The sequence below is a fragment of the Schistocerca piceifrons genome, chromosome 7 (assembly GCF_021461385.2).
Source record: "Schistocerca piceifrons isolate TAMUIC-IGC-003096 chromosome 7, iqSchPice1.1, whole genome shotgun sequence".
Lineage (NCBI taxonomy): Eukaryota > Metazoa > Arthropoda > Insecta > Orthoptera > Acrididae > Schistocerca > Schistocerca piceifrons.
Window position 1 is genome coordinate 115900271 of NC_060144.1, and position 72089 is coordinate 115972359.

At 43.4% G+C, this 72089-nt stretch overlaps 1 protein-coding gene across 1 annotated transcript; it reads right to left on the reverse strand.

The window, feature by feature from the left end:
- Window positions 1-4809: 4809 nt before the first annotated feature.
- On the reverse strand, window positions 4810-38277 carry LOC124805489 (luciferin 4-monooxygenase-like). Its single transcript, XM_047266053.1, has 5 exons — window positions 38182-38277; window positions 28618-28881; window positions 17855-18082; window positions 9086-9251; window positions 4810-4949 (listed from the first exon to the last, which is right to left on the reverse strand). Exons 1-5 carry the CDS (start codon window positions 38275-38277, stop codon window positions 4810-4812), a joined length of 894 nt encoding a protein of 297 aa, XP_047122009.1.
- Between the last annotated feature and the right edge of the window lie 33812 nt (window positions 38278-72089).

The following is a 72089-nucleotide window of genomic DNA, read 5'->3' on the forward strand; positions in this document are numbered from 1 at the left end:
CCCCACGACCACTTTGACGTCTCACATTTCCTTCCAGTTCGCTTTGACCTTCCTCCCAAGGACGGCATTCCATCTCACGGAGGAGTCATGCTGCTCATCTGGGATAATGTTCATAGCCAAACCATCTCATTGACCACACCTGGCTGCAAGTTGTTGCAGTTCGCATTTTCATTCCTCGTTTAAACTTTTCTCTTTGTAATGTCTACATCCTTCCATCATTGGCTGCCACCAGCGCAGGCTTCCCCCAGCTTTATGGTCAGCTCCCTCGCCCTTCTTGCTGCTCAGCGACTTTAACGCCCACCATCCCCTTTGGGACTCTTCAAGAATCTATCCGAGAGGTTCTCTCTTGGCTGACCTTCTCAATCAACACATCTGCCTTAACACTGGAGCACCCAAATTCCTTTTAGACTCCTCGGACGGCTATTCCCATTTCGACCACTTGTTCTCCGCTACCCAGCTTGCCAGTCACCGTGATCCATTGTCTCTGACACGTACTCGAGCGTCCATTTCCCATAGTCTGTCTGTTCCCTGTCTCCTACCCCACTTTTGTGTAAGCTCCCTGGCGATCTTCGACGAACATCTCTCCAGTTGTGATGACTTCTTTCATCCTGTGTCCCGGATCCCTGGAGAACTGAGGCGTGCCGCGACGCGATTCGCGTCCCGAGACGTTCTCTCCGCGTTTCTAACCGTTATCCTACGATGACGAACTGTATTCGTTGTAAACAATTGTGTACGTAGTGTCGTCGCATTCTTCGGGATAGGAAAAAAGGTAGCTGGACTTCATTTACTAGTTGTTTTAACAGTTTCATTCCCTCTTCCGCCATGTGGGGCAACCTATGTAGGCTTTCTGGGACCAATCTCCATTCTACATCTATCTACATCTATACTCCGCGAGCCACCTTACGGTGTGTGGCGGAGGGTACTTATTGTACATTCCCCGATTTCCGGGCGGACTGAATCAGATGATATCATTGTGGACTTCTCCAACACCTTGGGCCGCTATTTTGCACAGATTTCGGACTCTGCCCACTAACAAACCACCCTTCTCCGTAGGAAACGAGTGGAGGGGGCTCGGATGATACCCTTTCTCCTCTCAGAATCGTGAATGTTACAATTGCATCTTTACTATGAGGTAGGCAGACCAAGCTCTCGCTTCATACTGATCTTCACCACCCCCTTTCTCCCCCAGGGCGAGAAGATGTTCACATTCAGATGTTGCAGCTCCTTTCATTTTTGGGAATCAGTTTCTAGCTTTGTGCATACAGTCACATCTGGGCGGGTGCACGTTCCCCAGACGTTCGCGTGAAGCCACCGTCATACCAATATCTGAGTCCAGTAAGGACGAACACGATCGGTGTAGCTACCACCTCACTTCTTTCAGTAGGTGTGTTTGCAAGGTGAGGGGACGAATGATTCATGGCCAGCTAACATGGCGGCTCGAGTCTCGCAATCTACTAACCACTGCACAATGCAGTTTTGAACGCACCGTTCTGCAGCTGACCATCTCGTCATTTTGTTAACCTATGTCATGAACGGTTTTCTGGAAAAAAGCCTACAACACTTGTTGGAGGACTGGTATCCTGTGCCATAATTCTTTCAGGAATTTTTAAAACGTACATGTGGGCTCGCTCTTCTCGGACACCTTTATCCAGGTGAACAGAGTGCCTCAAGCCTCTGACCTGGGCGTCGTCCTCTTTGCTATAGCCATTAACACTGTTATGGTCGATAATATCCTGCCAGGTACACTATGTGATCAAAAGTATCTGGACACCCCAAACTCATAAGTTTTTCCTATTAGGTGCATTTTGCTGCCGCCTGTTGCCACATACTGCTTACCAGCGACCTCAGTAGTCATTAGACATCGTGAGACAGCAGAATGGGGATCTTTGCGGAACTCACGTACTTCGAACGTGGTCAGGTGATTAGGTGTCACTTGTGTCATACGTCTGTACGAGAGATTTCTACACTCCTGAGCATCCCTAGATTCCGATGCGGTAGTGAAGTGGGAACGTGAAGGGACACGTACAGCACAAAAGCGTACAGGCCGACCTCATCTGTTGACTGACAGAGACCGCCAACAGAGGGTCGCAATGCGTAATAGGCAGACATCTATCCAAACCATCACACAGGGATTCCAAATTGCATTATGATCCACTGCAAGTACTATGACAGTTAGTTGGGTGGTGAGAAAACTTGTATTTCATGGCCCAGCGGCTGCTCATAAGCTACACATCACACTGGTAAATGCCAAACGACGTCTAGCTTGGTCTAAGGAGAGTAAACATTGGACTATTGAACAGTGAGAAAACGTTGTGTGTTGTGACGAATCACGGTACGCAATATGACGATCCGGTGGCAGGGTGTGGGTATGGCGAATGCCTGGTGAACGTCATCTGCCAGCCTGTGTAGTGCCAACAATAAAATTCGGAGGCGGTGGTGTTATGGTGTGGTCGTGTATTTCATGGAGGAGGCTTGCATCCTTTGTTGCTTTGCGTGGCGGTGTCACAGCACAGGCCTACATTGATGTTTTAACCACGTTCTTGTTTCCCACTGTTGAACAACAATTTGGGGATGACGACTGCATCTTTCAACGCAATCGAGCACCTGTTCATAATGCACGGCCTGTGGAGGAGCGGTTACACGACAATAACATCCCTGTAATGCACTGGCCTGCACAGTCCTAACCTGAAACCTATAGAACACCTTTGGGATGTTTTGGAACGTCGACTTAGTGCCAGACCTCACCGACACCTCGATGCCTCTCCTTAGTGCAGCACTCAGTGAAGAATGGGCTGCCATTCCCCAAGAAACCTTCCAGCACCCGATTGAAGGTGTGCCTGCGAAAGTGGAAGCTGTCATAAAGGCTAAAGGTGGCCCAACACCATTCTGAATTCCAGCATTACCGATGGAGGGCGCCACAAACTTGTAAGTCATTTTCAGCCATGTGTCCTGATGCATTTGACCACGTAGCATATCTCTGGCTCAGTTTTCATGGATGACTTTGCGATCTATTGCAGTTCTCCTCGGACTTGTCTCCATGAGCAGCGTGGCCAGTGATGTCTCGATCGTCTTTACTCCTGGAGCATCGACAATAGCTTTGCTCTTTCTTTCGAAGAAAGTACGAAATTCTTGGGGCTCATGCTTGATAGCAAACTTTTTTGGTCCTCCCCATCATCTTACCTGGTCACACGCTCTATCCTGTCCCTCAAGATCCTACGTGTCCTAAACAGTACTTCCTGGGGAGGAGATGAGACCACCTTCCTCAGTTTGTACCGATCCCTTGCCCGTTCTAAAGTAAACTACGGGTGGTTCATTTATTCGTCTGCACATCCGTCAGCTTAATTTCGCACTACCTTCCACGTTCCCAATGGATGTGAACCCTTCACCACCTTGGATTCGTGTGGCGGCCCTTGTTTATCTTGGACTTCATTCGCTTCCTAAGGAAACTGCTCCGTATTCGATCTATTGCTTTAAATTTCGCGACCTTCGCACGCAACTTAGCTACGGAACCTTGGTGTACACTGATGATTCTAAAACTGATCACGGTGTGAGGTGTGCCTTCGTCACTGGCATCGATCATTTTAGGTATCAGTTTCCGGAACATTGCTCGATTTTTACAGCCTCTACCAGGCCACCCACGACATCCAGCGACACAGGCTTTTTAATTGTGTCATATGCTCCAATTCTCTCAATGCCCTTCAGAGTCTCTGAGTGCTGTAAACTGTCCATTAGTGCAACGGGTCCAACAAGTCTTCCACTTACTCGCTGTTGAGGGTATCTGACCACATCGGTCTGACGGGAAATGGGGTTGCTGACGCTGTTGCCAAGGCTGCAGTCCTCTTACCTCTGCCTATTAGCTCTCCCATTCCTTCGGTTACTCTCCGTGTTGCCATCTGCCGGCAGAACGCGTCACTTTGGCAGCAACACTGCTCTTCTCTTCAAGGGAACAGGCTATGGGGAATTAAACCTCTCCTACAGGTATAGCCGACCTCTTGGTACTCTCGTTAGCTAGGTTACTTATTGGCCACTGTCTTTTTACGATCTGCATTTGCTAAGTGGTGATCCACCACGACTTTGTACTCATTGTCATGAACTTTTGACGGTTCGCCATTTCATGACCGAATGTCCTTTTTGTAACAGCCCACGTTCCAGTGCATGTTCGCCGTCTGAGTTATCGGCTGCTTAAGCGAAAGACTCGCGGGTTGTCGACCACGTTTTACTTTTTATACGACGTAGTAATAAGGTGAAGGACATTTAATCTCTGGCTCGGGACCTTCACTGTCTGTACGGCGTGTTTTGTTGACTTCTCTGCAAAGGGAAGTCCTAGATTCTAGCTCTCATTCCTTCCGTCGACTGGGACTAACGTTCAGTCTCTTTTAACTTCGTTTACTTCTTAGTGTTCTAAGATTATGATACGGGCGCTTATGACCTCAGTTGGTTCTGCGTCCTAAAACAAAACAACAACAAAAATCTGCTTCGGTCATACATTAAATTAAGTAACGTATCTTTATTCAAATAATTCTACAGTATAAAAAAAATTCTGTACAGAAAATAAAAGTCCAAGTAGCTTCTTCTGTCTTTGTTAAAGCACATTGTCGATGAGCAGAATATTATAAATAAGCCACAGTGATGAGAATAAACACTTCAGAAGAAGTATATGCTCCTCAAGTCATTACACCCAACAAACCAGCTCACTTTTTTCAGGTACTTTACGTGTGACGTCGAAATAGCTCATACGCAAGGTATAACAAGGAATCTGTCCCTTGCACCCCTCACGTACGTATTTAGTGGCATAATTGTCCAAGTAAGTTAATTAGTTGTCACTGTAGTTTCTCGTTTGTTCAGTTCTTCTATCAGCAGCTTCTTAGAAATTTTTCCTGCAGCAGTCCTTGGCAGCCTGTCGATGAAGACCACTCCGCCTCGTAATTTCTTGTGATCAGAAACTTGACCTACAATAAATAAAAAGACAATGGGATTTAATAAATGAATATGCCAGTAGTTAAAAAAAATAAACGTCTTAAAATATGACAATGTGCAAGTAAGAAATATCTGTTATTATGGTTTAAAAAAATTCTAAAACTATCCTCTACATTAATACTGCATATGTATACTGTGATTCAGTATAAAATATGAGACGGCGTGTGTTTTATTTTGCCATATGTTACTTTTTGTTTCCGTTCCACTCACGGATGTGCGAGCTGTCATGAGTGGAATGCAACGTCTGGAAACTTTCCAAGCATGTTTCGAGTGATACACGTCAGCTTTCTTAAAGTTCTCGACAATTAAGATTTTCTCGCTCTTCAGTTACACTTTCTAAAGTCAGTCAAACAAGTCTACGAAGTTTCGTGCCGCCGTTCTCCGAAAATACTACATGTCTTCTGTTAGCACGGTATGGCTCAAATGGTTCAAATGGCTCTGAGCACTATGGTACTCAACTGCTGTCGTCATAAGTCCCCTAGAACTTAGAACTACTTAAACCTAACTAACCTAAGGACATCACACACATCCATGCCCGAGGCAGGATTCAAACCTGCGGCCGTAGCGGTCGTGCGGTTCCAGACTGTAGCGCCTTTAACCGCTTGGCCACTCCGGCCGGCTAGCACGGTATGTATACCTCATATTTGAGCAATATGCTAGTGTTATAAATAATTCCTGTAATAGGCCAACTATAGTTTCCCATTACCCTGCCAATAAATTTGAGTCTCTCATTTACTTCAGGACTGCCAGATTTCGTGTGATCGACTCACTTCATATCTCGACGTGTTCATATTCACAAGGATTTGGCTCGTTTCGAAGATAGGCTTTGCAGACGATATAAGATCCACGACGTGACAGTAAGTGAACTAGTTGGTAATTTGAGGGAACATGTATAACAGTTCTACAAAATCCAGTTACTTTCATCTGTCTAAACTCCTTGTAAAATTCTGTTTCCTTGGAAAATTCTGTTGACCGGTTACAGCTCTATACCACAGTGGTCCTTTCTCTTTAAGTTGAATGTGTTACACACACGTAATATCATGGTCCTTCTTCGATATGACGACGAAGTACGTCGATTAATCAGTGTGCACTGGGTCTCCATGAAAAATTATTTTTGAGAACAGTCGATGCAACTCACCTCTTAGTAAAGCTTTTACTGTCGTGATTCGCTACAGAGAGAAGCATCCCAGTGGGTAATACTTTTAATTCCGACTGTGCAGTCTAACCATCCTGACTTTGGTTTAGCATAATTTACCTTACGGTATCAGAGAAATGCATGGATGCTTCTTTAAAAAAGCCGTTGCTGGCGTTGTTAATGATGTATAAATGATAAAATACTGGCCAGTCCTGTAGCGTATTGATCTCTACCTGGTGCTATAAAGTCCTTATTTACTTCAGCATACTGTATAGCTGCATTGGATTCCTTCGTCAAATCGGAGACGATTTTCATACGAAACGATGTTATTTGGGGAGGATCGGTTTGAAACGTTACTGACGAGACGATAAATTCTAGGCTGTATTTTATCTTTCCAAAATCCTATCCTACTCTGGGCTCCACTGTCCCGCTCTTGTCCCAACGTCAGCCCTAGTTGCAACGCCACACATTGAGCTCCTGAACCCAGCTTTACTCCTACTAAAATTTTCAAGTCGAAGTCAGTATACCATCAGCTTCTGGATATAATTATTTCCTCTTGCAATATTGCGGTTAAAGAACATCCACCTATTGTCAAGGAACGATTGAGCTCGAAGCGTAACTTCACGCAGATTTAATCTATAAGGTGTCAAGAAAACGTGGGCAGCTATTTACCGTGAAATTCAAACCGATTGCCTCACAGATGACGTACACAGAAGGGCGCTAAAGGGACAATTTAAAAGTGGTGCATTTTGTAATAAAACCGTATTGATGGTCGATTTTCATATTATTATTATTGGGATCGATTCTTAGTTTCATCACCAACCCTTGGGACAGCGTGTGGTCGAGATTAACTCGTCTTCAGTTTATAAGTGGCCGTAAATCCACTCAATATGTGTTTTATTAAATTAAAGTTCGTCCAAAATGATGAAATATCTCCGTATAAATTTGGTATAAGTGGCGTAACTTCACGCAGATTTAATCTATAAGGTGTCAAGAAAACGTGGGCAGCTATTTACCGTGAAATTCAAACCGATTGCCTCACAGATGACGTACACAGAAGGGCGCTAAAGGGACAATTTAAAAGTGGTGCATTTTGTAATAAAACCGTATTGATGGTCGATTTTCATATTATTATTATTGGGATCGATTCTTAGTTTCATCACCAACCCTTGGGACAGCGTGTGGTCGAGATTAACTCGTCTTCAGTTTATAAGTGGCCGTAAATCCACTCAATATGTGTTTTATTAAATTAAAGTTCGTCCAAAATGATGAAATATCTCCGTATAAATTTGGTATAAGTGGCTCCATACCACTCCATATAAACTGTCGCTGAAACGCAGTTTAAAGTTCGACTTAATAAAGTTTATTTTCATCCAAATGCTCGTCAATACCAGTAAGTTAGCTTTGGGTGTCAACGTATTGAGAGCAGAACGTGTTTATCATAAACACGACTTAAAAGTAATATTAAGCAAGTCTGTGTTATCATAACGTTCAGTAAATCGTGTCACCGAATGCAAAATAAAGTTTTTTGACATTTACCGAAATAATTATAGGTTTAACTTTCTGTACACTTAATTTGTCTAAGTTTAGTAGAATTCCGACAAAACTCCAGAAGTTATTATAATTCCAGCTCTCCATACACAGAAATTGGCTGAGTTCCTAGGGTCACGAGAAGTAAACGGTCTTCAACACGGAGCTACTGGAAACATTAAGTTCGATTCGCGAATGACCCAAAGTTTTAAGCAGTTGCTAGCTAATGGCCCCGTTCCATTAGCACACAAAGCGACGCAGGATTCACTTCCGCATGCTGCATGAACTAGCCTTTTTTCGCTTACTCTCACGTCCTCTTCATATACGCTCGGCTAACGCTTGTACATCAACTGCGACATACGCGTGTCTGGCAGTTCGACAAAACATTCAAAACGCGTCGTTGTCACCTATATCTACATCCAGGATCGCAGCAAATTAAATCTCCTATTCAGTAAATAAACGTATTTGGCGTTGACCAGACCCTTTTAACGAACTGTGTCACATCTTCGCTGTCACAGATATTTGTATTCTGAGACTTAGTTTCTTTACCTTTCGACACTGCCACCTGTTGTGATAATCATCCACCTGACACGTAATCAATGTGATATCTAACGTTCCACAGCGTGGCTCTGTATTTATTAATAACTAGCTCAGTTACGTCTGTAGTACATTATTTGTTAATGTGGATAAATTTTGTGGATGGAAACTTATTGGGCTATCAGACGAGTAATAGCGTCGTCCTGTGGAAACTTTTCTACTCTTTATTTTCTCGCTTCGCCTGAAGATAATGAACAGGAAGCAAGTCGAAGCTTCGCTTGAAGAGGTTAATGTTATTCAACTTAAAACCCGAGGAGATTTACTCCGTGAAACATCACGAAAAATCACCCATTCTCAGTACCCTTATTCTATGTGCTACGTCAAAAGTTACGTACAGTCTTTGCACATCACAATATATCACGGCATGGGGAGTTTCTCCCATATCAGAGAATAAGCGCACACTTTTATTCTGAGTAGCACGTCACGGACTCACCTTCACAAGCAACGGTTTTCTGACAGACCACCATAGATAAAAGTAATGATAACCGAGCTGCATGCCCTAAAGCGCGGAATATGTAACAGATGAATATGTGATCACGAAGAATGGTTCAAATGGTTCAAATGGTTCAAATGGCTCTGAGCACTATGCGACTTAACTTCTGAGGTCATCAGTCGCCTAGAAGTTAGAACTAACTGAACCTAACTAACCTAAGGACATCACACAAATCCATGCCCGAGGCAGGATTCGAACCTGCGACCGTAGCGGTCGCTCGCCTCCAGACTGTAGCGCCTAGAACCGCACGGCCACTCCGGCCGGCCACGAAGAATACAGCCGACAAATTTGCAGCCTATGGCAGAGCAGTACGGCGCTCCATTACTTTGCACTACGGAGGCCAGCGTACTCACTGTCGACAAAGTGTGCCACTTGGTCCTCAGAGACGGGCTCGCCTGGCTTCAGCACGACGTAGGCCCTGGGCAGCTCTGCAGCCAGAGGGTCCGGCACCCCTACCACCGCCGCCTCCAGCACGGCCGGGTGTCGGCAGAGCAGCGCCTCCAGCTGCGCAGATGGCACCTGCAGAGTAACCACCAAGAAGGAAAATGTACACACACTCTCTCTCTCTCTCTCTCTCTCTCTCTCTCTCTCTCCAGTGATGGCGAGACACCTGGTGTCTACAGAGAGTGGGGTTACAGCGTATTGCACACAGTGACAAATGTGTATTTCCATTGACGGACCTGTTAGATCTTGGTAGAATATTTTATTTATGATCAATGAAAACACACTCGACCCTTGTGTAATAGTCTACAGTATTATTATTTTAATTTAAAAACCGGGTTTCAACAGTTACGCCATCGCGAGGTGGAAAGATCAATATGGGTGGCCTTGAATTATCTTGTAGGATCAAAGATTTTGAACTAGTGCATCTTCAGAGTATCGCAGTTGACAATTATCAATGTTTGTTTAGGATTTAAGTGAGAGGAATTGTTTAAGTGAAAATCCAATGTAAAACTGTTGAACTTAGATAAAATATATGAAGCATTAAATAACTAGATGTACAACAAACTACAATAATTGTTCTGAGAAGAAAACAAACTGACCGAGTGGTAAAATGCCCACAGGAGGTCGAACGTAGCTGTGCACTGAAGCTGGTGAATTCATTGCCCATCGAGGAGAACCAATTATATGAATGCGTGGTGTCTATTCTTTCGGACTTGTCCAAAAGAAGCTTGACATCACACATTCATGTAAAGAAAAAGTTTTTGGCAAGGCAATTGCAACTATAGTAACTGAAATAAAATTAAAAAATGGGGCATGTAGGTAGCAGGGTTAATTTCCTTGAATTTATCTTACTGGGAGGCTACCATCATCCATCTACACTACTGCCCATTAAAATTGCTACACCACGAAGATGATGTGCTACAGACGCGAAATTTAACCGACAGGAAGAAGATGCTGTGATATGTAAATGATTAGCTTTTCAGAGCATTCGCACAAGGTTGGCGCCGGTGGCGACACCTACAACGTGCTGACATGAGGAAAGTTTCCAACCGATTTCTCATACACAAACAGCAGTTGACCGGCGTTGCCTGGTGAAACGTTGTTGTGATGCCTCGTGTAAGGGGGAGAAATGCGTACCATCACGTTTCCGACTTTGATAAAGGTTGGATTGCAGCCTATCGCGATTGCGGTTTATCGTATCGCGACATTGCTGCTCGCATTGGTCGAGATCCAATGACTGCTAGCAGAATATGGAATCGGCGGGTTCATGAGGGTAATACGGAACGCACTGCTGGATCCCAACGGCCTCGTATCACTAGAAGTCGAGATGACAGGCAACTTATCCGCATGGCTGTAACGGATCGTGCAGCCACGTCTCGATCCTTAATCAACAAATGGGGACGTTTGCAAGACAACAATCATCTGCACGAACAGTTCGACGACGATTGTAGCAGCATGGACTATCAGCTAGGAGACCTTGGCTGCGGTTACCCTTGACGCTGCATCGCACACATGAGTGCCTGCGATGGTGTACTCAACGACGAACCTGGGTGCACGAATGGCAAAACGTCATTTTGCGGATGAATCCAGGTTCTGTTTACAGCATCATGATGGTCGCACCCGTGTTTGGCGACATCGCGGTGAACGCACATTGGAAGCGTGTATTCGTCATCGCCATACTGGCGTATCACCCGGCGTGATGGTATGGGGTGCCATTGATTACACGTCTCGGTCACCTCTTATTCGCTTTGACGGCACTTTGAACAGTGGACGTTACATTTCAGATGTGTTACGACCCGTGGCTCTACCCTTCATTCGATTGCTGCGAAACCCTACATTTAAGGAGGATAATGCACGACCGCATGTGGCAGGTTCTGTACGGACCTTTCTGGATACAGAAAATGTTCGACTGCTGTCCTGGCCAGCACGTTCTCCAGATCTCTCACCAATTGAAAACGTCTGCTCAATGGTGGTCGAGAAACTGGCTCATCACAATAGGCCAGTCACTACTCCTGATGAACTGTGGTATCGTTTTGAAGCTGCATGGGCAACTGTACCTCTACACGCCATCCAAGCACTTTTTGACAATGCCCAGGCGTATCAAGGCCGTTATTACGGCCAGAGGTGGTTGTTCTGGGTACTGATTTCTCAGGATTTATGCACACAAATTGCGTGAAAATGTAATCACATGTCAATTCTAGTATAATACATTTGTCCAATGAATACCCGTTTATCATCTGCATTTTTTCTTTCTGTAGGAATTTTAATGGCCAGTAGTGTAAGAGAGATGTATGGTCGTTCCACTTGTCCATGAGAATAGCAAGCCACTTGTACAAGTACAGTACTTTCTGGATTCAATTGGAGGCTAGAAGTTGATACCAAATCGGATCAGATATTCCTGGACGTCGTATCTATTATTTAATTATCATCTGGTGATGATTCTTCATGCTGTTCCTTCCTTCCTTTTACACCGTCTCTTCATTTAGTAATTTATCAGTCGACTTCATTCCGTTCCAAGAGCACAGAGCAAATCTTTTCAGTTTCTCCATCACTTCTATGCCAAGCTGACTAAAGGAACAGATCAGCTGATTCGAAACATACCGAGGCATCTAGGAATCGATAGTTTTGTAATGAAAGAAAAAGTGACTGGGGGAGGGGGTGGGGTTAAAACGGAAGGTGGGAACAAGGAGCGAAAACTGCAAACAAGTTTAAATGGATGTAGGTTGCAGTATTAATTCAGAAATGGATAGACCTGTCCAGGACAGACTCCTGCAGAGAGCTACATGAAAGCAATCTTCGGACTGAATACCACAACAGCAACATCATACCCCATGCGGCATACTAGGGATATTGTTCAGCCCTACAATTTCAAATCAGTGTTCAAAAACACTAGAGCGGTAAGAATGTGTAACTTTTCATTGTCTGACATCTACAGCTGTTTCTGCCTTATCTGATATCTGATCATTTAGTATGCGGTTAAATTCTAATCGCAATACTTGATCGCAACCTACTTGCTTTACGAGCCTCCTCCACCTCTTTATCTGAAGTACAAATCCTATAAGTAATTCAGACTTCCTGCTATTAACTTGTCGTATTCTGTAGGTAATAAACTATCCCTATCTTTACCTTTCAGTTTAACTCCATTCTTTTCCGGGTCTTCAAAATTACTGACGGCAGCTCTGCACACAATCAATGTTTAGTAACACTGCCTCCCTTCCAGTTCCTTTGCTTGCTGCACTCATGTGTTTTGATTTAGCTACATTGCAGTTTGTCTTGATTTATTTTATAAACCATCTGAAATGTTGTCTCCCCAACTTATCTTTGTATTATTATGTTTCCCCCTTTAGGCTCTACGACTTATTCTCGTGTAAGCTGATTAAATGTTTTGATCCGGTGGAATGGAGCTGTAGCTGAAATTCTGAAAGACGTCGAAATAATTACAGAGGGAGCTGCAGCACGATTTTAGCCGCCTATTTCGAGCGGAAGCGTCAAGATGTGGTATGACGTTTCGGTTGCACCCCATAGAAGTCACAGCAACAGAATTTCAAGTATCCGCCTGACGGCGATAGCGGTCGCCAGAGTTCTGGCGAACCCCATGGTGTGCACCCACTGAGGCATGCTCTGGACTACGAGCCCTCTGCCGCTGTAATATAGGACGGTCAGCGGCATCGAGCCTCTGCCCCACTCGCACTTCGAGCGTCATCTTACAAGGGGAGGCCACGACGTTTGGAACGCGGATACTGCAAACCTCGTACACTCGTAGTACTCCATGTGGACAAAAAAATTTGTAAGCAGTAGGGCGTATTCCTCAAGCGTTAATGAGAAAATCGCAAGATAATTTCGGTCGTGGCGCACGGGATTAGCCGAGCGGTCTTTAGCGCTGCAGTCATATACTGTGCGGCTGGTCCCGGCGGAGGTTCGAGTCCTCCCTCGGGCATGGGTGTGTGTGTTAATCCTTAGGCTGATTTACGGTAAGTAGTGTGTAAGCTTAGGGACTGATGATCTTAGCAGTTAAGTCCCATAAGATTTCGCCCACATTTAAACATTTGAACAATTTCGGTCGTCAAATATATACCTGTGCGTGGCCATTTTTACCATGTAGCGGTGGTTAGCGTTCCAGCCCCGTAATCACTGGATCGAGTCCCGTTCGTCTGTTTTTTTTTTTTTTTTTTAATTTTCAACACAGTCATTTTATTTACTATTTCTATTACAATTGATATAATGGGGCCGGCCGGTGTGGCCCTGCAGTTCTAGGCGCTTCAGTCTGGAACCGCGTGACCGCTACGGTCGCAGGTTCGAATCCTGCCTCGGGCATGGATATGTGTGATGTCCTTAGGTTAGTTAGGTTTAAGTAGTTCGAAGTTCTAGGGGACTGATGACCTCAGATGTTAAGTCCCATAGTGCTCAGAGCCATTTGAACCATTTGATATAATGGAGAAAATACGTGTAATCGGATGAACTTTTATTAAATTTACGATGTTATTTGGCAGTCTACTAATTTTTATTATCACTAATAATGTAATATTCATAACTATCGGCTAGTAAACGAACAAACGCACAATGTGATACTGAAAATGTATGCTTGTCCGTGATTTTGAGAAATCCCTTATACCTGGAAGGAGCCCGAAACGACTTGTTACCTCCAAGTTTTGACCGGCGCAGACGGCTTTCGGAAAATGTACAATTAATCGTCGCTTTCGACACTACGAGCACAAGTTGTAGAATGGTATTTTTCGTAAAAACATGGGAAACATTAAGTTAAACGGCACCAGCTGCATTGAATAAATGTTACGTTTCCGCGTACGCAAGGTCTTTTGACGTTTTCCGTGGAAAAAGAAACCTCATTAACATTTTCAAAAACCTCTCTTTCAGACGATAATTTCGAAGCAACCCATGCATAACGCAGTATTTCCTTAAAAATCGGCGCAGATAATTACTTATGCAGTATCGAGTGCATTTTAATAGCGTCTTCCGAGAAGCAATTTCTCCTTCTCTTTCGATTAAATACGAGCAGTTTGAAGACACGGACAAGCATACATTTTCAGTATCACTTTATGCGTTTGGTCGTTTACTAGTCGATAGTTATGAATATTATATTATTTGTGATAATAAAAATTAGTAGACTGCCAAATAACATTGTAACTTTAATAAAAGTTCATCCGATTACACGTATTTTTTCCATTATATCAATTGTAATATAAATAGTAAATAAAATGACTGTGTTGAAAATAAAAAAAATACTGACGAACGGAATTCGATCCAGCGATCCAGCGGCTTGAACGCCAACCACTTTTTTTTTAAGTTCTGTTTTATATTATTCGTTGAATTTGTTCAGGACGAACGTCCGATGACACCCGTTAACTTTGTTCATTGATCCGTTCGCTCCGGCTTTTTTTTTTTAGGAAGGGTAGCTAACGCTCTGATCGAAGACGCTGAGCTACCGTGGCGGGACCACTCGGCTCCAGCCGCTCCGTGGTAAAAATGGCCACGCACAGATATATATTTGACGACCAAAATTATCTGCGATCGTCTTAGTAACGCTTGAGAAGTACGCGCTACTGCTTACATATTTTGTTGTCCTCATGGAGTACTACGAGTGTACGCAGTTTTCAGTAAATCCGCGTTCCAAACGATGTAGCCTCCCCTTGTTAGTTGACATTGTGATAGGTTGTCTCTGTTACTCGTTGCATAATTTGTAATGAGTCTTGGTGTCCTTGAGGGTATACAAGTTAATTAAATCTTCTTTTTACGATGTTAACATCTTCGCTAATCATCTCTGCCCCTGTGATGCTTTCCTGCGACGGCAGTTGCCACACCACTCTGAGGTCCACGTCTCCTTACTGTTGTGTACCAAGTCGTACACAACACAACAACTCTTCGACAGGTTAACAAACATGGGTAACCCATTGTACAGTGGAAGAGAAAACGCAGTTAGTGTAGTCGTGGACATTAAAAAAAGAAAAAATCCAGCATTCCATTAAAAAAAAAATTAAGGCATCGTCCTTTTCAGGCGACAAAGAATTCTGCTGACCTCAGGTCATTCCAAAAGTAATTTGGAGACGTAAAACAAAGGAAAAGTAGAGACACCATTGTTCAAGGTATAATTTTGGTGTTAGCCTGGAATACATAACAAACGCGGGAAAATATCTAAACGACTCTGGCCAAACAAGGATTTGAAGCTGCAACGAACCGGTCTGAAGTTTCTTTTCCCTCTGAGTATAGTGTCATTTGATCACCTGCTTTGTATTATCCGCTGAAATACGGCGCCTCAGCCATATGTCCACTAATCATGTCAACATAAAACTAGCTTTCAAGCGTACCAGAGTTAAAACATCAGATTAATCATGCATGACATTCCTTAGTTTACCTGACTGAGTCGCGCCGCTACTCCCTCTTGGAGCTGCAGCTCAGCCCCCGGTCCTACCCGCAGTCTCTCATTTTCATCTTTATCTTACTAACTTGACGTATTTTGCTTATTTTCATTCAGTAATGTCATATGGAATAATGTTCTGTAGTAACTCATCTTTAAGAAAGCAGGTCTTCATTACCCAAACACGTGCTGTAAGAATAATACGTGGTGCTCACCTGCGATCGTCTTGTAGACATCTGTTTAAGCAGTTGGGCATTCTGACTACTGCTTCACAGTATATTTATTCCCTCATGAAGTTTGTTGTAAATAATCCACTACAGTCCAAAAGGAACAATGAGGTACATAATTACAACACAAGAAGTAAAAATGACATTCATTACTCAACATCAAGGTTGTCTTTAGCACAGAAAGGGGTGCACAACGCTGCAACAAAAATTTTTGACTACCTATCCAGTGATACAAAATGTCTAACGGACAGCAAGGTAGAAATTGAAAATAAATTGAGAACTTTTCTCCCTGACAACTCCTCCTATTCCGTAGAGGAATTTCTATGTTTGTAATGTGCAATGGAGGGTAGGAACTGCTAACTCAATCCTGTTTTTATTTCGGGGAAGAAAAGAATTATATGGTGATGTTTAGAGTACAAACAGAAGTTCAAATCAATTTGCAATATGAATGTAAAGTGACTCATTTCACATTACGACGATTTATCCTGCAAAATGATACATGGAGCATAAAAGTAAATGACTACACTACTGGCCATTGAAATTGCTACAGATGATAAACGGGTATTCGTAGGACAAATATATTATACTAGAACTGACATGTGATTACATTTTCACGCAATTTGGATACATAGATCCTAAGAAATCGGTACCCAGAACAACCTCCTCCGGCCGTAATAATGGCCTTGATACGCCTGGGCATTGAGTCAAACAGAAGTCGGATAGCGTGTACAGTACAGCTGCCCATGCAGCTTCAACACGATACCACAGTTCATCAAGAGTAGTGACTGGCGTATTGTGACGATCCAGTTGCTCGGCCACCATTGACGAAGACGTTTTCAGTTGGTGAGAGATCTGAAGAATGTGCTAGCCAGGGCAGCAGTCGAACATTTCCTGTATCCAGAAAGGCACATACAGGACCTGCAACATGCGGTCGTGCATTATCCTGCTGAAATGTAGGGTTTCGCATCGACAGAATGAAAAGTAGAGCCACGGGTGGTAACACATCTGAAATGTAACGTCTCGGTGGAGACGTGTAACCAATGGCACCCCATACCATCACGTCGGGTGATACGCCAGTATGGCGATGACGAATAGACGCTTCCAATGTGCGTTCACCGCGATTTCGCCAAACACGGATGCGAACATCATGATGCTGTAAACAGAACCTGGATTCATCCGAAAAAATGTTTTGCAATTCGTGCACCCAGGTTCGTCGTGGAGTACACCGTCGCAGGCGCTCCTGTCTGTGATGCAGCGTCAAGGGTAACCGCAGCCATGGTCTCCGAGCTGATAGTTCATGCTGCTGCAAACGTCGTCGAACTGTTGTGTTGCAGACGTCCCCATCTGTTGACTCAGGGATCGAGACGTGGCTGCACGATCCGTTATAGCCATGCGGATAAGATGCCTGTCATCTCGACTGCTAGTGTTGCGGGGCCATTGGGATCCAGCACGGCGTTCCGTATAACCCTCCTGAATCCACCGGTTCCATATTCTGCTAAGACTTATTGGATCTCGACCAACGCGAGCAGCAATGTCGCGATGCGATATACCGCAATCGCGATAGGCTGCTATCCGACCTTTATCAAAGTCGGAAACGTGATGGTACGCGTTTCTCCTCCTTACACGAGGCATCACAACAACGTTTCACCAGGCAACGCCGGTCAACTGCTGTTTGTGTATGAGAAATCGGTTGGAAACTTTCCTCATGTCAGCACGTTGTAGGTTTCGCCAACATTGTGTGAATGCTCTGAAAAGCTAATCATTTGCATATCACAGCATCTTCTTCCTGTCGGTTATATTTCGCGTCTGTAGCACGTCATCTTCGTGGTGTTGAATTTTAATGGCCAGTAGTGTAACTGCCTAATTGTCCTCCGCACCTGAAGGTGCATTAGTACGTGTGTGAGTGGGCTTTAAGCTGCGAGTTATAAAGCGAGACGTACTTCAGACCTAGATGTCGTGCGCCCATCCAACTTGACTTAGCAGTGACGCAATTCTCTTGCAGGTAATATCACATCCGAGAGAGATACGAGATATTATCGACGTGCGTTATTTCCGCTACGCTTACGAGAGACGGTACTTACGTGATGTCCTTTGTACTTGATGAAGTCTTTGATGCGGTCGGTTATGAAGAAGAAGCCGTCGTCGTCGTAGTAGCCGACATCGCCGGTGTGGAACCAGCCATCCGCGTCGATGGCGGCAGCTGTGGCGGCGGGGTCGTCGTAGTAGCCGCGGGTCACCATTGGACCGCGGAAGCACAGCTCGCCCTCCTGCCTGGGGCCCAGTGCCTGCCCCGTTTGGGTGTCCACCACCTGCACACAGCACACACCGTTACTTTATAGCTGGGACACCACGTCAAACTCGCTTTACGGTATTATTATCAATTGGCGTTCAGTTTAAAACTGCATGCATTATTTCAGTGTGGGGAAGACTTGCCGATGAGCAACTAGTCACCACGTAGGAGGCGTTCGACGCGTGCCACCTGACAGGATGGAATAGTTCTGTGAAGAATGAAACCGTCATGTCTGTAGATGTATGTACGCCTGAGTGACAGACCCGCACAGGCTTTGCAACGCTTGATACTTCAATGTGTGTGAGCACCAGCAGGCCATTAGTAGGAGGCACTGGTGGTATATCAGGGAGGCAGTGAATTTGTTTAAAATTTATTAATGGGTTTTGAGCAGCACCCACACAGTCGTCCCCAGAACCAAAATTATTCGTTACATCGATTGAAATTGAACGTGAGTAATGATCTACGATTATCTTAATTCAGCCGTGGCGCGGCTGGCGCCAGTGTTCTCGCACTTAGAATGGCTTCCCTGCCAACGATTATAGGCCCACCATCTTTGCGTTCCGCGATTCAGGCCGGTGGTCAGGTGATTAACGGGGAGAGAAAACAGACAGCGGTGTGGATTCGCGGGGTCGGAGGTGGCTTCTTGACGTTTACTGTAAGGTTCAAAAATGGTTCAAATGGCTCTGAGCACTATGGGACTTAAAATTTGACGTCATCAGTCCCCTAGAACTTAGAACTAGTTAAAACTAACTAACCTAAGGACATCACACATCCATGCCCGAGGCAGGATTCGAACCTGCTATCGTAGCGGTCGCACGGTTCCAGACTGTAGCGCCTAGAACCGCTCGGCCACCCCGGCCGACTTACCGTAAGGCCTGTGGTTCGACGCCAGTACGCTATGGGCAGGGTCAGCGAGAGATCCAGGCGGTGATTTGATGGGACCTCGGGTTTGGTATCGCGGTGGTGCACTGCTGTGTTTTGGGGCTTTTCTGCTGCGAGGGCATGTATAGGTTCTTGTTGCTGGCCATTGAAATTGAGATGTGTCTATGCCGTGACGGAGGAAATGTGTTCTGCTCGCCGCTGTTGCATGTGAAAACGCTTCGTCTGCCTCGTGTCTGTGCAGGTAACTACGTGGAGTAAATAGCTGATACCACGGCGACGTCTTGCTCTCACGCGTTGTTGAAAACATTTCGGAATTACTGAATGGCGAAGATATCCCATGTGTGAAGCAAATGAAGCCGTTTGCGCCATAGTAAGGTACTGTTTTATTCTGCTGCAATCTGTGTCAGTTATATGTGCATTTATATGCCCTTCTTTAGTTGCAGAAGTTATAGAAGTGTGTTAACAGAGAGCTACGTGGAAAGGGATGTAAAGTTGAAACCCTTCCAATAAGTGAATACACTCGAACTCTGTATTACTAAAGGTGCCTTTCGATACCAGCACCTACCTTAGGTAATAAGTGTTATTCCGAGGTTGTCATCGTACTGTAAGTAATTATTATACACAAGATTGTTTATTCTGATTATACTAAATGGGAGGTGTAAGGTCGGTTGTGTGCCTCTGTAAATTACTATTGTCTCCTCTGTGTGGCAGTCTAACATTGTCAGTGGCTTCAGTCATTATTCCTGTCATTTCGAGTTTTGTATTCGCGGGTTTGCTTAAGCTGACTCTGTTGAGTTTAACACCTATAAACAGGCAGGTCAAACTGAGTATTCTAGGAGCTCAAGTTGATATTCTATTACGTGGTACCTTAGTTTGTTATAGGTTAGAAGTATTTTACGTGTTATTGATATTTTGCTGTTTGCTTTGTCTAAAGAGTTAGTTCTGTGAAGTAGTCGTTTATATTTTATTAGTGTGTTACGCGTTGTGCCTTTTCATGTAAATTGTTTTTTAGAAGCTACAAATGACTGTGTGTATGTTGCAGGTAGCTGAAACTAACGTGTTCACGGGGGTCGCGCCCTGGCGGAATTGATAGTGGCCCTTTTTACTACGTCACATCCGGCTATCCTCCTTCAATACATTTGTCTCGCTTGTATCGTTACTGCGTTTGTCGAGTGGAATTAGGGCTTACTGCAATTACCTTATATGTTGAAGTTAAGTGTCTCCCTTGCCAGGGCGCGAACCTTCGTGGATATAGTCGTATTCTCATCTGTAAAGATTGATAGCGTTATTCATTTGTTCTCGTCACGTGTATGACTATTTATCCTCTTATATTTAATGTCAGTAAAATGTGTTACCGGGGTCCGAATTGGGACGTTGTATTATCCTCTTGTGGAAATAAATTTAAGTGATTTCATTGCTTTTTTAAGTAGCCTTTAGATGCGTACATTTGGCTCCATGTTTGGTGTTTTTGTGGCTTCCACATTAATTAAAATTACAATAAAGGTAAATTTGGTAACGGAGGGTTTCGTGTATTTATAGTGGCTAAGTGGATCCTAAGGTAAGTGTAGGAACCCTACCATTGATTACTATATTTTTTTAATAATAGAATTCAGCCAATGTAGGCCGTTTACAATCTAAGACAAAGGTAAATGTTTTTTTTCTTTTTGTCTTCCCAGAACTACTTCACGCGGTGGTTGATGACCTGCCTCTGTTCATTTGACATCACCTTCTTAGATTATGACAGGAACCCTCCGAGGGTGGTGGACAGGAAATTTTACAGTATTGATCAGTAGCCTAAGATTTCTCAAGTCCTTTCTTGTCTCTTCCAGCTATCCCGTGGTGTTTTCTAATTTATAAATGACATTAAATTTTTCCTTAATCAACCTATCATTCATTCTGTAAATACGACCGTAAAACTTGAATCTCCTTTTTCTGATTGTGTCTGTCATTTTTTGTATGTTTCTCTATTACTATATAATATTACATAAAAAATTCAAATAAACTTTTTTTCTATGTTCTTATACATCGATGTGACAGAAATCGTGGGATAGCTCCTAATTTTGTGTCGGGCCTCCTTTAGCCCAGCTTTTTACAGCAATTCGACGTCATGCTGTCTCTATAGCCGTCCATAACTGCGAAAGTATTTTCGGTGCAGTACTTTGTGCACGAACTGACCTCTCGGTTATGTCCCATAAGTGTTCAACGGGATTCACATCGGGCGATCTGGGAGGCCAAATCATTCCCTCGAACTGTCCAGAATTTCTTCAAACCAATCGGGAACAATTGTGGCCCGGTAACATGATGCATTGCCAGTCAGTAAAATTCCATTGCTGTTTGGGAACATTAAGTCCATGAAAGGCTGCAAATAGTCTCCAAGCAGCCGAACATAACCATTTCCAGCCAATGATTCGTGTAAACACAGCTCAAACCATTATTCAGCAACCTCCTGCTTGCAGAGAGCCTCGTTGACAGCTTGGGTCCTTGGCTTCGTGGGATATGCGCCACACTCAAACCCTATCATCAACTCTTACCAACTGAAATCGGAACTCATCTCAGTAGGCCACAGTTTTCAGTCGCCTAGCGTCCAACCGACGTGGTCGCCAGCCTAGGACAGGCGTGCTGTTACCAAAGGCACTTCCGTCGCTGCCATACCCCATTGACGCCAAATTTTGCCGCAGTGTGCTAACGGATACGTTCGTCATACGTCCCACAATAATTTATGCGGTTATTTCAAGGAGTGTTGCTTGTCTGTTAGCACTGACAACTGTACGCAAACACCGCTGCTCTCGGTCGTTACGTGAAGGCCGTCAGCCACTGCGTTCTCCATGGTGAGTGGTAATTCCTGAAATCTGGTATTCTCAGCTCACTTTTGATACTGTGGATCTCGGAATATTGAACTCCCTAACGATATCTGAAATGGAATGTCCCATGCGTCTAGCTCCAGTTTGAAGTCTGTTAATTCCCGTTGCGCTGCCAGACTCATGTCGGAAACCTTTCGAGATGAATCACCTGAGTACAAATGACAGCTCCGCCAATGAACTGCCCTTTTATGTCTTGTATGCGCCATATTACCAGCGTCTGTGTATGTACTGTACGTATCGTTACTCCATGACTATTGTCACCTCAGTGTGTGACCGTATGTTATAAAAATGTGTAGTGTCACCGCCTTTGACTCTCGCGTCAATATCAATATTTCTTACTTGATATTGTTGAACAGAAGGCAGTCTACGTTCAGTGCGCACATGATATTTTAACCTTATACATGGTGGTCCATTGATAGTGATCGGGCCAAGTATTTCACGAAATAAGCATCAAACGAAAAAGCTACAAATAACGAAACTCGTCTAGCTTGAAGGGGGAAACCAGATGGCGCTATGGTTGGCTATGGTTGGCCCTCTAGATGGCTCTGCCATAGGTCAAACCGATATCATCTGCGTTTTTTAAAATAGGAACCCCCATTTTTTATTACATATTCGTGTAGTACGTAAAGAAATATGAATTAGTTGGACCACTGTTTTCGTTTTGTGATAGATGGCGCTGTAATAGTCACAAACGTATAAGTATGTCGTATCACTTAACATTCTGCCTGTGCGGACGCTATTTGCTTCGTGATACATTACCCGTGTTAAAATGGACCGTTTACCAATTGCAGAAAAGCCAACCCCAACACCCGCGTCGCCCGCCGACCCTCACCGCCGTGATCACTCGGCTCAGTCCGTCGATCACGGAGGAGGAGGTGTTGGCGGTGCTCAAGGCGAATCCCACGCTGGAGGTGCGGGCGGTCCGCCGCATTTTCAACTCGGCCGGCCCCACCCGCCTTATGCGGGTTTTCTTCGAGGACGCCCCCTCCATTGACCGTCTCCTGAAGGAGGGTGCCCTCCTCTTCAACCAGCGCTATAAGGTCGACCCCTCCTGTTCCGCTCCTCAATCCCTGCGCTGCCAAAGGCGTCTGCACTGTAACGCACACCCAACAGCCGAGTGCCGCGAGGCCCCCACCTGCCCGCATTGTAGGCAAGCGCACTTCCTCCGGCAGTGCCCTAACCTTCAATACCCTCCCTCCTGTAATACCTGCAATCTCCCCCATCCCACCTACTCCCAAAAGTGTAAAGCCCGGCCCCCTCCGACCACTCCTGAACTCACCATCCCTGTCCGTCCTCTGGACGCCCCCACCCCTCCTGGCAATTCCCTTCGTCCCCCCCCCCCCACCGCTGAGGACATCATCAGGTTCCTCACCATTGTCCTACAAAACGTCCACCCTTTCCAGCGCCCTCACACCCTCCAACAGGTCGCCCTCGCCGCCCGTTCCATTTTTCACTTAAAAATGTATGCCACCTACTCCAACAACCAGGCCCATTTCACCTTCTCCCGTCTTGAAACCCTTGTCTAAATCCCTATCATGGCGCGACAGCACCATATCCATTTCAACAATATCCACTCCCTTCCCGCCAACAAGAACCTCTTCCTGCACACCCTTGCCACCCACCGTGTGGATGCCTTCCTCCTCAATGAAACTTTCCTCCAACCCCACCACACCGTCCGCATGTCGTCCTACCTCCTTCACCGCACCGATAATCCCATCCCGATTGCGCGTGGTGGAGTTGCCATTGGTCACCACTGCCAGATCCCGGTTCGGCTCCAACCTCTCCTTCCCGACCCCACTGAACACCTGATCCTTAGCCTCTTCTTCCCCGGCCTTACCGTCACCTTCGCCACCATCTATGTCCGCCATAACGTCCCTATTCCCTTCGACTTCCTCCCCCACATTGACCATACTTTCTCCTCCTACGTGATCGCCGCCGACCTCAACATCCATAGTCGTTCCGCCACCCTGTTACGGCGGTGGCATCGGTTCCTCTCCTCCCTTCAAGGCGACCTCATCCCCATCCCCCATCACACCCGTCCCGAATCCAACTCCACTCCCAATGTTATCCTTTCCTCCCCTAACCTCCTTGGCCACATAACTGTGGATGTCCTGGAGCCTATTCATAGCGACCATCTCCCTGTCCACTTCACCATTTCAGATGGTCGTCGCCCCCACCCCGACCCTCGTAATGACCCTCCCCCATAGTGCGTCCATGACTATTCCTGTGCCAACTGGAATGCCTGCCGGGATACCCTCTCCACCCAGGTCGATAGCCACCCCTTCATCTACCACCACCCTGACGATGTAACCCATGCCGCCTCCTTTCTCCAGCAGACCTTGTCTGACGCCGTGGAGGCCCACGTCCCTACTGTCGCCATCCACCCCCACTGTCCTACCTTACCCCCACAGGCCGTCCTCCTCCTCCATGAATCCCGCCATCTCTACTGTGCCTTCCTCCACACACATGACCCGGACACATTCCGACGCCACCGGCAACTCCAGCGACACATTTGAAATTTGTTCGCGGCTAAGAAACACTGGGACTGGCGACAGACATGCACCCGTTTAAATGCTACCCTACCTATAAACTCGTCCAAGTTCTGGTCAGCCTTCCGTCGCCTTACCGGAACTAAACCCTCCCCCTACTATCCTCTTCTCCATGATGATCACCCCTTCCCTGACACCCTTAGTAAGGCCAATCACTTTGCCTCTTACCTCTCCAATGTCTTTTCCATCCCCAATGATCCCCAGTTCGATTACTCCCTCTTCCCGGATGTCCGCGATCGAACTGACACCTCTGTCCCCCCCCTCGTGCCTGGTTTCCAGTACTTGGACAACATTGCACACACGGAACTCAGTAGGTGACATGATCGTGACCAGGAGCAGTGTTGTATTTCATGCGGAGTGTAGCAATGAGATCCTGTGTAGTGATAGGGGCATTGAGTTCTGTGAGTGCAATGTTGTCCAAGTACTGGAAACCAGTGAAACCAGTGAAACCTTCGTGAAGCTCCTGTCTCTTTCCTCTCCACCCTGGCTAGGCTCTACAATGTAGTCCTGTCCACCGGTTACTACGCCAACCTGTGGAAAACCTTCCATATACTGATGTTCCTTAAACCTGGTAAACCGCCGTCCGCCGCCTCCTCCTACCGTCCCATCAGCCTTACCTTGGTCTTCAGCAAGGTCCTGGAATCTATCCTCACCTGCTGCATCCACCAGCATCTCCACCAGCACCGCCTCCTTCCCGTTACCCAGTGTGGCTTTCGGCCGTCGTTCTCTTCCGACGACCTTCTCCTTCACCTCACTCATCTCCTTTCTGAATAGCTTAATTCCCGTCGCTCCGCAATCTTCCTCTCCCTGGACCTCGAACGTGCTTATGACCGCGTATGGCATTCCGGTCTCCTCTTCAAGCTCCAAAGCTTCATCCTTCCCATTAACTACGTCCATCTGATCGGCTCCTTTCTCTCCCACCGTCCTTCCTACGTCACCATCCATAACACAGATTCCTACACCTTTTTTCCCTCTGCACGTGTGCCCCAAGGCTCCATCCTCTCTCCCCTTCTGTACCTTTTATACACGGCGGACATGCCACCATCGTCACCCCCCGTCCACCTTCTCCAGTTTGCCGATGACCCCGCCTTCCTTGCCCTTGCCTCCACCCTGCAGCGCTCCCAACACCTTCTCCAATCCCATCTTGACCGGTTGACCACTTGGTGTAACCAGTGGTTGCTCAAGGTCAATCCTTCCAAAACCCAGGCGATCATTGTAGGCAAAACCACCCCTTTGTTCCGCCTCCTTGATGTCTATCTCACCATCTATGGCCGTCCTATCACCCTCACCCCCACCCTTAAGTACCTTGGCGTCACCCTCGACCGTCGACTCTCCTGGACCCCCATCTCCGGACAATCCAAGCCAAGGCACGCTCCTGACTCTGTCTCCTCAAGCTCCTTTCCGGCCATACTCCACACCTATAAATCCCTCATCCGCCCTATCCTTTGTTACGCCCATCCGGCCTGGATCTCCACCCCCCCCCCCCTACCTTTTATAAATCCCTTCAAATCCTTGAACGCCATGCTCTCCGCCTTGCCTATCGCATCCGTCTCCCCTCCCCCACGCGGATCCTGTACGATCTCATTCTGTTCCCCCACCTCCTCCTTTTCCTTGAAAGGATACGGATCTTGTACACCTCCTGCAAACTCGATCCTCCTCACCCACTTGTCGCGCCCATCCTCTGCCAACCCCACCTGCTGCCGCGCCTGTATTCCCACGTCCCACCTGGTCTCCATCTCTCCACCTTACCCTCTCCCAAGGTGGCTTCCGCCAGCTCCCCCTCCCTGATGGTCCTCCTCCCCTCCATCTACCCCTCTTATCAACTTTGATTGTCCCCCCACTTCCTATGTCCTTTCCTTTAGGCACCCGCCCTCCCTTCCCCTCCCTTCTCTTTCCTTTTCCCCCAGCCCCCTTCCTCCAACCCTCATCCCCCAGGCTTCCCCTCCCCCTTCCTTCCTTCCCCCTATCATCCCCTGCCCATGGCATCTCTGCTCTCCCCTCTCCCTCTCCCACCCCCCTCATCCTCTCTTGGCAGGTCCCCAGACTCGTACACGCTCAGTGGACTTTCGCGCGCCGGAGATCATCACCATCAGTGCCTCGTGTGTGTGCCTTCGTTTTGTGTTTAGTGTTCTTTCGCCGTCACGCCTCCACTGTTCACGTGTGCCCTCGCAGTCATCCGTGTTATGTGCGCCGTGGCAACAAGTGTTGGTGTTTTTTTTTTTATCGTCCAGCGTGCACAGGCTTCATGTTTATTGTTTTTTGTATCTAAATTTTTTGCCCGCCGTTTTTATTGTATTGTCTGTGTCACCTATATATCTTATTGTACCACTTAAAGCTGAAGAGCAGCGTAATATGCTGCTGACATCCAGCCTGTATGAGGTGATTAAAATTACAATAAAGAAAAAAAAAATTGCGGATAAGGTCGATATCGTGTTGATGTTGGCTATTGTGATCAAAGTGCCCAACGGGCGTGTGCTATGTATGCTGCTCGGTATCCTGGACGACATCATCCAAGTGTCCGGACCGTTCGCCGGTTAGTTACGTTATTTAAGGAAACAGGAAGTGTTCAGCCACATGTGAAACGTCAACCACGACCTGCAACCAATGATGATGCCCAAGTAGGTGTTTTAGCTGCTGTCGCGGCTAATCCGCACATCAGTAGCAGACGAATTGCGCGAGAATCGAGGATCTCAAAAATGTCTTTGTTGAGAATGCTATATCAACATCGATTGTACCCGTACCACATTTCTATGCACCAGGAATTGCATGGCGATGACTTTGAACGCCGTGTACAGTTCTGCCACTGGGCACAAGAGAAATTACGGGACGATGACAGATTTTTTGCACGCGTTTTATTTAGCTACGAAGCGTTATTCACCTACAGCGGTAGCGTAAACCGGCATAATATGCGCTATTGGGCAACGGAAAATACACGATGGCTGCGACAAGTGGAACATCAGCGACATTGGTGGGTTAATGTATGGTGCGACATTGTGGCAGGAAGGATAATTGGCCCCCATTTTATCGGTGGCAATCTAAATGGTGCAATGCATGCTGCTTTCCTACGTAATGTTCCACCGATGTTACTACAAGATGTTTCACTGCATGACAGAATTGCGATGTACTTCCAACATGATGGATGTCCGGCACATAGCTCGCGTGCGGTTGAAGCGGTATTGATTAGCATATTTCATGACAGGTGGATTAGTTGTCGAAGCACGTTCTCCGGATCTGATGTCCCCGGATTTCTTTCTGTTGGGAAAGTTGATTTGCTATCGTGATCCACCGACAATGCCTGACAACATGCGTCAGCGCATTGTCAATGCAAGTGCGAACCTTACGGAAGGCGAACTACTTGCTGTTGTGTGGAATGTCGTTACACGTATTGCCAAATGCATTGAGGTTGACGGACATCATTTTGAGCATTTATTGCATTAATGTGGTATCTACAGGTAATGACGCTGTAACAGCATGCGTTCTCAGAAATGATAAGTACACAAAGGTACATGTATCACATTGGAACAACCGATATAAAATGTTCAAACGTACCTACGTTCTGTATTTTAATTAAAAAAACCCCGGTTTTAAAACGCGATACAAATATCCACCCAGCCTGATGGAAGTGGTCGATTTCTTGGAAAGTAAATAAATGTGTTTTCATCAAGATTTTGGTGTCTATACCTCACATTTCCCGTCAGAGGCCATCTCAGTATTCGCGGAAAAGCGAGTAGGTCAAGGCAGGCCACCTGCTTGCCGTAAACGTTCCTGTATTTGACTTCTTTTCCAGAGCCTAACTGCTTCACCTCACATCGCAGGTTTTGTTGGAGAACTTGTTTGGGAACTTTCTGGGTAGATACCATATGTACATAGCCCATGGTGCTTGAAATTACAGTGAAATTCGCAGTTAATAACATAAGTAGTAATATTAGCGAAAGAGTTAGGGACTTGCTTCGATTTTAATGTTCTCGTAACAGAAATGAACGATTTCCGACTCTATAAAAGCATATGTTCCTATATCAAACTACTCACACTAAGTATTCTCTGCCTTTAAAAATGTTTCGTGGGAGTTGTATCTACGGAGGTATGAAAAGCGGAATAAGAGACTAATACAAAGAAATGACTTCACTTACTTCACGAGTACGTAAACTGAAGGAAAAGTTTGTAATCAAAGAGCTGATGCTAGGATAACTTACCCGGATTAGTCTTTTGTGTATAACAAATGAGCGAGTACTGATGGACAGAAAGTCTTGAGCTGCACATACCTTGACTTCGACGTTCCGCCTCGGTTGTCCCACGGAACCTAGCGGCGTAGGCTTTGTATAGTCGCAGCCCATGGTCATGAGCATTTCCGTCATGCCGTACACCTGCGCTACCGTGACGTTGTACTTGCTCTGCACCTCCGCTTGCGTGGCAGGGTCCATCACTGACCCTCCGAACATGATGAACTTCAGTGGAGACAGGTCAGGCCGGGGGTTCATTTTGCATAACCTCACCCCGAAGTATGGAGGCATGATCGTGTTAACTACCTGCAAACAGTTATTGTGATACTGACATTAACTTAGAGTAAAAGGAAAGAATGATGTAGTATATTTTTTAGTTTAAGTAAAACATACCTATAACCTGTTGCCAAAAATCTGTGTCAATCCTTTCAACCAGCCCTTAAGAGTGTGATAAATGTATATGTTGGTTGTGAATCGTCTCCCACCAAAGCCCTTCGTAAGTGCGCAGGTTTGAGCTCTGGGACACAGCGTAAAATTTGACGTGTTCTGATTCACAGTCAGAAATCTGTGATCCATTTTCCAGTCAGTGAGGTAGCACTTAATTTTCAGGCTATTCTCAAGTGATACTGACATTCAGCAAGCCGTCATGGTACTACTGCAGAATTTTAACAATATTTCTTGTGTATATCTCCGACTTAAATAAGCTGTTTGGACATGCTCACTGAGTTTAATAACATATGATAAATCGAATCATGCACTTGAAGCTTTTGCTTTATGTCATCGACACAACTATCAAGAGACAAAATCAGTTGCAAGCATTTATTACATTCAGAGTATAATGAAGACATTTTATATATTTTACAGGTACTGGAGGAAGAGAGTAGGTTTTGTACTGTTTAAAGTGAAATCTAAAACAATGTTTTAGGAAGCTGAGACGCCAACCTACGTATAACAAGGTAAGGAAGTTTATAGAATGTATGAACGTAATATGTTACCCATTCAGAATGACTGCAATGTCAAGGAAGAATTCGCTCTAAATAGCTGAGCTACTACAGTGCCTAATGTCGCTACATCAGAAATGTAGAAGAGGTATGTGCCATCACCAGCCAAACTTGGGAAGCTGCGCCATAGTTTTGATACTAAGTTTCTCCTTTAAAGTGAATTGATAAGATTGAGGAAACTGTTGCCAACAGTTTTCGCAGGTCCTGAGTTCAACCCAAAACTGAAGACAGGGAATAGGCTTGCAGTTGGCGATAGGTAATAGTATATGACACCAGGCACTAGAGCCAACGAACTAGCAGAATTGGAAAAATCGGTCCTCGTCCTACAACCGACCTTAAGAAACCTCGGGTCCGATTACTGCTTAGATGGGTACCCTCTGAGTACGCCAGGCGCTATTGGCTCACAGACACGTAAGTCAGCAAAGTGGCGTTCAATTGGGAAGACTTGGCACCAAGACGGTGGCCATACGGCGTTGTTATTACGGCAGTGTTTGGTTCAAAGGAGAAATTCAATCAAGCATAAAGAACATGAGAGTGAACAAATGTAAAACTCCTCCTACAACAGCAACTGGATGGCTCACAAACACGAAAATCTAAATTGTAATCGAAATACTAGCTATGGCGTCAATAGCGGCAGTCGTTTGAAAATCAATAGGTCTAAGGAATATGCATCAACACAATAATGGAAAAGATGATTGCATACAATTCCTGGTCAGCTGAAAACCTGTCGGCATGACTTGCAGAGTCTGACGTCGGATTCGATCAACTTTATTTCCCAAACGTTAACCACTCAGTTCCGACACAAACACTGTAAGCATCATTTGCAGTTACATACAGTGGAGAGTTACGAGCATGATGTGACTGCCATGGCTGTATGAAATAATTTTAATTTACCTAACTGTATACAGTCATGAGCAATTGAAGTGGAGACACGCACTACCCAACTCTACCGTCTGTCGCGTTGCGATACCGCCACCGAAAGCGGCGGAGTGTCACCGTGACCCCTCAACCAAAGTCGACATATAACTGACAAAGATCGGCGTATGTCCTACCTCAAGTCATTCGGACACCATTGGGAGCTGATACGATAGTGCACTGTTTACGGGGTGACGTAATTCAATAAAGAGAAAGGAACCAAGGAGGTAAGAAAGATTGTAGTGTAAAGACGAGATCATGAAAGACGAAGCACAAACTCATACCCTGTGTGTGTGAAATCTTATGGGACTTAACTGCTAAGGTCATCAGTCACTAAGCTGACACACTACTTAACCTAAAGTATCCGAAGGACAAACACACACACCTATGCCCGAGGGAGGACTCGAACCTCCGCTGGGACCAGCCACACAGTCCATGACTGCAGCGCCTCAGACCGCTCGGCTAATCCCGCGCGGCCAGAAACTCATACTGAGGAACGACGGAGAACGGAATCGGCCGTATCTTTTCGAGAGGAACCGACCAAGCACTTGCCTTAAGCTGTGTAGGGAAACCACCGAAAAATACAAATGCGTAACTCCTGGAAGAAGATTAGAACCCTTTTTCACGAATACGAATTTACTGCGTTACCACTGAGCCTTAACGGCTGGCTGCGCATGATCACATTTTCGGTGAGTGTATCTTCCGGATGTGAGAGATGGCGAAAGACCTACCTGTGGTCCGATTTTTAAACCATATAAAGATCTACACGAGTCTATCTGAATACCACAAACAACTACTCGGTGTATTAAGACAAGAAGCATAGTTTTTTTTTTCGTGGTAAAAAGAGAATTTTGGTGTGGTCGAAGAGACACTAAGGCTTGCGACACGCTTGCGAAGGAGGAACTGGGCAACTAAGTACTACGTGTAGGCCCAATCTAGAAAGTGAGGCTGCGAGTTACATCCAGTTGGAAAAGAAAACTGCGCCTTTCCTAGCGTCATGCGGAATACTGCCGACCGTTCCATTACGACCGTGCTCTCTCCCTGACGAGTATCTCAGGAAGTTTTTAGTGGCGGTATTCCGCCTTCCTTCAACATTAGACAGCGACTCCATCGGAAACCCTGGACTGAATCACTTCTGTGCAAGAACGGCTGGCCTTAGTGATTGCAGCTGGCCTGAGTGGCCGAGCGGTTCTAGGCGCTACCGTCTGGAACCGCGCCACCGGTACGGTCGCAGGTTCGAATCCTGCCTCGGCATGGATGTGTGTGACGTCCTTAGGTTAGTTAGGTTTAAGTAGTTCTAAGTTCTAGGGGACTGATGACCTCAGAAGTTAAGTCCCATAGTGCTCAGAGCCATTTAAAATTTTTTTAGTGATTGCAAACCACATCTCGTTTCGAATCCAGTCAAATGTGAACAATAATTACCTATTAGTACGAAGTAAAAACTATACAGGGTGAGTCACCTAAGATTACCGCTGGATATATTTCGTAAACCACATCAAATACTGACGAATCGATTCCACAGACCGAACGTGAGGATAGGGGCTAGTGTAATTGGTTAATACAAACCATAAAAAAATGCACGGAAGTATGTTTTTTAACACAAACCTACGTCTTTTTAAATGGAACCCCGTTATTTTTGTTAGCACATCTGAACATATAAACAAATACGTAATCAGTGCCGTTTGTTGCATTGTAAAATGTTAATTACATCCGGAGATATTGTAACCTAAAGTTGACGCTTGAGTACCACTCCTCCGCTGTTCGATCGTGTGTATCGGAGAGCACCGAATTACGTAGGGATCCAAAGGGAACGGTGATGGACCTTAGGTACAGAAGAGACTGGAACAGCACATTACGTCCACATGCGAACACCTTTTTATTGGTCTTTTTCACTGACGCACATGTACATTACCATGAGGGGTGAGGTACACGTACACACGTGGTTTCCGTTTTCAATTACGGAGTGGAATAGAGTGTGTCCCGACATGTCAGGCCAATAGATGATCAATGTAGTGGCCATCATTTGCTGCACACAGTTGCAATTTCTGGCGTAATGAATGTCGTACACGCCGCAGTACATCTGGTGTAATGTCGCCGCAGGCTGCCACAATACGTTGTTTCATATCCTCTGGGGCCGTAGGCACATCACGGTACACATTCTCCTTTAACGTACCTCACAGAAAGAAGTCCAGAGGTGTAAGATCAGGAGAACGGGCTGGCCAATTTATGCGTCCTCCACGTCCTAAGAAACGCCCGTCGGACATTCTGTCAAGGGTCAGCCTAGTGCTAATTGCGGAATGTGCAGGTGCACCATCATGCTGGTACCACCTACGTTGACGAGTTTCCAGTGGGACACACTCTATTCCACTTCGTAATTGAAAACGGAAACCACGTGTGTACGTTTATCTCACCCCTCATGGTAATGCACATGTGCGTCAGTGAAAAAGACCAATAAAAAGGTGTTAGCATGTGGACGTAATGTGCTGTTCCAGTATCTTCTGTACCTAAGGTCCATCACCGTTCCCTTTGGATCCCTACATAATTCGGTGCTCTCCGATACACACGATCGAACAGCGGAGGAGTGGTACTCAAGCGTCAACTTTAGGTTACAATATCTCCGGATGTAATTAACATTTTACAATGCAACAAACTGCACTGATTACGTATTTGTTTATATGTTCAGATGCGCTAACAAAACTAACGGGGTTCCATTTAAAAACGTAGGTTTGTGTTAAAAAACATAATTCCGTGCATTTTTTTATGGTTGGTTAATACAAATTACACTAGCCCCTCTCCTCACGTTCGGTCTGTGGAATCGATTCGTCAGTATTTGATGTGGTTTACGAAATATATCCAGCGGTAACGTTATGTGACTCACCCTGTATTTCTTGCGGGTTCACAGTCTCGCAAAATTCTCTGAAAGACACCATTTTTGATGACTGATCATACGTTTATTAAAAATCCACCAATTGCAGTGTCAACTATTTGGTCGTTTTCAAGTGAGTAACAACTGCAAACATTACATACACAGCGTTAAACGCATTGTTAAGATGCTGCATACATATCTGACAGTAGGGTTCGAGAAAATCGATTGAAAGAGACAATATATCACTTACGTGCTGTGAAAACAACAAGTAGTCCTCAGTAAAAGCAATAAAAATCATATGAGTCTCTAGTGTACGTGTCAACCACAGACACACACACTACCTAAAGAAAGCATAAAATGCTTTAATATGTTACGAGAATACAACGTAAAACACACAAATGATTGCAACACTGTTCGCTAAATTTACCGTTATGTCACAGACGAAATATCAGCACATGAAATAAAAATCTTGCTTGCAGTACATCAGTGGGGTAGCGAACATAACTGGCACCCGCGATAACACTACTGCCAACACCCCCCCCCCCCCTTACGTGGATCGGGGCACAACACAAAACACAACGTTGGCAGCCCCCCCCCCTCCTCCTCCTCTCCTCATGGCCTGGGGAACCTGGTACGACACTACATTTTACTGACACTCCCCCTGCCCCCTCCAGAAACACGTATAGTAATATACACAATTTAATTTGATAATAATATATTTTCCGTAAAATCTTGTTTGTCTTGGAGACCAATTGGCGCCCCTCTGCAAGTGGAACCCAGCACATGATAGACCCCCACCCCCTTGCACACACACCCTCCCATCCCCACCCCGCCTCCCACCACCCAACCTCCTTGCAACGCCACTGCTGCACATTCCAGTAACAACATTTGATTGAGGATGTTGCTCTTTTACCGTGTTTGATATGGTGATTGTGTAAAAAGTACTTACATTTCTTTACGACGTTACGCATGGACGTGGCCCATACTGAAGACTCCTTCCTATACGTAAGATGTTATATGGCGTGTTCACTGCAGCATTATGAAGTGTTTTACACGTACTCAAATGAATGAGATTCCTTTCCATAATATGTATGGCTGCTTTTTTATGCTTGTCTGTTTATGCTTTTGTGTCAAGATATTTTTTTTTATTTTATTTGACTTTTTAACTGACGTGTTCATTGTATTATCACAAAGTGCCTTACTTGTTACACTACTGGCCATTAAATTGCTACATCACAAAGATGAAGTTCTACAGACGCGAAATTTAACCGACAGGAAGAAGATGCTGTGATATGCAAATGATTAGCTTTTCACAGCATTCACACAAGGCTGGCGCCGGTGGCGACACCTACAACGTGCTGACATGAGGAATGTTTCCAACCGATTTCTCATACACAAACAGCAGTTGACCGGCGTTGCTTGGTGAAACATTGTAGTGATGCCTCGTCTAAGGAAGAGAAATGCGTAGCATCACGTTTCCGACTTTGATAAAGGTCGGATTGTGGCCTGTCGCAGTTGCGGTTTATCGTACCGCGATATTGCTGCTCGCGTTGGTCGAGATCCAATGACTGTTAGCAGAAATTGGATCGGTGGGTTCAGGAGGGTAATACAGAACGCCGTGCTGGGTCCCAACGGCCTCGTATCACTAGCAGTCGAGATGACAGGCATCTTATCCGCATGGCTGTAATGGATCGTGCAGCTATGTCTCTATCCCTGAGTCAACAGATGGGGACGTTTGCAACACAAAACCATCTGTACGAACAGTTCGACGACGTTTGCAGCAGCATGAACTGTCAGCTCCGAGACCATGGCCGCGGTTACCCTTGACGCTGCGTCACAGACAGGAAAACCTGCGATGGTGTACTCGACGATGAACCTGGGTGCAGGAATGGCAAAACTTCATTTTTCGGATGAATCCAGGTTCTGTTTACAGCATCATGATGGTCGCATCCGTGTTTGGTGACATCGCGGTGAACGCACATTGGAAGCGTGTATTCGTCATCGCCATACTGGCGTATCACCCGGCGTGATGGTATGGGGTGCCATTGGTTACACGTCTCGGTCACCTCTTGTTCGCATTGACAGCACTTTGACCAATGGAAGTTACATTTCAGATGTTTACGACCCGTGTCTCTACCCTTCATTCCATCCCTGCAAAACCCTACATTTCAGGAGGATAATGCACGACCGCATGTTTCAGGTCCTGTACGGACCTCTCTGGATACAGAAAATGTTCGACTGCTGCCCTGGCCAGCACCTTCTCCAGATCTCCCACCAATTGAAAACGTGTTGTCATTTGTGACCGAGCACCTGGCTCATCACAATACGCTCTTAATGAACTGTGGTATAGCGTTGAAGCTGCGTGGGCAGCTGTACCTGTACACGCCACCCAAGCTCTGTTTGACTCAATGCCCAGGCGTATCAAGGCCGTTATTACGGCCAGAGGTGGTTGTTCTGGGTACTGATTTCTCAGGATCTATGCACCCAATTTGCGTAAAAATGTAATCACATGTCAGTTCTAGTATAATATGTTTGTCCAATGAATACCCGTTTGTCATCTACATTTCTTTTTGGTGCAGCAATTTTAATGGCCAGTAGTGTATTTGGATGAAACTCTTTACCGTTAATAATATCATTGTTGTGCTTATGTATCCAACACTCAAGCATGTAATTTCACTGTTTGTCGGCGCTGTGGCGATCTGCCCTGGTATTATGCAAATTTCGGATAACTATGTAATACGAGAACATTTTGCACCTATGTGTTGTTATTGCATATGTCTTCACAATTATGTGCTGCTGAAGGTATTCGCTCGTTTATGAGTATGTGCGTTTCTTGTCTGATAATAAAGTTTAATTGACCTCGGTTTATCATCACCATAAGATTAGGACCTACGAATATGTTTCTCTATGCTGGCAGAAGTTGTGTATGATGGCGCCTGCGTGAGGGGCCGGCGTTCTAGTCTTTGGCGATGGCCTATGCTGGCTGGAGCTCTTTTTTCCACCTGTTTTTGACCGTACACTATTCGTTAACCGACATGTGCAGTGATCATTCTCCTTTACGTGCACTTATCCTGTCTGTCAAGTAACAGTAAATTTAGTGAAGAGTGTTGCGCTTATTTGTGCGATTTACTACGCGTCCCCGTAGCATAATGACGCATTGTATACTGTATTTAGATGGTGTATATGACCAGGCTGGCACGAGCACTAGAGTCTGACATCATTTTATTCATTTTACTAATGTGTATTGCTGTGTTTACAGCACACAACTAATTATTTGTCTCTTTTAATCAAGATTTTCGTAACTCCATTGCAAGAAATGTATGTCTTATGTTAATGGTATCTTTAAATCTGTATCTAAACTGCTTGCAGTTTTTATCCACTTGAAAATGAGCGGAAGACTGAAACTGCAAAAGTGGATCTTTGACAAACGTACAGTCAATGGCGAAAGGTTCGCTATGTCACAAAACACATTTGTTTCATTTATTTTCTTTCGCAAGCTAGTTTCAGTGACAATATCAACATTACCATCAGTGGTTTTTTTTTTACTCTAAAACATGCAAAATTAGCTTCGTTATAAACATTACTGTTTGGTTCCAAATGTTGTATTTCGTGAATACTTTTATTATGCCTTATTTAATTAAGGTCACGGCATGCTTTCTCCATTTGTTGCCGTTGTTTCCGACATATTTGCCGTGTTTAGTTTCCTTTTCTTCGGCGTCCAGCATGTCATCTGCAACTGTATAAGCGGCTGTTATTAACAAATATGAAAAAATGAACTTATATTCGTCAGCGTTATGCTATTGGGAACTGTGGTTGTTTTATAGATACAGCTTTGGTGCCGACAACATCGTTACGTATTTTCTCATGTACTCATGTTCTTTGGACGTCTTGCAGCTGCTTTTAAACACAGAAAAACGTAACTTTTACAACTTGGTCATAATTCAAAACGTTACAACATCATTCGGTTCGCGCGTGTCGCAAGAATCTTGTGAGATAGTTGTGTGTTGTTTAAGTGTTGTTTTTCATTTATTACGTTTTTCCCAACCGCTACAGCCTTTTGTATGTAATAATTTCTTTTAGTTGTTAGTTTTTGGTGTAAATTGTTGCCGTGTCATAATTTAATTTATGTAATACATCCTTTTCGATATCAATGTATTAGAAATTCTGTGAATGGATGATGTTCGAGGCCCACCAAATGTCGTGTGATTTTTGACGCAGACGAGCTTCATCAACGGCAGTGGTAACTTTCCAGACAAGTTGTTTTTCCATGTTTCGAGCCTCCAATTACGTTGTTATCTCGTAACCGCACTGACCTCTGTCACCTGTGACGTAAGGGGACGGGGTCTGCATCTTCCCCTATAGCGAGGACGTTGTTTTCGGAAGATATGGCTTCCGCACACCAGCAATGAACTGGCGAGCAGGTTGCTCCTCTGTAGCCCGTCTCTCTACAGCTGCATCGAGCGGTAGTTGACGGTGACGTCTGTAATTATCACTCCATAATCGGCTTGTTACCCGGAACAGAGATCCTCGTGATGCATTCTGGACAAACTGGGGCATGGAAAGCCAAAAGACTGTACGATTTCACATCTGGAGTAGCCCACGTGTCGCAAATAGATAATTGGCCTAACATCACGTGTCTTCTTGTTCTGCATTCGACTGTCGCTCCGAAACAGATACGAGATACAATGAAATTAAAGTCACGTAGCACGCCCTATCATTCGCATTCCCAGGCGCTCTCTCTCTCTCCAATTCAGGATTTATTTCTAAATCTATCGATCACATGTACATATTTGTAGAAATCAAACTTATGTTAAAGGAACTTACGTTGTACTCTCGCAGGACCTTCAGAAACAGCTGTTCGTTGAATCTAAGCAAGGCAACGATCTTAGCCCCAGAGTTGAGGCACAGTAAGTGCACCATTATTGACGAAACCCAGAAGACAGGCGACATAAGCAGGAACGAGCCAAAAGCAGCGTTTATCATCATTCCTTCCTCGCTGTAAATCAGAAAACAGCATTTCAGTGTTAACCACACAGTGACTTTTATTCTCTAGCCATTACAATAACCAATAACCAGCTGACAAGGCCGCAAAGGAATGGTTTTGTAGTCAAAAATTTGAGTTAGCAAGATTCAGAGGAAAGAGCTGCGCATTTAATGTGAATGATATTTTTTGGTAGCAGAAGAATCAAAATACATCCCTGAAGGAATAAAGGTCGGTTCAGGAGCTCTTGAGTGGCGCTGGAATTGTGAGGAAGCTGGGACAAGAGGAGCGCAGTGGGGCACAAAATGGGACAGCGGTTTGGAAAGATAAAATGCAGGTTAGAATTTAACGTCTTGTCAGTCACGTTTGGAACTGGTTCTTCCTAAACAAAAGTAGTTTCTTCACATAGCCTGAACCTCGCTTGATAGATATGTGTCTGAGAAACATTTGAAGGCACTCTCTTTCGATGGCTCTCTCTGCAAGTTTAATTTCACGGATCATTGGACGAGATGAAGGCGCTACAGTCTGGAACCGCGCGACCACTACGGTCGCAGGTTCGAATCCTGCCTCGGGCATGGATGTGTGTGATGTCCTTAGGTTAGTTAGGCTTAAGTAGTTCTAAGTTCTAGGGGACTGATGACCTCAGAAGTTAAGTCCCGTAGTGCTCAGAGCCATTTTGAACGAGATGAAGATTAGGTGCAATTATAAAAGCAAATATTCTACATTACCAAAACTATCGACGTAGCAACAAACAATGAAATATTTTAAGCAGAGGAACACCTCTAGATATGTTATTTAGGCTAAAGGGTCCATTACAATGAAGTGTCAGAGATATGAGGGTTGCTTATAAACCACTCCGTTCGATGGTCTTATGTTAGGCTTAGTTCACGGAATCATAACTAATAAAAAGAATAATCTTCCCGAAGCTTTAAAATTACTTATTTTGTTCAAGAAAGGTGTTCGTGGTTCATGATCACATGTTTTCGGTAACTTGCTAGCAGTCCTAAAAAGATTAACTACTAATAAGGTGCCGTTTAAGAGGAGCATTAAAGATTTACTGGTTGACAGCTCCTTCTACCATGTTGACGAATTCCTTAGCAGAGCAAACTGTTGTGTACAGATTATTAATAACAGCAAATCATGTGAGTGCTACATAAAATCAGACTTCCGTACGCCCTCAGTGTCGTAGTGTGATAAAAATAAATAAGTTTTGTACTCTGACTTTCTCTTCCATTATGCATGGCCACAATAACCTAAGAGTCATCTTACCCACCTTAGTTTCTTCCACATGGCCGGCTGCGGTGGCCGTGCGGTTCTAGGCGCTCCAGTCCGGAGCCGCGCTGCTGCTACGGTCGCAGGTTCGAATCCTGCCTCGGGCATGGGTGTGTGTGATGTCCTTAGGTTAGTTAGGTTTAACTAGTTCTAAGTTCTAGGGGACTGATGACCACAGCAGTTGAGTCCCATAGTGCTGAGAGCTATTTTTTTCTTCCACATGACATGTATTGTCACAAGTTTGCTATTGCCGTTTGGATGAAAATATGTTAAAAATTTCACTCTGGATCTGTGGAAGGTGTGGTGTCGCCCAAAGATCGCTGGGGCACGCCAAAGTTAGCAACATGCTTCGATACCACAGACATCAGCGATGTGTCGCTGCCATGCGCAACGACGTATGGGAGAGGCTGAAGAAGGCACGCCCCTTTTCTAAGAAAAAGGGCTCTGAGCGCTATGGGACTTAACATCTCAGGTCATCAGTCCCCTAGAACTTAGAACTAGTTAAACCGAACTAACCTAAGGACATCACACACATCCATGCCCGAGGCAGGATTCGAACCTGCAACCGTAGCAGTCGCGCGGTTCCGGGCTGAAGCGCCTAGAACCGCTCGGCCACCGCGGAAGCCCCTTTTCTCAGCACAGCAGCATGGAGGTCAATATACAGGGTGTATCAAAAAGAATCATCCGATTTAAAAAAAAAATCATAACTGTTATGGTATTTGAGACATGTACGTGAACAACGTACTGTTGGAAAGAGCAGACTCTCGAATTTTACGTGGTTCCCGCTAGGTAGCAGCAGCGTGCGCCCTTTTCAGTTCTAGTAAAGATGGCGCCGTGACAACAGAAAGCGTCTTGTGTTCTACATTTCTACGTTTTGCGCGAGTGCGGGTCAGTAATAACTGTTCAGCGTGACTTTCGTACCAGGTATGGTGAGGATCCTCCTACAGCACAGAGCATTAGGCAATGGCATGAACAATCGCAAGAAACAGGCAGTTTGGGTAAAGGCAAATCGCCGGGCCCTCCCCGAGTGTCTGACACAGACGTCGAACGCATCTGCCATAGTTTCACAAGGATTCCGCAGAATTCCGTTCGGTCCCGGCGGAGGTTCGAGTCCTCACTCGGGCATGGGTGTGTGTGTTTGTCCTTAGGATAATTTAGGTTAAGTAGTGAGTAAGCATAGGGACTGATGACCTTATCAGTTAAGTCCCATAAGATTTCACACACATTTGAACATTTGAAGAATTCCGTTCGCTGTGGAGCTCGACAGTTCGACATGCCCCCGATGTCCGTCTGGTATGTTGCGTCGACGTATACACATGAAACCATACAAAATTCAGCTACTGCAAGCTCTTTGTCGATATGCTTGAGAACGTTCTTTTCCCACAGTAGCAGACAGATTCGAACGACTTCATTTACCGACGGGATACGGCACCGCCACACTTGCATCTGGAAGTGCCGGAATCTTTAAATCAAAGGATTACTGAACAATGGATCGGTCGCACAAGACCAAATGATTCAGCCTTACTTTAGTGGCTTCCAAGGTCACCGGACCTGACTGTATGTGATTACTTCTTGTGGGGGATTATAAAAGCCTCTGATACCAGCAACAGTGAATGAACTGAGACATCGCAAGTGAACAGCTGTGGAAGCTGTAATTCATGACATGCTCGCTGCAATGTGGGAACAATTTGATTACCGGATTGGCATATGTCGTGCATCTCAAGGGGGGCATATTGAACACCTATGAAAAGGTATGAAAAAAACTTTTTGAGTTTCCCGTTCACCGAAAAACAGTATTAGTTTCAGAAATAAACTATTGCCAAATCGGATAATTCTTTTTGATATACACTGTAGATCCGAACATGGACTTGCTGTCCCCAGTTGTACATCTCCAATCAAGCAGTCCACATCATCTAGTTAGGACCCTAGTGCTATTCGAGTCTCAGATGGAACTGTACTTTTGTAAACGTTGAATCTGTACTTCAACAGAAGGGTTTGTAACTGCGTACACCAAGCGATGCTTTACTGGTCAAAGACAGTTGTAAATATTCTACACAGTCCTATGACGATGGACTGTATAAAATTAGGTACATGTTTTAATCATTCTTGTAATAAAATGAACTAATGTTTCATAAACTTGTGGTTCTGATCAGCAGTTTCCCAGCGCAATCAATGAACCCACAATTATGTCCGCAGCTGTAGTTTCATCATGTATAACAGAAGGTATATTAGCATATCTCGTTTTCTTTGTAAATAATTATTGTATATACAAGCTTTAAGACTCACATTCTTGAGGATCTCCTCGCTATAGACCTTTGGAACAAAAGGTATTCCCAGTCTAATCTAATCTAATCCAAAGTAATCATCAGATCTGTTTGATTCACGAGAGTGTTACGTAAACTCAAAAATACCTGAAATGGCAGTCTCTTGCAGATATTCTGCGAAAGCATACTTAGAAAGTTCCAGGAACCTCAACTAAGAGAGGAATTTAGGAATATACGACAAAAACGTTATCGTTTAACTATGATTTTCGTATAATAATTATCCTTATCTGATTATGTTAGGTTTTTGTTATACAAGGTGCACAACTTTGCTTCCGCCATTTGCTGATAGGTGGCGACAACGGTAAGTAGCGATAGAAAGAAATAGATCGCAGACATCAGGCAGTTAGCTTGGACCTTCGTCAACATAACCTCATTCAAACATTAGTCGATTTGTGTTTGCATCATAAAATTGTTCTTGATTGAAAATGTGAGTTTACGAACCTAATTGTCGTCATTTGCGGCAGGTCTTACTGCTTTGTTTCAATGTGAAGAAAACAGAGGCTGAGTATCATCGAATGCTCCCAAGTACGTACGCTAAGGACGCTATTAGTGAAATAACGTGTCGTGAGTGGTTTCAACGATTCAAGAACGGTGATTTTAACGTCGTAGACCGGCATAATGGTGGAAGACAGAATGTTTTCGAAGATGCAGAATTGGAGACATTGCTGAATGAAGACTCGCGTCAAACTCAAGAATAATTGGCACGATTAGTGACACAGCAAGCCATTTCAAAACGTCTCAAGGCTATGGACATGATTCAGAAACAAGGAACTTGGGTCCCGTGCGAGCTGAAACCAAGAGACATTGAACGGTGTTTGTGTGTTTGTGAACAGTTGCTTCAGAGGTAGATACGGAAGGGATATCTGCATCGAATTGTGACCGGGGACGAAAAATCGGTTCATTACGATAACCCTAAACGCAAAAAATCAAGGCCCATGCTTCCACGTCGACGGCCAAACCGAATATTCACGGCTCCAAGATCATGATCTGCATTTGGTGGGACTAGATCGGCATCGTGTACTATGAGGTGTTAAAATCAAATGAAACGATCACAGGTGCTCATTACCGAACGCAATTAATGCGTTTCAGCAGAGCATTAAAAGACAAACGGCCGAAATATAGCGAGACACGATAAAGTGATTTAGCAGCACGACAACGCTCGACTCGACGTTGCAGAAGAGGTCAAAACGTACTTGGAAACGTTAAAATGGGAAGTCCTACCCCACGCACCGTGTTGTCCAGACATTGATCCCTCTATCACCTGTTTAGATCAATGGCGCATGGCTTGGCTGACCAACACTTTCGATCTCATGAAGGAGTCACAAATTGGATTGATTCGCGGATCGCTTCAAAAGATGAACAATTTTTTCGACGCGGAATTCGTTCACTGCCCGAAAGATGGGAGAAAGTGGAGGCCAGCCGTGGAAAATACTTTGAATGATACATGTCTAACCAATTTGTTTCATTAAAGCCTCAAATGTTGGGAAAAAACGGTGGAAGCAAAGTTGTACACCTTGTAGTTCAGAGAAACATACTCGTGGCGATCTCTTTCCTGCTGTCTCCACTTTCAGATGTCACAGTGAAAGATGAAAAGGATGAGAAATGCGGACATAATGACGTTCCAGGTCCACTGTTAAATAACTGAGGAGTATACGTTGTTTCGTCGGCTAATACATGGGCCTTGGTTTGTAATCAGAACAATGTTGTGTGTCAACAGTTGGACATTCACATGTAAGAGACTGAACCGTCTGTAACGATTAACAGAATCACCAACGTTATTTCTTGTACTTTAAACTGTTTTCCTCGTGTGCTACACAGTTCTCTCGCAGTGACTAGGCGAAGAAATTACCGCCAATAGCTGTGTGAAGAAATATATTAAATAAACTAAGTTGGCAGTTGTGATACAATATTTATCATTCAGTTTACGTCAGTACGCAACAGACGATTTTTTGCCATTTCATAATTCTATCACGTATGAGTAGAAATTATTATTAAGTAATGTCACTGTTTCCTGTGGGAATATTATTATGAATGTTTTTAGCGTTTCTGAACTGTAATGAGTTCTTTGTAACAAATTAATGTATAAGGGCATCTGAGTCGTTCATAAGCGTGTTAGTTATTTTGTACACTACACGCTTCGATGGTTATACTGTCATCAACAACATCGTCGTTACCATCAGGTGAAAGGCCGTCTTTACGCAACTGCCTCTAGTGGAACACGCTGATGACATCGAGCAGTTGCATGCAAGATGGCGAGATGGTTTTGATGTATTTTTCACTCGTAGCAGCAGAAATTGTAGATGTGCCGCTGTGAACAGCTGTAAAATGTGAAATGGACCTACTGCACAATAAATGCAGGATATTCACTGACTTTAGACGTGAAATATCTAATTCACTGTTCACTATAAATTAACTAACTCAGTGGACTGTTAAAGTAGTCCACTGCCTTTTCTTCATTCCCGTACCACCGTCTACAAAACCTTTCCTATGTACATTACTTGTTAAGCACGAATGTCTCCATTCTTTAGTTAAATATGATGCCACTCAGTCTTTCAGTTTCTAGCGTAATTCCAAGATGTACGCAGTGAAACGCCTTAGTCCCTTCAACACAAATACAATTTGGTGCTGTTTTCCTTTCTAACACTGGCCATTATAAAGAGTGCTACAGAGGGTTTTGTGGATATTTTGATTAAATATTGTAGGTACTTCATTATTTGCCTAACTCATTCGCGTTGAATTCCAGGATTGTTCCTTCGAAAAGCACACGGCCCCTTTTCGTCCGTATCCGTTGCGAAACCGAGCTTGTGTTTCATCTACAATGACAACTTCGCCGACGGGACGCTAAGCCCTAATCTTCCTTTTCCTTCTAGTCTTCGTGAGATTGATTACAATGTAATATGAAAACCGAATTAGAATTTTGGAGTAATTTGCCCGTCGCCTTCTTTTTTTATTTATTGTTTTATTTAGCCTACCCACAATAAGGTCTTTTCTATCGGACCAGTAACAAAAACTAAGTGAATGCAGATGAGCAGGAAGTCCTGTAATACTAGAATACAGTATTAGTGGTCTGCTGCTTGACACAGTCACATCATTTAAATATTTAGGCGTAACGTTGCAGAGTGGTATGAAATGGAACGAGCACGCAAGGAAGGTACCAAGGAAGGCGAATGGACGACTTCGATTTATTGGCAGAATTTTAGGAAAGTGTAGATCGTGTACAAATGATGATGATGATGATGATGCTTTTGGATGTCGGACACTCGACATCATGGCCATCACCGCCCGGGGACGAAAAGTCAGCATCCATTTTAGTAGGGTGGTGTAGGTCGACCAAGTTTGTCCCCACATGCTGAGTAGTTTATATGTACTTGCGTCCGCGCCCCTGCCAAATCACTTTAGGGATGAGGTCCGACAGTTCACAAAATTTCAGAGCCCATTTAACGCTGATGTCGTTTCGTCCAGGGTGGCGGGCAGGTCTCTAGCCAAACAGAGGGCTGCCCTGATGTTAGCATATAAGACACAAATAGCGGAAATATGCTGAACCGAAAGTGGCACACTTCATACTGTGGTGGATCCTCCTGCTGGTGGATGAAATCGTTTGTTAAAGAGATATATCCTATGTATAGCCTGTGAGCAGCACTTTCTTCCATCGGTGAAGTTGGCATGGAGTCCATCATGGCTGTGTCGTCTACTTGAGTTACCGTAGGTTGTTTTCCGTCACCTCCAACCTGTTTCTCACTGACGTATGATTCGTCCGTAAGGCAGTGAAATGACGGCACGCAAACGGAAGACACATCGACATACAACGCCATCCCGACATGCTTCTTTGGCTCCTTTCTCGGGTATGTCGTTTCCCTGCATCCCAATGTATCCAGATACCCGCCATAAGAGCATCTCCTTGCCACGGTGTTGGAGCCGCTATAAGGAGTCACTGATCATCCATAAAAGAGACTGCGTATAGAATAATAGTGCGAGGCATCCTTGAGTACTGATCGAGCATTTGGGGCCCCCACCAGATCCGATTAAAGGAAGACACCGAATCAGTTCAGCGGCGTGCTCCTCGATTAAGTAGTAGGAGGAAAGACGTCAGTCTTTTCGCGTAACACTAGAGATGAAATTTATAAAATCAACATTTGCGGTTGACTGCAGGACGATTCTACTGCCAGCGGTGTACAGTTCGTGTAAGGGCCGTAGAGACAAGATAAGAGAAACTAGGGCTCGTCCGGAGATGTACGAACAGCCGTTTTTCCCTCCCTCCATATGCAAATGGAACAGGAAAGAAAATTACTGGTAGAGGTACAAGATACCCTCCGCCAAGCACCATACGCTGGCTTGGGAGCATGTACATAGGTGTAGCCATAAAACACATATATCAAACACTATTGCAAACTATTTCTCAATTTCTAAGTGTACTTGTTGTATCGTTAGGTACACCTGAGATATTATTCTAAAATAATTATAATTGGTATTCGCAGAAGCAATGCCCGGAAAACAAGCCAAACCTAAAAATGTATGAGTTGAATGGCACGTGAGCCCCTTAATGGTGACAAGCGATATCACATTTCTATTGCACTGATTTAAGGGGGCCACACACTGCCTATCTAACCCATGTTAATTTAAACAAATATTTGACCCATTTCTGAAAAAACTATTTGATGCAGGGCCTTAATATTTTTACTGTATGTTACATGATGCTAATAGAGTCAATTGTATTAAAATCTGCTTTATCCATTTTATAGTTTTTAAGAAATACTTTTTTAAATTTACTAACAAAAAATATTAAGTTTTTTCTGCAGAAAATATTTTTTTGTTAACTTCCTAATGGGGGAATATTAATGAATGTAGTACGAGAGGTGGCTTTTTATGTTATGCAAAGTCTCTGAAAATTTCATTCATTTATCTGTGATAGTTTCTGATATAATGGGACATATGTGCTGAAAATTTTAGTTTGCATGAAATTGACATAAAGGAAAAAACTTTTGAAATTTGTTAATTACAGTTAATTAAAACTGTCGTGCTGCATATGATGGCCCTTCTTTGGCCTCTAGCAGGTCTTCCAGATTCTTTTTCACCTTCCTAGATGTTTGTCTTGCTTTCTTGGCCATATTAGATGCAGACCTGTCTGCATCGGCTATCCTCATTTTATCGCAGTGTTACAGCCCAGTGATCATATTTTCACCAGGATTAATTACCAGCTTCTTCAGTATCCAACGCTTTCCAATATTACCACAACTGAGTGTAATAACAGCATCATGAACTCCCAGTTTCATTGTATGCATGCCTACAAATACAGTTTTAGGAGGGCGGTTCCAAATTATGCTGTTGAAACATTCATTTGGGTTCTATGTCTGCCTATGCAAACATTTCCTTAGGAGGTCAGGATGAGCCAAGTCTCTGAAAATAGGTTTAATTGCTGTAATAACAGCAGCAGGAAGAGAATGCTGGTGATAATAAGATTCTCCAGTTGCCTGAGCCCTATTGTATTTGCACCATGAATTTTCTCCTGATGGGCACAATCCATGATATGGCATATCATCAGTAGAGGACTTATGGAGGAATATGGCCCAAACATCTCTCCAGATTTTCTTTATTTCTCCTAATTGCCTGCCCATAGTATACCTGCAAGTTTTCTATTTTAGTTTTAGTTAACAGACCCTGTCCGGTCAACAATTTTCCATCTTATAATTTTTTTCCTCTCACATCAACAGTTAGTTTTCTCAGCCTTGTTCCCAAACTTTTTTGAACATGGTCTACACATTCTATTTTACTAATAATGGCATCTCCATATGGCTTATAGTTGACATTGGGTGGGTTGACAGTGGGTGACAGAAAAGTGGGCGCGGCACATAAACACACGTGGTAGGAAAACGATCTTTAAATGCTTGAAAAAAAAAATTTTTTTCAGCAAAATCCTTTTCAGAGTACTTAAATAAAACCTTAGTCTATCGAAATATGCCGAAAACTGAAAATAGTTTTTTTTCGATCTGAACCACGGTGTGGTCCCCTTAAAACTCAATGGCAGGCTGTAGCATTGTAGAGTATAACTGAATCACACTGATAAGTCAAAACATTATGACCACTTGCTTAATACCTTGTTTGTCCGTATTTGGAACGAAATACGTCACTGATTCGACGTGTCAAGAATTTGACAATTTGTAGGTAGGTTTGTGGAGGTATGTGGCGTTAGATGTCAAAGCAAAGGTCATGTAATTCGCGTAAATAACGGGCCTCTGATTTGCGAACGCGATGATGGCACCCAGTAACGACCCAGATACGTTCCATTGGATTTACATCAGGCGAATGTGGTCGCCAAGACATCAACATGACTTCACTATATATACATTTGAGTCATCAGTCTTCTGACTGGTTTGATGCGGCCCGCCACGAATTTCTCTCCTGTGCCAACCTCTTCATCTCAGTGTAGCAGTTAAAACCTACGTCCTCAATTATTTGCTGGACGTATTACAATCCCTATCTTCCTCTACAATTTTTTCCCTCTACAGCTCCCTCTAGTACCATGGAAGTCATTCCCTGATGTCTTAACAGATGTCCTATTATCTTCTCCCTTCTCCTTGTCAGTGTTTTCCACATACACGTATTCTTTTCCTGTGCAGAACCTCTTCATTCCTTACCTTGTCAGTCCACATAATTTTCAACATTCGTCTGTATCACTAAATCTGAAATGCTTCGATTCTTCTGTTCCGGTTTTCCCACTGTCCATGTTCCACTACCGTACAACACACTGCTCAAAACGTACATTCTCGGAATCTATGTTTGATACTAGTAAATTTCTCTTGGCCAATAATACCCTTTTTGCCAGTACTAGTCAGCTTTCGATATCTTCCTTGTCTGTCCGTCATTTGTTACTTTACTACCTAGGTAGCAGAATTCCTTAACTTCGTCTACTTCCTGACCATCAACTCTGATGATAACTTTCTCACTGTTCTCATTTCTACTACTTCTCATTACTTTTTGTCTTTCTTCGATTTACTCTCAGTTCATATTCTGTACTTATTAGACCATCCCATTCAACAGAACATATAATTCTTCTTCACTTTCATTCAGGATAGCAACGTCATCAGAGAATCGTATCATTGATATCCTTTCACCTTGAATTTTAATTCTTTTACTTCCATCACTGCTTCTTCGATGTACAGATTGAGCAGTAAGGCCGAAAGATTACATCCCTGTATTACACCATTTTTAATCTGGGTACTTCGTTCTTGGTCGTCTACTTTCATTATTCCCACTTGGCTCTTGTACATACTGTACATAATTCATCTTTCCCTATAGCTTACCCTTATTTCTCTCAGAATTTCGAACATCATGCACCATTTTACATTGCTGAACGCTTTTCCCAGTTCGAAAAAATTCTATGAACGTGTCTTGTTTTTTCTTTAGCCTTGCTTCCAGTATCAACCGCAACGACAGAATTGCCTCTCTGGAGCCTTTACGTTTCCTAAAACGAAACTTATGAGCTGTTAAGCTGATTGTGCGATAATTCTCGCACTTGTCAGCTCTTGCAATCTTCGGAATTGTGTGCATGATATTTTTCCGAAAACCAGATGGTATGTCGCCAGACTCATACATTATACACACGGCCATGAACAGTCGTTTCATTGGCACTTCCCCTAATGATTTTAGAAATATTGATGGGATGTTTTCTATCCTTTCTGCCTTGTTTAATCTTAACTCCGCCAAAGCTTGATTCTAGTACTGACCCCCCTAACTCTTCCAAATCGACTCCTGCTTCTTCTTCTGTCACATCAGACAAATCTCCTTCTTCATAGAGGCCCTCAATGTACTCTCTCCACCTATCAGCTCTCGCTCTTGGATTTAACAGTGGAATTCCCGATGCACCCTTAAGTTACCACCTTTACTTTTAATTTCCCCAAAGGTTGTTTTGACTTTTCTATATGCTAAGTCAGTCCTTTCAACAATCATTTCTATTTCGATTTCTTCGGATTTTTCATGCAGCCATTTCGTCTTAGCTTCCCTGCACTTCCTGTTTATTTCATTCTTCAGCGACTTGTACTTCTGTATTCCTGAATTTCCTGAACGTTTTCGTACTCGTACTTTCTTCTCTCATCGATCAATTGAAGTATTTATTGTGTTAGCCATGGTTTGTTCGCAGTTACCTTCTTCCCAACTTTTATGATGGCCATTTTTAGAGATGTCCATTGCTGTTGAACTGAACTGCTGAATGAGCCGTTGCTTAAAGCTGCATCACACTACATGATAAAAAGTATCCAGAAACCCCCAAAAACGTACTTCCTCATATTAGGTGCATTGTGCTGCCACCTGCTCTATATCAGCGATCTCAGTACTCATTAGATATCTTGAGAGGGCAGAATGGGGCGCTCCCCCGAACTCACGGACTTCGACCGTGGTCAGGTGATTCGGTGTTACTTCTGTCATACGTCTGTAAGCGAGATTTTTACACTCCTAAACATACCTAGGTCCACTGGTTCCGATGTGATAATGAAGTGGAAACGTGAAGGGACACGTACAGCACAAAAGCGTACAGGCCGACCTCGTCTGTTGACTGACAGAGACCGGCGACAGTTGGTCGTAATGCGTAATAGGCAGACACCTGTCCAGACCATCATACAGGAATTCCAAAATGCATAAGGATCCACTGCAACTACTATGAAAGTTAGGCGGGAGCTGAGAAAACTTGCGTTTCATGGTTGAGCGGCTGCTCATAAGCCACACATCATGCCGGTAAATGGGAAACGACGCCTCGCTTGATTTAAGGAGCGTAAAAATTGCACAGTTGAACAGTGGAAAAACGTTGTATGGAGTGACGAATCACGGTACACAATATGACGATCCGGTGGCAGGGTGTGGGTACGCTGAATGCCCGGTGAACGTCATCTGCCAGAGTGTGTAGTGCCAACAATAAAATTCGGAGGCCGTGGTGTTATGGTGTGGTCGTGTTTTTCATGGAAGGGGCTTGCACGCCTTGATGTTTTGCGTGGCACTATCATAGCATAGCCCGACACTGATGTTTTAAGCACCTTCTTGATTCCCAATGTTGAAGAGCAATTCAGGAATGGCGATTACATCTTCCAACACGATCGAGCACCCGTTCAGAAAGCACAGCCTGTGGCGGAGTGGTTACCCGACAGTAACATTCCTGTAATGGACTGGCCTGCACAGAGTCCTGACCTGACTCCTACAGAACACCTTAGGGACGTTTTGTAACGTCCGTGCCGTGCCTCATCGACCGACATCGATACCTCTCCTCAGTGCAGCGCTCCGTGAAGACTGGGCTGCCGTTCCCCAAAAAACCTTTCAGCATCTGATTGAACGTATGCCTGCGAGAGTGGAAGCTGTCATCAAGGCTAAGCGTGGGCCAACACCTTATTGAATTCCAGGATTACCGACGGAGGGCGCCACGTACTTGTAGGTCATTTTCAGCTAGGTGTCTGGATACTTTTGATCTCATAGTGTATAGCCTTAGAGAACTTCAAGAGTATCTCGCCATTCCTTAGTACTTCCGTATCCCACTTCTTTGCATGTTAATTCTTCCTGACTAATATCTCAAAGTTCAGCCTGCTCTTCATCACTACTATATTGTGATCTGATTGTATATCTCCTTCTCGGTACACCTTACAATCTAGAATCTGATTTCGAAATCTCTGTCTGACCATGATGTAATCCAACTGAAATCTTCCCGTATCACCCGGTATTTTCCAAGGATACGTCCTCTTGTGATTCTTGAACCGGGAATTCGCTATTACTAGCTGAAACTTGTTACAGAACTCAAGTAGTCTGTCTCCTATCTCATTCCTTGTCCCAAGCCCATATTCTCTGTAACCTTTTCTTCTACTCCTTTTCCTACGACTGCGTTTCAGTCCCCGATGACTGTTAGATTCTCATGTCCATTTACCTACTGTATTGCCCTTTCAATATCCTCATATACTTTTTTATCACCTCATCTTCAACTTGTATACCTGAACTATCGTTGTCGGTGATGGTTTCCTATCGATGCCCTACCTTCCTATTCACAACGACTCCTACATCCGGTATACCATTTTCCGCTGCTGTTGATACTACTCTATACTCATCTGACCAGAAATCTTTGTCCTCCTTTCATTTCACTTCACTGACCCCTACTAAATCTAGAGTGAGCATTTTTAAGATTTTCTAGCTTTCCTACCACGTTCAAGCTTCTGAAATTCCACTCCCCGACTCGTAGAACGTTATCCTTTTGTTGGTTATTCAGTCTTTTTCTCGTGGTCATCTCCCTCTTGTCTTGGCAGTCCCCTCCCGGAGATCCGAATGAGGGACTATTCCGGAATTTTTTGCCAATGGAGAGATCGTCATGACACTTTGTCAATTACAGGCCGCATGTCAATGTTGATACACATTGTTCATCTTTAAGAAGTGGCTTCCATTGGCTTCTGCATCCTCATGCTGTTGATCTTGCTGATTCTTTCGCCTTTAGGGGCAGCTTCCCACTCCAAGAACAAGAGAACACCGTGAAGCTCTCTCTGCTCCTCCACCCTCTTTGACAAGATCGTTAATAGAATGAGGGTGACTTCTTATGCCGGAAGTTTTCGGCTGCCAGTGGTGATTATTAATCAAATCCTTGACGAGTTTCGAACCCCGCACTAAGGTCTTACTTTGATTATTAATCAAAGCCGCTACCCTTAGACCCCAGGTCACTATAACGCGTCTCAGACCACTGTAGCAAGGTTCTGGCTCCTAGACACGGACAGTTTATCACTGAAAGACAACATTGCCGTTGGAGAGGATATCTAGCATGAAGATGGTTCGCAGCTGTCAACGTGTTGTAAGTAGGCTGTTTATGTTTTCTCAATGTAAGTAGGCTGTTTATGTTTTCTCTATGTAAGTAGGCTGTTTATATTTTCTTATTGGCAACGTTACGTAGCGCTCAATATGAAAATCACTGGCTGTGCTGTGTGCAGTCTGTGGCTGCTTTGCATTGTTGTAATACTCGCCATTGTAGTGTTAGGCAGCTGGCTGTGAACAGCGCGTAGCGTTGCGCAGTTGGAGGTGAGCCGCCAGCAGTGGTGGATGTGGGGAGAGAGATGGCGGAGGTTTGTAATTTGTCATGAACTGCTATATTTATATATGATGATATCAAGGTAAATACATTGTTTGTTCTCTACTAATATCTTTCATTTGCTAACTATCCCTATCAGTAGTTAGTGCCTTCCACAGTTTGAATCTTTTATTTAGCTGGCAGTAGTGGCGCTCGCTGTATTGCAGTAGCTTGAGTAGCGAAGATTTTTGTGAGGTAAGTGATTTGTGAAAGGTATAGGTTAATGTTAGTCAGGGCCCATTCTTTCGTAGGTATTTTTTGAAAGTCAGATTGCGTTGCGCTAAAAACATTGTGTGTCAGTTTAAGCACAGTCTTGTAGAATTGTTCTAAGGGGACGTTTCATATGTCGACCCTTAGCCTAGGATACCTCACTGGAATCTTCTGATTTTTTCTTGTAGTTTGTGTATTTAGTGTAGCTTTTGTTTATTGCTAGCGCGTAATTGTAGAGAGAATCCCCTTTGTAGTTGTTGCCTTTCATTGTTGTACAGTAAAACAGTTGTGGCATGCATATAGATTTGCACCAAGTATTTCGCAGCTACGCTTGCAATTAACTAGATATTATTTTCAGTGCTATGTTAATGTGTTCTCCTATTTTTGCACTTCAAATTGTACTTTTTTGTGTTATCGTGTGAAATATTGTGACAATTATGGCGTGTGAAAAACGTAATACTAGGCTCCAAAGTAAATTGAGAAATGATAGTGACGACGAGCGTAGCTTGCCAGCACCACTGGGTAATGAATTAACTAATGTTCAAAGTAGTAATTTGGTAATTGCGCATAGGGAAATGGAGCGGGCGGCAAACAATGGTGTAGACAGTGAAACAGGTAGTGAACTGGGAAGCGTTATCGATCGATTGGTCGGCAACAGCTCGCCTCAGGAATCGGGAATGACAGAACACAATATTGCAAATACTGCAGACTCAGGTTTTGGGTTCTCACCGTTTTCTCAAATGAGTCAGGACACATTTTCCCCTTGTCAAAATGTGAATGTTGCCGGTGCAAATTCACTGCCGAAAAGCACTGAGGAACATGTTTCAGACACCAGTGCATTGTTATTACAATTAATGCAACAAATAGGACAAAAGCTTGAAAAGTTAGACACAATGGAACAAAATCAGAGACAAACACAGCAAAAGTTAGACACAGTGGAACAAAATCTTCAAAAGTTAGACACAATGGAACAACACCAGAGACAAACACAGCAACAGTTAGACGCAATGGGACAAAATCTTCAAAAGTTAGACACCACACTTGAACAAACACGTGAAGATTTAACTAGTGAGTTACATAACATTGAATCGAAATGTCAAAAAGTCTGTAATGACATAAAAACACAAATTTGTGAGCATTTTCAACCCATTTTTTCGCGGCATGAAAATGTATTACAGAATCACGAAGCAGCCATAAAAGAACTGCAAACCATTGTTCATGAAAATCACAACACCTTGCAAGCTAAAATTGACTCAGTTGCATCTACCGATTCGGTTACGCAACTTGCAAAAACTCAAGAAAACTTAAAGGACACAGTAGATACGATTTCAACACAAATGGACACTCTGAAACTTGGTTCAGAAAAACACTCTGAGGAAATGTGTTCACTATCGGAGAAAGTAGCCGAACTTTCGGATAAGGTCACTAACTTATCTACAAAGGTAGATGATGATCTGAATGACACAAGACCTGTAGCCTTCACTGACACAGAAGAGTATGAACAAATTAGAAAATTCAAACAGAATCAAAATCAAATCGATACACAGTACAAAAGAGAAATCCGAGAAGTACAAGATCAGCTGACACAGGTAATACAAGAATTACGTATTTCAGAGGATACTCGCGCCCCAATACGGGAAGAGGGACACAGAAATACGGAACAGCCACAAAATAATAACACAGGGCATTTCGGAAGTTATGAAAGAAATTGGGAATGTGCACCGAATTTTGAGATGGAACGGCCGACACGACCTAACAGTGACCGATATGCGACTCGCCGACATGATGATTTTGACTATAAGCTGTTCATTACTACACGTAAATTCAAAACATTTAAGAATTCTGGCAACGACATTCATCCACAAGCATGGCTTCATCAATTCTCGCATTGTTTTCCTCCCAACTGGTCGTTAGAACACAGATTAGAATTTATGTGTGGCTACTTGGAGAATGAACCAGCTGTAAGAATGCGATCAGTAATTCACGATTGCCACAGTGAAGGAGAGTTTTACCATGCCTTCCTCTCAGCATATTGGTCTCAAGCCACACAAGATCAAGTAAAACATAGCATCATAATGATGAAACGTTTCGAACAATCTGAATTTTCCAGTCTTGTGAAATATTTTGAAGACATGTTGCATAAGAATCAGTATCTTTCAAACCCATACAGCCCCTCAGAACTCATCCGCATTTGCTTAATCAAACTGCCTGAACATTTACGACATATTATTTTGGCAGGACGTTGCAAAGACGATATCGAAGCATTTCAGGGACTGTTACAAGAACCGGAAATTGACACTGACAATCGCGGAACGCAGGAGCACAACAATTACAGATCACATCCGTCGCAATTCCGCGATGAAAGAAATAATAACTGGACACGACAAAGCTATTCTCACAACACATATCGTGACCAAAACAGACACCACCTGTACGACAACCGTTGGCAGAGTAGTAATAATTACAGGGAAAGATCACCTCTCCGCGGTAGTGACTATCACAGAGACAATCAGAGAAACAGACAATATGGGAACCAAAATAATTATTATTACGGGAGACAGAATAACTTTAGACGCAACGGTCCAGCGCGCAGTTACGATTCAGGGAGAAATTCTCCACCACTTAACCGACAAGAAAGAAACTACAGGAACTACCGACATGACGACAGACGATGTGATCGTAACGACAGACCTGAATTGCATCAGAACTGGCGGGACTTAAACAGGGCAGGGCCCTCTCGTCACGGTGAATTTGTAGAAGTTAGGTCTCCAAATCCCAATAACGACGTGCGCCAACAAAGAGACAATAGGCAATGACTCACACCACTGGCAGCCACAAAACGTTCTTATGACACTAACGACGCAGCTGCCGTAGCTAGTAATTACGTAAAAATGGAAGATATTAGGGACATCTTACTCCAAGAATACGACGTAAAACATAACAACGTTGCATATCCTGTGATTTGCATTACAGTAAATGACGTAAAATTTACGGCAGTACTTGACTCTGGCAGTCCCATTTCAGTAATCAGTGAAACAGCCTTTAGCAAATGCAACAAATCGAACGATTGCCCCACACTTCCGTTACGTAAGATTAAATTACAAGGTGCAATCTTTGGAAAAAGTGTAGATGTACGCCAACAAACCAACTTAGAATTCTTTTGTCAAAGCCACAGCTTCTCTATGAACATTCTTATTGTTCCATTATTGTCGACGGAAATTATACTGGGAGTAGACTTTTTGAATGAATACAAAGCAATCTTAAACTTTCACAATGCTGAAATAACTTTAGAAAAAGAAGGTAAGTCAGTAGCTTTGAAATTTGAAGATTGGCTCTCAAACCATGACGAAGAAATTAATCGGCTTTACCTCCTGTTAGACAACAGTTCGGAATTTTCGACGGAACTTGACGCTAACAATCATTCTGCAAGTACTGACAGGGATGATATCGACGGCGCATTTGACACTAATAAGTTAATTCAGAAAAAATTCAAACAATTGAGAATTGTAATGACACTGATAGGCAGGACCTTTTTGAGATTTTACAAGCACATTCCACAGTTTTTACTCACAAAACAGGAACAATCAAGGGATTTCAATACCAATTTCGTGTTCGTGAGCATACTAAATTTTGTGTTAGACCATATGTAATTCCAGCACATTATAGGGACCGTGTTAGAACAGAAATACAATCTATGCTCGACGAGGGCATTATTGAGCCTGCAGTAAGCTCATACAACAATCCATTACATGTTGTTGAGAAGAAAAATGGATCGATCAGGCTTGTCTTAGATTCGAGACAAATCAATACGATCATTATTCCTGAAACAGACAGGCCGCAAACGTTGGAAGAACTTCTTCAAAATTTTAATGGTGTAAAAGTGTTGTCTTCCATTGATCTCAGATCCAGCTTTTATCAGATCGAACTTCATCCAGAATGTAGAAAATACACAGCTTTCCTTTGTTTCGGCGTTTGTTATCAGTTTCGGAAACTTCCCTTTGGTTTGAACATTTCTTCAGCAGCATTCATTCGCGGGCTAAATTCCATATTACCTGAGTTCTTAAAACGTCACATCACCTTATATGTGGACGATATTCTAATAGCAGAAGCTTCATGGGAACTACATAATCGCATCCTCAACAGTTTGTTACGTATTTTTGCAGAATCTGGAATTACAGTTAACTTGGAAAAGTCTGAATTCGGTAGGTCAAAGGTGAGGTTTTTGGGACATATTATTTCTTCTGAAGGCATTCAGCCGGATCCTGAAAAGTTAGAAGCAATCAGAGCCATTCCAGTTCCATCCACAAAAAAACAAGTCCGCAGTTTTCTAGGTCTCGTAAATTTTTACCGTCGTTTTCTGAATATGCAAATTCTAGTTACACCAAAACTTTGTTCTCTCACTGGAAAAAATACTATTTGGAACTGGGACGAGCAAGCACAGTTGGAATTCAGTTCATTGAAAGAAGCGTTACTTAACGCGCCAATACTAGCTCATCCAGATCTGTCACAAGATTTCTGCCTTAGCACGGATTCTTCCGAAGTCGGTCTTGGTGCCCATTTATTTCAAGAAGCCATAGAAGATGACATTACTGTTCAGAAAACCATTGCTTTTGCTAGCCGAGTGCTAACAAAATCTGAAAAAAATTATTCCATTACTGAATTAGAAGCTTTAGCTATCGTTTGGGCATTTAACAAATTCCGTTTCTTTCTTTCTGGTAAGCACGTAAAAGTATACAGTGATCATCGTGCATTACAATTTCTTATGTCTTCAAAATTAAATCATGACAGGTTAAAACGTTGGGCATTGTTTCTGCAAGAATTCCACTTTACAATAGTCTACATTCCCGGCAAGGAGAACATTGTTGCGGACACGCTGTCACGCGCACCGGCTGGGCTTGAGAAAAGTAACACACAAGGCAACCTCGAGAAAAATTTCAGTATTCTTTACATTCAGAAAGTCGCCTTTGAAAACTTCATCACCACATCTTTAAAGGACATTGCTCATGAACAAGATAAAGATCCGATTTGGAAAGACATCAAAAATAAATGGCATGAAAATACATACACTCAGATTCGGCATTATTACCGGGTTAGAAACAACATACTCTTCAAACGCTGCACTGTTGATGACAAGCTATGGGTACTTTGCATTCCAGACGATTTTGTTAATAAGCTCATTTGGTACATTCATTTCAGCTACGCAAATTTTGGTCCACGAAAATGTTATCATATTCTTCGAACGACTTGTTATTTTAACAATATGGAAAAGAGAATTCGAAGAGTCTTGTCTATTTGTAAACTTTGTCAAAAGGCGAAACCATCTACTGTCTCACATCGTGCTCCGTTATTTCCTATTATTCCTTCTAAATTAAAAGAATTTGCTGCTGTTGATCTCTTGGGACCGCTTGTCAGAACATCTAATGGATTTTCGTACGTTTTAGTCGCTGTTGAACTTACTTCAAAATTTGTTTCTTTCACTCCATTACGTAAAGCCAGTGGACGATCTGTATCCAACGCCTTTGTTAAAAATTTCTTACGTGAAGTTGGACACGTTAGCAAAGTCATTTCAGATAACGGACCTCAATTCAGATCTGCTGTTTGGTCACGCATGCTTCGCAACCATAAAATCAAACCTGTTTTTATTTCATTGTACTCACCACATTGTAACCCGTCTGAACGGATTATGAAAGAAATCAATAAGCTTTGCAGACTTTATTGTCACAGAAAGCATCAGCATTGGGACAGATATTTACACTTATTTCAAAATGTGCTGAATGAAATGCCTCATGATTCCAATGCTTTACCACCTACTCTTGTACTAAAGAATGAAGAACCACCGAACAGAATCAGAGAGCTTGTACCTTTCCCAAATACACGTAAACTTCGACACAAAGACATAATTGATTTGGCTCTTAAAAATATAAAATCTGCAGCAGACAAAAGGAGAAAACTACACGGTAAAGCAAATGCAAAGAAATTGTATATTGGTCAGAAAGTTCTCATTAAAGCTCATTCATTGTCACATAAGAAGAAACACTTGAGTCACAAATTCTTTCTAGTTTACAATGGACCTTACAGAATCCGACGTATACCACATGATAATTGCGTTGAAGTTGAAACTCTGCGTACTAGGAAGAGTAAAGGTTTACACCACATTTCACATGTAAAACCGTTTATTGAAAGATAATCTGCTTTTTAACTTTGTCTTTGCCATAAAACTTTTCACTTCACATTTCTAGTATGCTTTGTCAGACTTAAGAATCTGTTAACATGCAACAATGTTTGAAGTTAAATATCCAGTCAAGAACCAAGAGAACTTATTTAAACAGAAATTACGAATGCATTGTTATAGTGAACAGACGACACAGTGTTGTATTTGTACATTCTTGCTTGTTAGTTGCACGATTACGTAACGACTATCAGGTTTACATACTTAGAACATTTACCAGTACTGCTAATGAGATTTTAATGAAACATTTTGGTTAGCTGAAAATACATTCTGTATTTAAAGTACTTTCTGTGAGATACCAGATGACACAGTGGTTAGTTTATGGGACAGCTACACGATTTATATCACGACGTTACTAATGTGTGACAATTTACATTGTTGCTTTTGCGGAGTATCTGTTTTATTTCTGCACAGTTTTTCTGTATTATTCTGGAAAGTAAAACATGTTTTAATAGTAACTTTTGTGGTATAGCTACAATGAGACAGCCTTTTCCGTAGCACAACAATACGTTACAGCACAGTAATTTCTTCATCACAACAATAAGCTTAATAATTAAGATATCTATACGCAAAGCATTTCACTTTTGTTTATCATGAGGTAAGTACATTGGCTTCTGCAGAACTTAGCTTTTGGAGGACGATAACTACGACACTTCCACAGAGATTATCTTACAACAAGATGCACATTTAGCGCTGCAGGACACGCATTTCAGTGATTAATGTTGTACTTAAAACATTTATTTTTAAAGATTTTTGAATTACAAAGAAAGTTTTCCGTGATACATTTCATTCCGTTGCTGTAATCTGTAACACCTGAGGGTATAATTACATTAATCCTCAGGGGGGTACATGCTTATTTTGTGTACCATGTGTGTGGCAACCACAAGGAACCCTAGCTAATATGGTATTTGCTTATACAACTTTACACATCGGTACCATATTTCTCTAACACACAAATTACACAGCTGTCTGATTATTTACCTGAGAGAGACAAGCATTTATTTTACTACATCACTGACAGACGTTTACGTAATTACACCGTTGGATAACTTCACACTTACAAAATTGTATGTTGCTTGTACTTTGTGAACTGTTCATATATTTTCGGAACCATTGTGATACTATGAGAGCTTTGAATGATGTATTTGGTATCAGGGGGGTACACGCTTACTTTGTGTACCATGTGTGTGGCGACCACAAGGAACCCTAGCTAATATGGTACTTGCTTATACAACTTTACACATCGGTACCATATTTCTCTAACACACAAATTACACAGCTATCTGATCATATAACTGAAAGATAAACTTTTTTATTACATCAGTGACATGTGTTTACGCTATTACAGAGTTGGGTTACTTCACACTTACGAAATTGTATTTTGTCTGTACTGTGTGAACTGTTCATATTTTTTTTGGAACCATTGTGATACTATGAGAGCTTTGAATGATGTATTTGGTATGGATTCATGATTTTTAAAGTACGTTTGAGGCAGATGACACTTTTGACATGAGCAGAGAATTTTTTTAATTATTGGAGGAAGCTACGACGATTTTGAAATTTGACTGAGGTGTTATGATGTTATTTTTACGACGACGATGTGTATTATGCTGCTGAGGTATGTTTATGATTAATAGGCTGATGCTATATGAGTTATTTGATTATGATACTTATCTGTTATGATGCAATATTGAAGAAGTGTCGACGAATAAGGTAAGGAGTAATGAATAGTGGTTAGGGATGCTGACTTGTGAAAAAGGATGTTGGAAACCGAGAATCGTACTTTAAGAATTATGAAATGTGTGTGTAAATACGTGACTGTATCACAATGCCGGCGAAAATTTTTTTGGACACTTATATTTATAGGATTTTCTTTCTACAGATTTGCAACGCTAATTCTTGACCTGTGAAATATTTTTATGTGAGACTGTCACTGTAGCGGAAACTGCTGTCGTAAATATTTCCGTAAGAAAGTTAAGTGACCACCTGCACGTAATGCGTTGTGGGCACGCAGCTGTGTCTAACACCTGGAGAACAAGCCATTAGGGTGTGCCTTTCCGGAAGCACAGGTAGAAAAAAAAAAAAAGAAAAAAGGCAGGCCTTTATCCTCGCCATTAACATTCCTTTAGAGAAAATATTGCAAATGCGACACCCTCATTACTTCCATTAACCTTGCTATTGACATTCCTTTGTAGAAAGCATCGCAAATATTACACGCTCATTACCTGAAAACATGTGATTACTCGTACTTTGTGCTAATTGCTGAAATGCTTATGAATTGATGGGAAATATTCGTACATCTGCACACCTGATTATGACAAGTGTCTTTCTATGAGAGTTGAGAGCTACTGACTTACGAAATGCCACATGACTATTGAATGATATTTTTATACTTTGGTTTGTGTAATTGCTTATTTCATTTGACATCTGGTTTCCAGCTGTGTTGCAGCATTCCTTTTATAAAATAAAATGCATTTGCTAATGTGAACACTTTCTGTCAACAGATCTATTAAATAATTATTTTATGACCCACATTCTTCGATAAAGGAGCTCTTGGAAAGGAAAGAACAATAAGAAGGGACTAGTAACAGTACCTGGACACATAATTTTCTTTTCAAGTACTTGGTAACTTTTTGGTAGAATAACTTCTTGTGGTGCACCACTTTAATTACATAGACATTAAGATGTGAATATACATTTCCCTTGTCTGCAGTGTTGTCTTTAGTGTACTATTTTTTCTGCTTGAGCTTTGTCATGTTTAGGTATAAGTTCTTTCATTTTCTGTTGTTGGTTGCCTGGCATAGTGCCACTGAACTTTAATCTGCTAAGCCAGATTTATTTTTTTGTGTGCTGCGCATTGCCTCATATTAGTTGTAATGTTGAATTGCTTGGTAATTTAGATTTACTGTAGCTTGCTTTGCGATTTTCCATTTTTTTCATTGCTGTTTATATTAATTGTTTTATGTGCTGCTGCATTGCCTCGTCCCTTAGTTTAGCATCTGAGCTCAGTAGATTTAAGTTAGCTTAAGAGGGGGTAGACTATATAAGAAACTAACTATTATAAATTTATAAGAAATAGGATACTGTACAGTGGAGAACAACTATTATTGACAGAGGATGTGAACAAAATACAGAAAGCAGGCATAGATAGGACTTTTTGGGAATAATGATGAACAAAGGGAGATCTCCATGCAAAATACTGCAGTAAAACAAACCCTGTCCTTTCCCTTTTGTGTTATCCTACTATATGTTTGTGTACCCTTGTGTATTTGTTTTCTTCTTGTCTCTGTGTAATTTCATAGAATTTTTTTTCTTCTTTTAATATTAAGCTACATTCACTATGATGAGGAATACTGTTATCCTCGAATATAATTGGCATTAATAATATGTTATTTACTTTGTAAAGATGTTTAGACATTATTTATTCTGTTCTGATTTAATGCTCATGTGTGAAATTAATGTTTCGAAAACTATTCTCATTATTTTATATATTCACTTATGTCATAATTCCTGTAACACTGATGTATATGTTATTTCGATTCTTTTGTAAAGCCCATATTACTACAAATGTTATCTGTACTATTATGTTCTTAAATGATGTATTTTGTACCTTTGTAATTGTATTATCATATTGTAAATTTATAATTGTATAGACACCAGTTCTTCAAATTAAGTTACATTTCACTGCACACGTTTCTGTTGGACATAGCATATGGACAATATGTGAGAAGTAGGGACTGATAGTGTTTGCACGTGTGTTAATAATTCAGCAAGGGACTGGATAACAGCATTGCTGGTTCTAAGGACAATTCCAAAAAACTTAGTGAGTGCACAAGTGGTGGTTTATGGACTTGCTATATTCTCCACAAGACTCTCCGATAGTGATTGTGCACCTGCACAGTCACAACAGATGGCTGCTGGCCATCTCTACAAGGACTTCAGTGGGTCTACACCTTTGCTGACTCACCAATACCATTATTTCTACCAGGACTACAGTGGGTCTGCATCTTTGATGGCCCACCAATTGCTACAAGGACTGCAGTGGGTCTGCACCTCTGGTGGCCCACCAGTACCGTAATTTCTACCAGGACTACAGTGGGTCTGCTCTGTGATGAGCTAACTACCAATATTCTTCAAAACGTCGACTGACTCTTCTGCGGGTTTACTCTGTTGTGGCCCATTACCTGTCTGCATGTCGAGTCAGCACTGTCTTTCCGTTGGAAGGACAACACTACTTCTTCAAGACTGCATGGAAATCCACTACTTCTGTGTGCATTTTCTTTTACTGCTCAGACTTTGAGAAAAACTCTGCATTTTTACTGAGATGAACAATCTGGACTGTCTTTATGGACTGTGAGAAATTTTTAGCTTTTGACCAACATTGTATCAATAAGTGTGTGCATTTGATATCTTTGTTATTGCAATTATGAAAAATTTTATCAAATCATTATTGGCCACTGCCCAAAAAAAATTTGTAAAATTTTTTGTGGGGAGCATGGGGGCTATGTAAGTAGGCTGTTTATGTTTTCTCAATGTAAGTAGGCTGTTTATGTTTTCTCTATGTAAGTAGGCTGTTTATGTTTTCTTATTGGCAACGTTACATAGCGCTCAATATGAAAATCACTGGCTGTGCTGTGTGCAGTCTGTGGCTGCTTTGCATTGTTGTAATACTCGCCATTGTAGTGTTAGGCAGCTGGCTGTGAACAGCGCGTAGCGTTGCGCAGTTAGAGGTGAGCCGCCAGCAGTGGTGGATGTGGGGAGAGAGATGGCGGAGGTTTGTAATTTGTCATGAACTGCTATATTTATATATGATGATATCAAGGTAAATACATTGTTTGTTCTCTACTAATATCTTTCATTTGCTAACTATCCCTATCAGTAGTTAGTGCCTTCCATAGTTTGAATCTTTTATTTAGCTGGCAGTAGTGGCGCTCGCTGTATTGCAGTAGCTTGAGTAGCGAAGATTTTTGTGAGGTAAGTGATTTGTGAAAGGTATAGGTTAATGTTAGTCAGGGCCCATTCTTTCGTAGGGATTTTTTGAAAGTCAGATTGCGTTGCGCTAAAAACATTGTGTGTCAGTTTAAGCACAGTCATGTATAATTGTTCTAAGGGGACGTTTCAGTGTCTTCGATTATTCCACAGGTCTCGTACAAGCGCAGGAGAATATTTCCCATAGCATAATATTGCTCCCCCCCCCCCCCCCCAGCCTGCGTCCGCGGTGCGATGCACGTTTCGAGCCGCCGTTCACCTCGATGCAGATGACAATCGACCTAGGACAGCAAAAAGTGATTCAATTGATTGACGGTCGAATACCAACGGTACCGTGCCCACTGCAATCGTGATTGTCTATGTCATTACGTCAACATGTGAATAAGTAAGAGTAGTCTACTGCAGAGATCCGTGTTCAACAATGTACGACGATCAGTGCTCTCCGAAACAACTGTGCATGCACCAGCAATGCGCTCTTCTGCCACAGATGCTACAGATGATGTCCTACTTTAGGGATCAGACAAACCTCCAAACCCCACGTTTTGTGGCGAGTTTTGAACGTCCAACCATTTAGCGCCTAGTGGAAGTTTCACGTGAACAGTCGAACAGCTTCTCAGTTTTCGAGATATCCGTTCACAGGCTCAGGAAACAATAATCTGCCCTTTCCAAAATCGCTTATCTCAGTGGATTTCCAGATTTGCAGCACATATCTTCGCTAGCGTGATCCCCCGCTAGTGTCTGCTCCGCTTGCGTACTATTGTTAAAGGCCATAGACGCGGATTCCCAGGTAGATGCCGTGTTTGTTGACTTCCGCAAGGCGTTTGATACAGTTCCCCATAGTCGTTTAATGAACAAAGTGAGAGCATATGGACTGTCAGACCAATTGTGTGATTGGATTGAAGAGTTCCTAAATAACAGAACGCAGCATGTCATTCTCAATGGAGAGAAGTCTTCAGAAGTAAGAGTGATTTCAGGTGTGCCGCGGAGGAGTGTCGTAGAACCGTTGCTATTCACAATAGACATAAATGACCTTGTGGATAACATCGGAAGTTCACTGAGGCTTTTGCGGATGATGCTGTGGTATATCGAGAGGTTGCAACAATGGAAAATTGTAGTGAAATGCAGGAGGATCTGCAACGAATTGACGCATGGTGCAGGGAATGGCAAATGAATCTCAATGCAGACAAGTGTAATGTGCTGCGAATACACAGAAAGAAAGATCCTTTATCATTTAGCTACAATATAGCAGGTCAGCAACTGGAAGCAGTTAATTCTATAAATTATCTGGGAGTAGGCATTAGGAGTGATTTAAAATGGAATGACCATATAAAATTAATCGTTGGTAAAGCACATGCCAGACTGAGATTCATTGAAAGAATCTTAAGGAAATGCAATCCGAAAACAAAGGAAGTAGTTTACAGTACACTTGTTCGTCCACTGCTTGAATACTGCTCACTGGTGTGGGATCCGTACCAGATAGGGTTGGTAGAAGAGATAGAGAAGATCCAACGAAGAGTAGCGCGCTTCGTTACAGGATCATTTAGTAATCGTGAAAGATGATAGATAAACTCCAGTGGAAGACTCTGCAAGAGAGTCGCTCAGTAGCTCGGTACGGGCTTTTGTTGAAGTTTCGAGAACATACCTTCACCGAGGAGTCAAGCTCCTACGTATATCTCGCGAAGATACCATAAGGATAAAATTAGAGAGATTAGAGCCCACACAGAGGTGTACCGACAGTCTTTCTTACCGCGAACAATACGAAACTGGAATGGAAGTGAGAACCGATAGAGGCACTCAAAGTATCCTCCGCCACACACCGTCAGGTGGCTTGCGGAGTATGGGTGTAGCTGTAGATGAAGCGTGGCGGGCCTGCAACACCACCAGGTGGCATCAGAGTTCGAGGTGGGCGCCCAATGGGAAACACAAGCAAACCAGCAATGCAATGTTACTTCAACCTAGGTAATCTTAACGCCTTGATGTCTTCTATCGTTGGCGCGAAAAGAACTTGAGTGATGACAGTAGTGAGGTTATCGTGCTTACTTGTCTACAGCGAGCAGCTGGAGCAGAGCCCTGTGAGAGATCTCGACGCCCTTGGGGTAGCCCGTGGTGCCAGACGAGCAGAGCACCGCGACTGGGGAGTCCAGCTGCGCCGCCTCTACCGGTGGGTCGACGTCGACGTCGCCGCTGGCTTCGTCCTCGAGCCACGCGTCCACGTCTGCACTGCTGAGCACTGTAGCCGCACACTTCTCGTACAAAGCGTTTGGCTCGTCGGCAATCAGCACACGTGGCTTCAGGAATCCCAGCACGTGGCGCTTCTCGTCTACACACAGAAAATTTAATAAAGTATCAGATTTTTGCCAGATAAAAATTCCCTTGACGCCTTCCTGAGAGACAATCTCCACTCATTTCAAATTAATAATAAAAGTGTAGACCAGATGTGGCTTAAATTCAAAGAAATGGTATCGGCAGCAATTGAGAGATTTATACCAAATAAATTAACAAACGACGGAGCTGATCCTCCCTGGTACATAAAACGCGTTTGAACACTGTTGCAAACATAACGAAACAAACATGCCAAATTTAAACAGACGCAAAATCCCCAAGATTGATGATATTTTACAGAAGCTCGAAATTTAGCGCGGACTTCAATGCGAGATGCCTTTAACAGTTTCCACAACGAAACTTTGTCTCGAAACCTGGAAGAAAATCAAAAGAGATTCTGTTCATATGTGAAGTATGTTAGCGTTAAGAAACAATCAATGCCTTCTCTGCGCGATAGCAATGGAGTTACTATCGAAGACAGTGCTGCCAAAGCAGAGTTACTAAACACAGTGTTCCGAAATACCTTCACAAAAGAAGACGAAGTAAATATTCCAGAATTCGAATCCAGAACAGCTGCCAAGACGAGTAACGTAGAAGTGAATGTCGTCGCTATAGTGAAGCAACTTAAATCACTTAATAAAATCAAGTCTTCTGGTCCACACTGTATACCAATTAGGTTCCTTTCGGAGTATGCTGATGCATTAGCTCCATACTTAACAATCATATACAACCGTTCGCTCGACGAAGGGTCCGTACCCAACGACTGGAAAGTTGCACAGGTCACACCAATATTCAAGAAATGTAATATGAGTAATCCACAAAATTACAGCCCCATATCGTTAACGTCGGTGTGCAGCAGGAGTTTAGAACATATATTGTGCTCGAACGTAATGAATTACCTCGAAGAAAACGGTCTATTGACACACAGTCAACATGGGTTTAGAAAACATCGTTCTTGTGAAACACAACTAGCTCTTTATTCACATGAAGTGTTCAGTGCTATTGACAAGGGATTTCTGATGGATTCAGTATTTATGAATTTCCGGAAGGCTTTTGACACTGTACCACACAAGCGGCTCGCAGTGAAATTGCGTGCTTATGGAATATCATCTCAGTTAGTGACTGGATCTGTGATTTCCTGTCAGAGATGTCACAGTTCGTTGTAATTGACGGAAAGCCATCGAATAAAACAGAAGTGATTTCTGGCGTTCCCCATGGTAGTGTTATAGGCCCTTTGCTGTTCCTTGTCTATATAAACGATTTGAAAGACAATCTCAGCAGCCGTCTTCGGTTGTTTGCAGATGACGCTGTCGTTTATCGACTAATAAAGTCATCAGAAGATCAAAACAAACTGCAGAACGATTTAGAAGAAATATCGAAATGGTGCGAAAAGTGGCAGTTGACCTTAAATAACGAAAAGTGTGAGGTCATCCACATGCGTGCTAAAAACAACGCGTTAAACTTCGGTTACACGATAAATAAGTCTAAACTAAAAGCCGTAAATTCAACTAAATACTTAGGAATTACAATTACGAACAATTTAAATTGGAAGGAACACATAGAAAATGTTGTGCGGAAGGCTAACCAAAGACTGCGTTTCATTGGCAGGACACTTAGAAAATGTAACAGACCTACTAAGGAGACTGCCTACACTTGTCCGTCCTACTTTAGAATATTGTTGCGCGGTGTGAGATCCTTACCGGATAGGACTGACGAAGTACATCGAAAAAGTTCAAAGAAAAGCAGCACGTTTTGTCTTATCGCGAAATATGGGACAGTGTGTCACAGAAATGATACAGGATTTGCGCTGGACATAATTAAATGAAAGGCTTTTTTCGTTGCGACGGAATCTTCTCACGAAATTTCAATCACCAACTTTCTCCTCTGAATGTGAAAATATTTTGTTGACACCGACTGACATAGGGAGGAACGATCACAAAGATAAAATAAGGGAAATCAGAGCTCGTACGGAAAGATACAGGTGTATACGAGATTGGAATAATAGAGAATTGTGAAGGTGGTTCGATGAACCCTGTGTCAGGCACTTAAATGTGATTTGCAGAGTATCCATGTAGATGTAGATGTAGGAACCTGTAATTGTGAGTATCGTTCTAACACAACGACGCAGTGTCTGACGTGAGAGTTTTTTGCATTATTGATGTTGTAATTTTGAGTAATGGAGAAATTTTTTATGTAATATTATGTCTACAACTTTGCTTCTGCCGTTTTGCAATAGACGGCAGTAGCGGCACGTGGGTTTCCGGTGGTTGGTCATAGGCGTAATATAATAAGCTTAGGCATCTGTAAACTTTATGCTATAAAAACATTAGTCGATTTGTGATTGCATCGTAAGATTATTCTCGATTAAGTACGTCAACCTACGTATCCATTTCTCGCCATTTGCGTGAAGTTTTAATTTTCTGCTTTAACATAAAGAAATCTGCGGCTGTGGCTCTTAAAATGCTGGGCAAGACCAATGGTGAGGGAACTATTAGTGGAAGAACGCGCAGAGAATGTTTTCAATGCCTTAAGAACGGTGATTCTGATGTCTAAGACCGGCATGGCGGTGGAAGACACAAAGTTTTCGTAGCTACTGAAACAGACGAAGACAGTCACAGGACATCATTATCGAAAGCAACTGATGCGTTGGAGCCCAAAACTGAAACACAAATGGCCACAAAACAGCGATAGACACGCAAAGGTAATTTTTCAGCAGGTCAGTGCTTGACTCCATGTCGCAAAACCCGTCAAAATACACATGGATACATTGAAGTGAGAAGTCCTGTCCCTCCCGCCGTATTCTCCATACGTTTCTCTTTCTGACTACCACCTTTTCCGATCAGTGGCATACAGTCTGTCTGACCAGCACTTCCGATCATATGAACAAGTGCAAAATTGAATCGATTCATGGATACCCACCAAAGACGCCCAGCTCTTCTGCCACGGGATTCGTATGCTATCCAAAAGATGGGAGAATGTAGTAGCCAGCGATGGGAAATACTATGAATGATAATTTTTTTGGAAGTTTTTCACGGTAAATCCCCGAACGAGAGAAAACGGCGGAAGCAAATTTGTGGACCTAGTATATTTTGTCACTATTTTGTAAATCCTTCTGCGGATTTAGTTGTTAGAATAGGCCCGAGGTATTCCTGCCTGTCGTACATTTCGAGCTAATCAGCAATGGTCCCCTTTTAGGATTTGACCTTTACATTTTCAAAGTTTTTCAGAAGTGCGGGCCATTCGGAGAAGGACGCCTTACTTGATGCACCATATATCCGTCGTGTGCTGAGTCATTCTTCTACCCTATTATTGTGCGATAGCCAGTTCATTGTGGAGGGAGGGGGGGGGATGGCAGGGGGTCATGAATCCTTTTGGTCGTAGCCCCCTGACAACACATGGGTCGCAATGCAGATGCCTGAGTTGCAAACTACGCACGTATATCTAGGAGTGGACGCCTATCTTCTTGGGGCATCAGGACTCCCGGTAATGCCCATCCCGCCAGTAGGCCTTTGTTGTGGCTGGGCAGTACCTATGGGGAGAGCCCGTCATCACACTGAGTAGCATCAGATGACTCGCAATGAAGCGAATGTAGTTGTCTCATGCTGTGGTCGAAGGGCCTCTCCTGCACACTTGGCGAGATTGGCTTCTACCCAGGCTGACTGGGATGCTTCCACTTCTGCTACCACAGTTTGAATTCCATCGCATGGCAACTGAACTGGCAATCTCTTGTTCCTCCCCCTCCCCCCGTATCTGTCAGGGACAACGGTACCCATCACTCAGATGGAGAAGCAAATGCCTCCTCTCGCTCCTCTCGCTACGAGAGACACTGCCTTCCAAGGCATCTACTGCTGTGAAGCCAGTCAATCGGTGAAGGAGCCACAAGCTGCTGGTTGTAGGGCTTCACGATCATTTTTGGTTCCTGAGACAAACTGAGAGAGGCTTTCTCAGCCAGAGAAACCGAAAGAGAAGCGAGAGGACAGGAAAAAGAAAACGATAAACAATAAAGAGATCCCAGTGGTCCCTGCATCACTGCTTCTTGCAAGTTCCAATTCTGAGAATGAAATGGAATCCTAGACCTCACCAGGGCCTCAGAAACAATGGACACAGCGACCAAAAACCTTCAACATCTGGTAGCAGGTGGCAGGTGACCATGTGGCGTGAACTATCTCCTTAGCCCCTTCATGGCTCCCCAGACTATAGAAAGTGTCCTTCTCCAATGAAACTGCGGTGACTTTCTCCCACACCTGGCTGAGCTATGACAACTCTTAAGCATTACACCCGCTTTCTGTGTCGCCGTTCAGGAAACCTGGTTTCCAGTAATGTGGACACCTACCCTTCATGGCTATCGGTAGTATTACTAAAATCGCAATGACCATCACAGATATCTGGTGAAGAGTGTATATTTCTCCTTACCTCTGTTAATCATCGATGTGGTGTTCCAGATATTGCTTTGACCATTGTTTCTGCAGCTGTTTATACCGAACCTGTGCCTCTTCACACACCCTTGGAATCTGTGGCTGTCATGGCGAGAACAATGCAAGAAATTACCGTCTGAAACACCTACCTTCCTCCAGGTGGTGAGGTACTACAACATATATTGGCTGTACTTCTTTCTTAACTCCTCCCACCTTTTCTACTTCTTGGCGATTTCAACGCCCATAACCCTTTCTGGGGTGGAATGAAGATTACTGGTCTTGGCAAAGATGTCGAGAATGGCAAAGACTCCATTGTCTCTCGCAAAGACTCCATTGTCTTTTTCCAGCTCTGTATCGGCTATACTTGGCTGACTCACGGTCACCTCCTACGTCACGAGGATACACCTGATTCTCGCTGTGGTTCGCACTTGATAATGATTCACATTTTGTTGGGCTGTCCAAATTTAGCCCCCCTGCGGCGAACTTTTTGTCTCCCTGACGCGCTCCCTTCCCCTTAATTTGACCATGCCTCAAAGGTCCGCAGCTCGTGGTCGTGCGGTAGCGTTCTCGCTTCCCGCGCCCGGGTTCCCGGGTTCCCGGGTTCGATTCCCGTCGGGGTCAGGGATTTTCTCTGCCTCGTGATGACTGGGTGTTGTTTGATGTCCTTGGGTCAGTTAGGTTTAAGTAGTTCTAAGTTCTAGGGGACTGCTTACCATAGATGTTAAGTCCCATAGTTCTCAGAGCCATTTGAACCATTTGATTTGCCTCAAAGGATAATATAGTTTTAAGTTTTATAACTGAAGGAGTTTTTTATCATTCTATTTAATCGTGGGTGCTTACACTCATCTTTCCGGCCCTCATCCTATCTGCATTTTAAATCTTCCTCGCTCCCTCTGGTGCTGCCCGTTCGACTTGT

Bases quoted from the DNA above. Each gene is read 5' to 3' on its own strand.
- LOC124805489 (XM_047266053.1), bottom strand. From the start codon at position 38,277: ATGGTGCACTTACTGTGCCTCAACTCTGGGGCTAAGATCGTTGCCTTG. The intron at 28,882-38,181 runs GTAAGTTCCTTT...AACTGTTTGCAG, and splicing joins AGGTCCTGCGAGAGTACAAC to GTAGTTAACACGATCATGCC. The intron at 9,252-17,854 runs GTAAGTACCGTC...GTTACTCTGCAG, and splicing joins TCAAGTACAAAGGACATCAC to GTGCCATCTGCGCAGCTGGA.